The sequence below is a fragment of the Perca flavescens genome, chromosome 13 (genome assembly GCF_004354835.1).
Source record: "Perca flavescens isolate YP-PL-M2 chromosome 13, PFLA_1.0, whole genome shotgun sequence".
Lineage (NCBI taxonomy): Eukaryota > Metazoa > Chordata > Actinopteri > Perciformes > Percidae > Perca > Perca flavescens.
Genome location: NC_041343.1, coordinates 22,108,937 through 22,181,025, shown reverse-complemented (window position 1 = coordinate 22,181,025; position 72,089 = coordinate 22,108,937). Strand labels below are relative to the sequence as shown.

The window sequence follows — 72,089 nt, the reverse complement described above, 5'->3', positions numbered from 1 at the left end:
TCATGAAAAAGACACGCCTTTTATTAATATATTACATACATACATTTTCTAACTAATTACAGAAAGTCAGAAAGTTAGAGCAAACATTGATCATTTATCTGCAGCTCTGATTTTAAAATCAGAACTGATTAATGGTAAGGAGTCCAATGATACTGGATATTCCCAGGGAGTAATACTTTAAATTCACAGGGAAACCTATGCCACTAACAATGTTTATTTGGCTTTTGGATTATTTTTCCCTGAATTGCTGAACTGTTTCTTAGAATGGGCTGCTTATTCTGGGACCAGACTGATGCATTTAGCAAATGTGTTTTCTCCTCCCATACTAAACAAATGTGAGGTTCTTTTCCATCTTCACTCATTGTTATTCTGTACCTCCCACACAAGGGCATCAGCAGTTATGGCAGGTCTGCACTAAACTGTTGTCTTTCATCCACCAAACTGTCAGAGCACTTTGGTTTTAAGTAAAGAAAGTAAGTAAGGTAAGAATGCTCTGATGGCTCATGACTAATGCCATCCCGCCACCTCAGTTTCTGACAACGTATTTCTTCTAATCCAGCACGTTTCTTTCAAGATGTATGAATGATCAATCAAAATGTACATTCACATATGAAGCTTTGCTGCATTTCATCATTTGTCAGTGGAATAATTGCAATAATTCCCCTTTTTTTCTATTTACTATGTATAAGTGTACTTTGAGTCATACTAGCCAACTAAACAATTAGGTATGTTAGAACCATGGAATCAGAGGTAAAGTTTTATATATTTTTGTAGGTGAACTAACTATTTTATGTAGCTTCACTTTCCACTGCTACAATAATTTTGTAAAAAATTAATTTGTGTAAACAAAATAGATATTTTTGTCTTGCTTATCTGGTTAGTTTTGTTTTTGTAGAGTTATAAATTGCCTTTTTTTGTTTCGTGTGTTTTTTTGTATATTATGTATTCATTTGTGTATGCATGTCCCTTACTTTTCTGTAAAACACATTGAATCTTGTTTTGTAGGGTACAATAACTAATTTAGCGAACATTTCACGATTGTTGCCTGCTGGGCTCGACAGCATCACAAGGCTTCGTCACAAAATCCTGATTTAATTCTGGTATTTTTATGGCCTTTGTGGTGTCGATTTTGCACATTACAGTTTTTATTAATCCTCAGACTGAGGTTGTGGGTGTATAACGTTATACTGTAATTTCTTATAATTTGCCTCTAACCTTTTTAAACAACCCTAAAATGATACAATTATTAATAATTATTAATACAATTTATAACCATCCAAAATGTCACAGAAAAGCATTTAGATGTTTGACAAACATTAAATCTCACTTCAAACTATGATATATGTCCACACAACACATCAGTGCAATCTCACACTGCTATATCCTATATGGATGTCTTATACCTTCTTCAGTGGTTAAGCCAGTATGTGCAATCATAGAGGCAAACTATCTCTCTTTGTCATTAATTAATCTAATCTTTGCAGTTCATTCTTCAGTGCATACATCAATGCTCACATCAATCATGGTGTGCATACTTCATGAGTAAGTCATTTGTGAAGGCACATCGTGACTTCTTTTTCTATGCAGAGGAGCTCCCTGCACCAGAGGAATGTCAGTCCTTTTTACAACCTACAGATGCTGGATTCTCGCTTCATCTTTGCAATGCACATGGCACAGCATGTGAGCAATGCTGTAGATAGATAACTGGAGAAAATAGAAATGAAATGTGATAAAAGAAACAGGAAGCTGGAAGAGGGAGATGAAGCCTTAAAGATAAATAAATAGAGGGGAAAAAACAGAAAGAAAGAGAGAGAGACTCACATGAAAGGAAACTGAGACAGAGAAGGCAAGACAGAGACAGACAAAAGGAATTGTTAATATGACTCTTTTTTTGGCTCTTGTCAATACTCTGTTGCTATGGTGGATGTAGAACACGAGGGATCTTGGATTTTCTTCTAGCAGGAAGAAACATAGCCCGCCTGCACATTGGTACAAAGTGACACCATGCAACACAACAAAGTGGCAAAAGAGTGAGAGAGAGACAGAGAGAGAGATATGCACACACACAGACAGACAGACACACACACACACACACACACACACACACACACACATACACAAACACACACACACATACACATACACACACACACACACACACACACACACACACACACACACACACACACACACACACACACACACACACACACACACACACACACACACACACACACACAAATACATACACACATAAATAAACCATTTTTTACAAATAATTGTGTTCCTGACTTAAATTCAGCCTGTGGTCTTCTGCAAGCCCAAATCAGGGGTTTGCACTCTATCTCCTACTCAACAAATCCAACTATACATTATCTGGCTGAGTAAGTTAATCAAGCTCTATGTTGTTGTTTTTTTTGTTTTTTTAATAAAATGGTCAATGATCTAAGAATCTGTTTCAACCAGAGAACAAACAGATACAGTACATTGTGTAATTTCTTTTATCCAGTGCATGTTAGAGCTGGGGTGATTTCTTCGACAAGCAAGCCAGCAGCAAGACACACACATAAGTGCACACAATCACACATCGGGACTGGCTGACAGTATCTTCGCTCTAATCAGAATCCTAATTAGTCTGCTATCAGCGTGCCATTAACATATATTCCTCCTAATTAACTAGGAACACACACATACAGAGGGAGAGAGGCTGAGAAAGAGAAATTAAAGATGTTCTTGAAGTCTCATGAGATGAGAAAATAAATGAACAAAGCAGAATAACAAAAGTAAAAGCTTTAAACTGTCACCCTCGTACTGCTTTGCTGACAGAAAAATAGCTTATCTCAGCTTAATAGCTTCGGTGGACAAAGACCTTGCCAACCAAAGTCAACAGAAATTAAGTTTTATCATTATAGAACTCTTTACGGAGTAATGTTTCTGGCCTTGTCAAATCAGCCATGTTACCTAGTTTCTGTGTCTGCATATTTTCCCTGGACAAAAGATGGAATGAAAACCAAAACAAATCTATACAATACCATGCCTCTGACCCAATGGTACCATTTCAATCAGGAGAGACTTGTTTGCAGATATGCAAAGGTTTATTGTACATAAGCATAATAAAATGTACAGTCTTTGGAGCTTAGACTCCATCGTTATAAAATATTTTTTAAAGGGGTAGGGAAGCCAAGACAAAGTCTAGACACTGGAGGTGGCGGCGAAAGAGCCCGAAGACCAGACCGAAGGAGTCGACGGAGCGTCCTGCAGGAGAAAGAACCAGGGTGCCTGTGGGTGACGATGACTGGAGGTGGAAGGGGAGATGAAGGGCTGCACGCTTTGCCTGAAATGACAGCTGACAGCAGCAGGGAGAGAAACAGATTTACACAGCAGGGTTGTGATGCTGTGATCGGCCCTTGGAATTCGTGGCCGATTCTGTTTGGTTAACAGGAAGGTGAACGCCTCCAACAGCTGATTCGATTTATGAAGAGAGCAGTGATTAAGAGTTAAGGGTGGTCATGTTATTTTAATCTGTTGATTCGTGTTCACAGGGAAATTTTTTTTTGTGGTGGCCAGCACGAAATGGTCTATACAGAGATTGCGGGGGAGGACGCCTCACACGCCGGAAGACGGCCACGGGGGACGTGCAACAATAACGGGATGGCAGAGGTTGGGTTTAGGAAAAAAACAACAGGGAAAGGACGCCTCACACGCCGGGACACGGCCGCGGGGAACGCGTGACAGTGGATGCGCGACAATAACGGGATAGCGGAGGTTGGGTTAAGGAAAAAAACAACGGGGAAAGGACACCTCACACGCCGGGAGATGGCCGCAGGTAACGCGCAACAATAACGGGGCGGTTAACGGGGAAACACAGCACACGCGGGACGCAATCCCTGAATTGTGACCACGACATATGCTTCTCATTTAAATACATTAGTTTACATTTTCGTGCTGGCCACCACGAAAAAAAACGACTAAAACGTCCCCGTGAACACGAATCAATAGATTACACAACGTGACCATTTCACAAACTGCCATGAGACTGGGTTGTGTGTAGCCTGACAAGCCAGACCCACATCAAGATGTTGGGTCTGGAAACTCACCATTGACGGAGCTCGATCCGAGGGGCGGGATAAACGGTTGGCTTTCAAATTCCCTCTGCACGTAATAGGATAGCGCTACAACCAGGCAGAGCAACGAAGAAGGTAGCGGAGCTAGTTGATAGATTAAACTTTTGCCGTATCCGGTCGGCAAAACTCCGAACACATCTTCCTTTTTTAAGAATGATTTCTGTGCCGTTCTTTGTTCTTTTCTCAAAGAAAAGCTTAACTCCAAGTCTTCCAGAAGTCCGCTGTTCCCAGCAGCAGCCATAAGACCGCTCACCGACTCTATATACAATGTGATTGGCCTGACCAAAAAATTGTTTTTTGCAGCTTAAAAGTCAACGGAGAGTGCCTAGACCCACCCTGGCTGCCAAATAAATTTGCTGCCACTAGGGGGAGTCTAGATTTCTAGGCTAGGTTGTGTGTACATGTCCAAAGAATGCTTCTAAAACCCGAATAATACCAGAATATCCCACATGTCTTAATCGGAAAATGCTATATTCGGAAAAAGGCCTTATTTGGAATATCCAACCAGAATATGCTGTTAACATGACCTGTATCAAATTCGGAATATTGTCATGTTTGGAATAATAGTGGAATATTGGTTTGCATGTAAACATACTCACTGATTCTGTTATGGATTTCGCTGTGTATCTGTTGGAGTTCATTGAAGCTACCTGTGGATAATGCCACTGCAGTGGAAGGTACAACACTAATTGGTCAGTGTTGTTAGAGCAAGACTTGCATGCGTCAAACATGATTCACACAAGTCATTTGCAAAAGTGAAAAGCCGGCTTATATATGGGCAAGCACATTCACACACACTTGAGCACACTTCCAATGTCTCAGCTTCTTAAATTACATCAGATGCAATTTCTCACAATGTCATGCTTTTATATTACAAGTATCCCTCATAGGTGAGTCACCCTTCACAGTAAAGCTGGTATGATATCTTGGCTGAACAAACACTGCTTTCCTTTGTTAGTTTAATCTGAAACACCAGATGATTTGGAAAAATAACGACATGGGTTGTGCACACACACACACACACACACACACACACACACACACACACACACACACACACAAACACACTGTGGGCAATGACCAAAAAGGGTGTTGTGGGTGAAAGATGAAAAGGAGCATTTTGCATTAAACTCTAATGTCTTTGTTGTAATGCCAGGCCTGCCTACAGTTCTGAGTCATGACTCATGTCCTATCCAGAGCCACCAGAGCTCTATTTCTACACCACCGTGGCTCGGTTTCAAATTCAGCATCACACTGTGCTTGTATGAAAAAGGCAATGCAAATTTGAAAAAAGATCTTAGTTGCCATGGGATGCAGATTATTTTTGATTAAGCTGGCATACACTGTGCTACGCATGCTTTTTGAACATACACACAAACAGCTTCCACAGGAACTTTGGACTGATTCAGTGCTTTGCCCAAAGGCACTGCAGTTTTTTGTGGCATCTAATTCATTGCCATTTCTTTAGAAGCAGAATTGTGTTAAATATTTTAATTTGTGCAGTAATGCGGCGCTGCATCATATCAGTAGTCCATAGTGACAGCTGTCTTCCTGAAACCACATTCTCTCATTAACAGCTCAATATCAGTAGCAGGATTTGAAGCACCATAAAACCACCAGGGTACAGATCACACATGGCACTTCTTCAGGCCCAAGCAGTCAATGTATGGTGATGCAGCATTCCCATTTGCCATACTGGGAATCTTTGATCATGTCCACATGACTAGGAGGGAGGATGCCCAAGCATGAGTAACCGTTGAAAACGTCTTATCTTTGAAGTCTATATAGTCAACCTTTGGCTGTGGTATACTGATATAATTGAAAAGACCTCATATGGCCCAGGATACCCTTTCTAAATTGCTATAATAAATGCACATAATGAGGCTGCACTTATGCTTGGAGCAGTTTCTCATTTGGCTCAAATATCCCTTAGATCATAAAAGTGTTAAAGTGAAGCTTCTTAAGTTTTTGTATCTAAATGTTTCTCATGCAAAAAAAAAAAAAAAAAACTTGAGTGTGACTTGGGTTACCAACTTAAGTTCCCCTCTCTGAATGCAAGCGTATGTATGATAGAAATGGAAATAGGTAGTAAATAAGTTCTGCTATACTTGAGACCTTGAAGGGCAGCTGTAGTATTATTACATTCTTACAGATTTAATGAACCAGACTGCAATGCCTCTTTGCTGAGTTAAAACCTCCATGAAACTCTAACAAGATTCCTTGTTCACAGCCCAAATCACATTTTGTTCATGATATTACACTTTCCATTTGACTTTCGACAGCACTTATCTGCAAAAGTAAAGACTGTTTAGCCTGTGGTTGTAGTAATCTTTGCTGTACTATACAAAGGTAGCAACTGCTATTAATGATGATCTACTGTACCCTCCTGAGACCGTCCTGATCTCGCAAGCTCCAGTTTTCCACTCGCAGATCAGTCTGGCATCTTGAGGTAGAGAAAATTTGCAGCCATTTGCCAAACGACCGGGCCAATCAGCGTTGGTTTTGAGGCGGGTTAGGTGGTGATAGACAGATGTTTATCCAATCAGCTAACCAGTATTTTCAGACAGCGGTAGCCCTAATTTACTAATGCTTTTTTTCTCTTGGATCCTTCTTTTGGAATATGGACCGGGAACCTGATGCATTGAATGTGTGAACTCCAGAGTGCTGAAATATGCAGTGTTAAATGTCCTTTTTATTTTTTTCCCATAAGTAACTGCCTTTGTATTGTGTCCTTGTGTAGCGCACACAATATATGACGTTTTAGAAATAAAATGTCGTTATGAACTGTGTGTCTGAATAGAAATATTAAATACAATAATTTTTTGTAATATTAATGAATCTCCTGGAGGATGAAGATCCTGATCGAAAAAAGTCTGGAATGATGCACGACAGGAGATGAAGGCGAGAGAGGTCCGGCCGGTACGCCTGATCGTCCAGCATGTATTGCAGGGAGGCATGAGCTGCCTCTGATTCACTTTGAGCCAGATGAGAGGAATTTGTACCAAACTTTGTTCAAACAATTCACCTAAATAAGTGATCAATTGTGAGAGTTGATCTGCTGTGTGACTGCTGCCCTTAAATTATTAAGAGCAGAACTAATTTGTATTTGTTTGAACTGTTCCCATTCAGAGTGTTAGAAATTTGCTGATATCACACTACTCAAGCAGTCATAGCATCTCTCAGCACCAGATAAGCATTATTTTCCTCGACTTTTTTAATGTCTGTTACTGATCTGTGTGATGTGAAGCCTTAAATGTGAAATGCAAATGCATGAGCAGTGATTTGGAAAATTTAGCACTCACTGCCAGAAAATGTAAAAGTGACCTTGTAGCTATATTGAATAAGAAGTTATTTTAAAATCAAACAAACTTTGGCCATCAGCATTCTCCATCACACCTTCTTAAAAAACAAGTGTACCAGAATATGGTCTGTACCATATTAAAATCCTTTACCACATTCATTAAAAAATAAAAATAAAATAATAAAGGTTCATTTACTGACATAAAGCAAAATTACAAGATTACAAGTGTACAATAGCAACATATTTTCTGGATATCATTTTGCTAACCCTTCCTCCCAAAATGGTGAAAAGCTGTGATTTATGTTTCAGTGTTAGTACCAATGTACAACTGAACAACAAGTAATTTGAAATTATCCCTAATTATTGTGTTATTTGAGGTTTTTCAAGCATGATAACATATTAGCTGCTAACATGGGTCTGGTCTCATTGGTCATCATTTTTTTGTGAGCAACAAATGTTGAACATTAATGTTCAACAACGGGGAAACATTAACAAAAAATATCCACATTTATCCCACATAAACAAAAAATGTCTAGCAGGGAACTTGGATAAACTTGTAAATTGTCCCATCCATGAAAAAGTATAATCTTCTTTTCTCTTCCTCCAATTTAGTGCAAACACAAATACTCACAGATTTAGAACTGTATACAATATTTATTGACAATGTATTCATTTCCATAGCTTTTTCATAGTAAAGACAGACACTGACTTTTACAGGGCTTATCTTTGAGAAGGGTACAGCTCTGGGTTTCTGGGAATGTTTTTGTGTGTGGCACATACAAGGATTTTTCAAGGTGGAGGGTGTTGAGAAGGTAAGAAGGATTAATGCTCCTTGGAGTGGAGTCCAGGGCAGCAGGAGGCTAAGGCTTCTTTTGTGAGTGTGTGCAAACATACACTGTCACCAAGATGTGTCATTTAGGCTTTTAGGATGTCAGTCTGTCCTTGCTCTCCAGAGAAGACTCTGCTCTCTGATGAAAACCTTGCATTTCCAAAAACCTTAACTTTCCAGAAATGAAGAGATAAAAAGCCATTTTCAACCCATGTACAACCATGTATTTTTTTCAACTTTATGCAAGGGATCATGACAGGATTTTGTAAGTAGACATGTCATTAAGTTTCCAGAATCCCCAGAGGACAACATATTCATTTTGTATATAAATGTGAAAATTGCAAAAATTGGATTTACAAGGTTTTGCCAAACGACAGTGTCTGCAGTTATATTTTTTTTACACAGGAGTATAGAAGTATAAAAATATATGAAACATAAAAGCGCTGTGAAGTACAAACACATATTCAAAGTGTAGAACTTATGAAGCAGACCTTTCTTGCCAGTTGCCGGTGTGCTTTGGAAACACTAGGTCTGGTCAACATACATCAACTACACACTCTCACATTTAAATACACCATGTCATACCACATAGAGTATTATTCTGAAGATTATTATGTCTATTGAGTTTGAAATTCTATGTTGAGTGGTTGTTAATGTTTTTAAATATTTTAGGTGTTTAAATTCTGCCAATGCTGAACAAGTATGCCATAGACCTGAGATGGTTGACTATAAACTGAAACAAACACATTACAGAAACAAGATCACTTTACTTTTCCTTGAACCTTGAGTTTGAAATTGTGTGTGTGTGTGTGTGTGTGTGTGTGTTTGAAAAGGTGGTGTACATTAATGTATTTAACTTGAATCATTGTGTGCAATGTGTGTGTTTGAAAAGGTGGTGTACATTAATGTATTTAACTGATCATTGGTGCAATAAATTGTAATACTTTTGCTGACACATTACAGCAAATACATGCTGTAAGAGAATATCAACTACATTCATGAATATATGGTACATTTTGGCAAAACCAAAAAAGTGTGCTTTGACAAACAGAGAAAAAAACAAACAAAAAGTGATCAATTGACTGTAAAATAGTCTATTTACATTGTTTCACATCAGCTTTTGCATTCTCTTAACATAACAGTATAAATTATATTGAAAATGTAAATTGATTTTCTGTTGAAAGCTCAGGTATATATTTACAGGAATATTATGTTCCAATTGATGATCATTAATATACTATCTGATATATACATACTTATTTAAATGTGTTTTTTTTGGGACATGATCCCAAATTTCAGTTCAACTCATCCTCATCTATAGAAAAATGTACAATGCCAATAATCAGGTTATTAGTAAATCTCAGAATATATCTGGATCCATTCCGTTTAGCAAATTTACTTACAAAATAAACAAAACAAAAAAGATAAGAAAGTTTGTTTGATATAACCAACACGCTCCCAAAATAAAACATACCAATTTACTTTTTTTTTTTCCAATACCTAGATCAACACAATGTGAAAATGGTTCATTTTGATGAGTAACATGTAAACACCAGTAAGGTTATTGTAAGTTAGAACTATGCACAATGTTGGGAAGTTTTTGTGAAAATGCTTAAAACAGTGTCATTCTTAAAACAGTTGTAACTTTTACGTAAATGCTTTTGTTTTTTTAGAAAAATGTAAATATTTGTAATAACATCCTCAATATTAAATACCAATCAAACACTTTTTTATAAATTGTAATTATAGACTTATGTATGCTCATTTGTGGGATGAATTAAACACATAAAAGCACAAAAAAAAAAAATTAAACAAATCAGTAAGAAAGAAGAATGTGAGCAAAAAAACAAATATTAAGGAGTACTGTACAGTGCATGCAGTAAGACATAACTGTATGTGGCTACATTTTAGTTAAACAATTCACACATCAATGTTTAAGTGTTCACTCTCACCTTCACAATCAAAATTGTTTGGCATACCAGGAGACAGTAACCTTTTGTGTTAGTTATTTGTTGTTTCAGGTTAACTCAAAAGAACCATGTGAGACAAAAGCTGCAGTTACTAGTGTGATTTTTGAAAAATATTCAGAGTCTTCCTTTCTATGTCTTCAGCAATGTTCTTGTAGGTACAATTTCACACATAAGCCTTTGTCACTTACAGCGACTCTTATCTCCTTTGATGAATGATTTGGTACTTTGTGTATGTGAAAATGAGGCCATAATGCCAAAGTTCTTTCATATAGACTGTGTGGCAAATCTATGGGGAGAGGGATATGACTCTCGTGTGTATTCCAGCCCTAGTTGTATTTTGACATTTTAAACTTGTGGTAACTGAAACGTACAATGTGATCGTAGTCATAACAATAACGTTCCTCTCAAGACAGCCCCCTTAAGCACCAGGTATTAGAAGAACAAAGGTACAGCCTCTATGGCTTTAAACAACTTGTGTGCAAAATATTTTATAAAATGTTAGAGTCAAAAGCACAGCATCATTAGTAAACAATCTGTCATTATCTGTTATATGATAATTTTGGATTTACGGCTTTATGAACATCAACCCATTTTTCAATCAGGAAACAATTATGACTAAGGTTTTAAACCAATGATAATTATAATAATCTGGCTTGGGAGGCAGACACAATATATAAACTCATTGGCAACAAAAGGAAAAATCATCTGCATAGAAAATTGATTATAAAATAATGGTGTCAAAAGCTGATATTTAAAGTTGTTTTTGTGCTTGTATGCATTCTGACCTGTGGGTGGACCAATGAAGCCCTTTTACCTTTATCGTCCCTGTCTCTGCTGAACCCTTAAAAATAATTATATAATAAGGTGCCTTTTCAGCAGTTGTGAAATATTTTTTCTTATCGATGTGGTAAATATGTATCCTAGAAAGTGAGAATAGAGAGCTGAAAAGGACATTTTGTAGGTCATATTATTCCTATGATAAATACTATACAGGTGATATTTATGTACATATACAGTTAAAGACTAAACTACATTATTCAGACAGTCATCCCCAAAGACATCCATACTGTGTATATGTGCTTTGGGGTAGAATATTAATCATTATATTCATATTTCAGAAATGCCATTTTGGCTTAAGATTATTATTTTACATTTTCTTTCTTACTTATTTATATCTTGTTGTTCTTTACTCTCTTTTAACTGTTTGACACAATACATAATAATGACAATCCAAATTGCCTGTATTAGCTTTATGCTTCTTACATTATACTAGGTTTGGCAGGCATCTTGAGTGCAATCTGAGTTTTGGAATGTTGTTAGTTGTTACTTAATTCCACCCTATTAAAATGGTTTATGGACTGAGAAAATGCTTGGAAATGAATTAGTACTCCCAGTATATTAAAGTAGAAAATGCTGTTTTGAAATTTCTTGCACAACACATGATAGTGTAAATTGTGAACCTTAGGCCCTTATTATATTGGCATGAAATTAATTAACATTGTGTGTCTTTGACATAATTAATCTTAGAAAACCCTGCTGACTTGAAACTTTCTTCAGCAATTTTTAAGTAGTGTCAGTGAAAATAAATGGTCATTAAAATATGTCAATGGCAAGGAATTATGTATGTTGTAAATGTAACAAAATAAAACATAAAAAACTATGCAAACAAACATTTAAAAAAATGGCAAAACACACAATTCATAAAATATAATTTAAACAATTACTCAGTAACAGGCACCTTATATGATTGTAATCTCCCTTCTATAAGGTTTCCACGTGTTAGCCAGCAAATGCGGTATTAGATATGATGGATCCAGTTCTGAATATAGTAATTCAGTCCAGTTTTATGCAATCACATGAAAATGAAACACACCAGATACAAACAACAAATGAGCAACATATTTTGCTTATTTGGTCTTGCCTTCATTGTTGTCCTTTGTTTCTTTTAATTAACATAGTAAAGCCAGTAAACAATGTTGAAGAAGGAGAAGACAGTTGGGAAGATCATCCTCGACCATTTGTCAATAGAGTTTACATCAGTCAAGTCTGGGATGTTGATCTTTAGCTGTGAAGCGCGCCTCCGTAGTCGGCTCTTCTTTCGAGTCATGTGGCACTCCAGTGTGTTTCGGCCAAAGTTGTGCCTGGCCAGCCCTGCTTTACGGTACTGTAGAGTTGAGCTGTCGTATGTCAGCATGGTATTTCGTGGGTCATTGAGACCCAGAGCCAGCTCTGAAACGCCCATGTCATTCTTGATGTCCAGAGTGCCCAAAAGGATGTTTTCATGTGGGTCCATCTGGAAAGAAGTTAAGTTTGGCTCATGTATTAATACCATGCAACAGCATTTTTTTAACTGAATTGAATAAAAAACAAATTGCCAAAATGATATTTAAAAAATTTAGAGACCATGAGAATATTTTCTTCAGTATATATTAACTATGGATGAAATGATTACGTGTAATGTGAAATGGGTAGCTCTTAGTGATGAACCCACAGATAATTATCATTATCTATTAAGTGTTAAGCGTCTTTCAGCATCTTTCAGCTCGTCGTATTGGTTTTACCTCTCCAGCACCAAACAGACAAAATTAGTGACTAGCTGATGAACATAATGGAGCATATGGAAGCTAAAAAGCCAGATATTTCTCTCAGGAGTTGTTGAAGATCCCCCAAAAACATTGGAGTTATAACAACCGGCAAAAATCACACAAGTGCTCCATTTCTGCTGGATGTGTAAATGTAACCCATTATCAACTTCATAATGTGATATGTCAAAGCTTTGTTTACATCTTGTCCTGCTGCCCCCAAGTGTCACCCCCAAAACATCTAAATGTAGATGTATAGTAGCAGTTTAACGCAGTTTGACATTTTTGAAAGGTTTTTGCAGTACCTTATTTTTTTGATCGCCAAGTCCAATTGCTGCATCATCCACAAAGATTGGTTCCCACATCGAGTCATGACCATCAAGATCCCTTTGTTTCATTCTTGCATACAGAGTATCATCTCTGCCAACTACATTCCCCACCAGCCACTGCAACAAAACAGAATATCCATGGTTACTTAAGCAACCAAAAAGTAGTGGAAGGAGGTTGCATTATGTAGGCAGGTATAAGCTGGCAAGGTATAAGCTGGCAACACACATTTTATGAAATAATTAAATCCTTGAGTTCAGGAGTGAATGCATATGTGGACATGAACTGCATTATAGAATAAAGCATACTTTATCAGAGGATTCAAAACACAAGTCTTTGTTTTACCTTTCTTGTTTGCCTATACTTGATGTTACAGGATGTTAAGAGCCATTTTTCTGCTCAGTATATACCTTGTTTTGTATTCAACTATTATCAGCATATCCATGTGCAGCCATGTTATGGTGGCCATTTTGCATCTCTGCTTGTAAGCATTTGGTTTACGTCAGCGGGGAGCACAAACTTGGATGAAGAGAACGCAACTCTTTCTATCAAGACAAAGAGCCAAGTGGCTCTGAGACCTGCTTTCACTCTGTTTCAGCTGGCAATATGTCCTATTTGGATATCAAACAGGGCTAGTACAAGCTTATTAGGCTGACTTTCCTTGGCACGGTGAAGGCATGAAACATTAGGTCGACCCTCCATTTGAAGTGATGACATTTCTTGTCTTTGCTAGTAATTATTCTGAGCTCCTTAGACAGCTTTATGAATAATGAAATTACACTTTCGCTGCAAAGTAAAAAAAAAGGAAAACAGATTTTATATGAAAATGTAATAATGTGGAAGCTCATCTAGAGTTCATGCCTGCCTCTATGTATGCAGCAAAATCTACATACATGGAGGCATTTTTCAGAAAATAATATTCAGAATTTTGGGAAAAGCTAAACTATTCTTACCTTGTTTGGATCCATCCTCATCTTTTCGTTATTGGCAGTAGTCAGTTTCTCTGCTGCCCGTTTCTGACGTTGAGGGCCCCGTCCAAAGAAGATGTAGTTTACCAGCGCATACTCCAGCAGAGCCAGGAAGACAAAGACGAAGCAGCCCATGAGGTACATGTCTATTGCCTTGACATAGGGTATTTTGGGGAGGGTTTCTCTAAGGTGGGTGTTAATGGTAGTCATGGTGAGCACGGTGGTAATACCTGGAGGAGAAAGACCATTTACATTACATTATATTGAAAACAGTATGAATCAAGAATGTTAAAATAAAAAAGTATTGCTTAGTAAACTACATATCAGCAGTTGAAAGTATGCCTTATTTATTTAACTAGTGCAGTGCCCGTTAGGAGCGTGGGCCTTTTTGGAACGAGCCAATTGCTTGGTTCCCACTATTTTGTTTTCCACAACTTTAACTATAAGCGTGTTTCAATCAGGAGTGGCTCGGCTGCGGTTCATCTAGAGATTTTGTTTCCCCTTTTTTCGTGTAGCCGTCACACACCAGGTAGTGATGTGCGGAAGGAGGAAGCATGGCTCAGCTTTCTGGGGAAGCACATCGCTACAGCACGTAGCGATGTGGCCCGAGCCAGGGAGAAATGTGTGCAAGCAAGAGCCAAGAGCCTTTCATCTAACGTGTTTGTGTACGATTTATTTTATCATTTCCATGTAGGATAGACAGCAATAAGTTTTTGGCAGATGATCACTTCTGGCACGACACCGGTAGCCCACTGCGAAGACTTGATTGTACTCGCCGTTCCGTCAAAGAATGTACTGTAGCTACTCCCCGCCCACGCTGCTGTATTGCACATGCAGGAGTGACACACACACACACACACACACACACACAGAAATTCCTCGATTTATAGTTGGATGCACTCACAAATTTACTTCTTGCATTTTTTTTGCATTAAATTAATAGCAACAATCCCCTGAAACTCTTACTTCTGACTGAATGTGTGAGTGATTCAATCCTTCCAACTGCAAGACATCTTTTTGATCTACTTGATACCATGTCTGTGCTTGATTAAGCCTACCAGGATCAATGAACCTGAGGGGCTTACCCCCATATCTTCAAACCATGCACTGGGAGACAAGCTAAAAGATGTGCACCTAAAGCGCTGCAGCGATTTGAAATTCAAATGTCAACCTTGGTCTTGTTCATTAGCGGAGAACTCCTACTGAGAAAAGTTGTAGACCGTTTTCAAAAACCTCACCCAACAAGCTTTGGGGATAGTTGCTGTCAGATTGACAGTGCATATCAATGTGTTGAGTTTGTGCTTATTATGAGTGACACACTATCTCTTGCTTGTAGTAATTTCATTTCATATATTTCAATGGCATATTCTTGTCATTTTAGTATAACAACATTGGCTCTTGGATGTAGTGGGCTTACAGCAGTGTGTGTCTATGGTATATGCAGGAATTATAAATGTCATGAGAAGCCTGATTCTGTTCTAAAGCTTAAATATGATTTTCCTTGCATGATTACATAATTGTGTTCTCAGCTCCTATAGCACTCACAAATCCTCCCTCACGCACATGTATATTCTTGAAAGCACACAAAGCATGATTATTTAAGTAAATGTCTATGGAGAGTGTCAGTAAATAATTATGAAATTATTTTACAGCTGTCACAAAGCTGTCAGGTGACCACCGCTCAAAATAGGATTCAGGCAATTTTCCCAAGCTGTTTCTGCAAGAGCTTAACAATAACAACAAAGGATTCCCGCAGCACAGTGGCCATGTGATTCAGCCATTACAGGTCCATTTTAATGCCTGAAACCAGGTCAGAGTAAAGTGGTTCCTGAATCTAGTGTAGATTGGGGGGTGACCGGACATTTCCAAACTCTGCTGACCCACCTCCATTATGGAGCATTACTTTTTTTCCCCATTAAATCCCATGCATGTCCCCCCACCGATCACTAAATGCAGCTCAGTCGTCAATCAGCGAAATTGCCTTGTCGACTAAAGCGAGGGATGGGTAGAAGGACGGATGAAGCTGGGTGGATGGAGTAGGGTGAAAAGAAGACAGGGAGCTTCCGATAACACAGAGTAAAGCTAGAAGCTCAATACAAACCTCACAGGCTACACAGGGTTTACATAATCAAGGATGACGGGTGGGAATTGTAACTTCCAAAAAAGCACAGAGGCTCTGGAATCAAGAGTGGAAACAAATCAAACTGGTCATCCATCATAATACGTCTGTGGGATACAGCAACATTTGTTGTACTGGGATGGATTTTGACCCTGTTAACACCCACAGTGATTGTAAAACAAGTGAAGTGTAGTTGTGGATCAGTGCATTGTTATTCTGACACAAAGCTCAATAATTAAGGAATTTAGAAAAGTAAACATTAAAGATACCATTTGAAGACCTGTATAAGTACACAATAAAAAGTCATGGCCTTCACAGCACTACAAAGTGAATCTGTGATATGGAATATTGTAGGAAAAGTTTTAGCTATTCACCAGAAATCCTTGCAGCTAAGACATTGTATTTTATACAGGACACAGGTCCAACAGGTCTTCTACCAACTAATGCTTTTTCCTTTGTCAATATAGTCAACCTTCACATTTGCCTCAGATTTTCTTGCCTGACTTAATGTAAAATATGTTGTATATATTGCCACCCCCAAGGTTTCTTGTCTCTATTTGCCCTTCAAGTGAATTATGTAATTGGTATGAGGTAAAATTGGGGGAGGGGAATAAAATATAATCAATCTAAGTATAACTTTCCCTGGTCAGTCTATTTCAGTGCCAGAGCAATCTTCTTTTAAGTGTCCACCCCAATATCCTGTCAACCTGTCTATATTTGTATTGCAGGCCTCACCGAGAGCCACTCTGGCAGCAGAGGCGTCGTAGTTGATCCAGAAGGAGACCCAAGAGAGGATGGTGATAAGTATAGAAGGCATGTATGTCTGTAGGATGAAGTACCCAATGTTTCTCTTCAGCTTAAAACTCAGGGACAGACGAGGGTAAGCACCTGCAGAGAGGGGACAGAGGAAAAAAAGTTCCTAGTGTTGGAGTCAGCTAATTTGTGCATCTACAATCCTGTGGGTTTACAAATCATGTACAAAAAAAGGATACCAACGTTCAGTCCTCCACGGTGGTCTGACACTGTCATCCTTTTTTTCACAGCTGGATAATGTCATGGTATGTCTGCCTTTGCTACTGAATGCAACTATATATTATCTTTAATTTGCAATCAAAAGGTTGTCTGGTGAGAAATTACTGTCGAAAACAATATAAATGAACATATTTGTCAATAAAAAAAAAAAGATGTAATGGAATAAACCATTAACTTTTTACTCTGAAAAGAAAAGAGTAACAAATCATCATAATTCCCCATTTTGTCAGATATTCAGTAAAAAGCAGCAAATCCTTACATTTAAGAAGAGGGAACCAGTGAATGTCTAGCACTTTGGCTTGATAAATGTCCAGAACAATTGATTGATTGTAAGGGTATCCTAAAATGTAGTCTGTACTCCTTCAGCAGTTCTTCCAAGCTCGTTTATCAACAATAATCTCTCATCCCTGAGTTGTACTTTGCAGAAGCAACTCACTAAAAGGCCATATTTGTTGTGTCCACCAAACTCAAGCGCTCTTCAGAATTACCTGTTCTTCACTGCCTGTGTTTATACACAATATTGCAAGAGGTTTGATAGTTTGTCTGTTGAGGGTCCACTTATTTTGCTTATCTTGCTCTATTTGAAATAAACCCACAGCAGGGCTTTTGGTAAGGTCCAAATTGTATCAGCACATATATTTCTCTCCTTAGGGAACTGGCAGCATTTTGGTTTGAATCGAATTACAAATGGAGAAAAGCACCATAAAAAAAGCTAGAATACACTGCAATATCCAGTCTATTGGAGAATCATGCAGAAACAGCAGGGAGCATGGGAGGAAGAATATGTATTTTTAATGAAAGCACCAACAACACACCAGCCTCAGCGCCTCTTGGAATGTCACCCCTTAGATATTTAATTTAGCTAATGTTAGCACGAGCCACCAAGAGAATCCCTTAATTATTTCTTTATGAAGTGAGGAAACAGCTCCAGGAGAAAATGACAGGACGGAGGTGCAACAGTGAATATTTATTATTTATAAGGGCAACAATGACATTGCCTATCCTTGGAGTGAAAATTGAAACTAGTATTGGCTAAATGCCCAGGCACATGTGCTGACGATTGCATCTCTCTGTGCCCCCCAGGTCATATACTCCATATCGCAATAGACAGTGCATTAAAAGGGAATCCCCCATCTACCATATCTCTGTATAAGGCAACACAATCAGGCACACTGTAGGGACTCACTTGGGCAGATCACAAACACATACACACATGCATAGAAACATTGTGCATTTATTAGAAAGCATTATGTTATTAATAGGGTTAGGTGGAACGTGTGGACCCTGCAGACAAAACAAGCCATCTCATTGGTGAATGTACATTGATATTGCATTAGTCTTCTGCTTGCTTTCTGTACAGTACCTAGAAACTGTATTCAGCAGAACCGCTGTCCCACTTACAATTGCTTGCTTGCATGACAAATTCATGAAGATGAAAATGCAGAAGAGATTAATATTTTATTGTATCAGACATCATTCTTGTTGTTTATTGCTTTTAAATAAGTCATGGTGTCTTCTGTCTCCAATGGCGACACCTCATTAAAAGATTTGTATGTGCGTTCATACATTTACATAACATTTTGCATTTCTGGAAGTTAGTGGATACTATTTTTCATATCAATAAGTGCAAACTGTAAAAAGAGTCAATATTTATGAATTGCCATATTGCCAGCTTTGCAGCAGTATAATGATAATGAAATAACCCTGAGAGACAGAAAATAATTTTGAGGACACAAAACACAAAAAATGTTTTTAATGGAAATGAAGGCAAAGTAATAACAGTAAAGTTATTTACAAAGTTGTAATATATATGCTTCAAGATCATATTTATTTCAGGGCTATTAATATTGGATTGCATTCAATTGTACCAGTGTTGCTGTTATTGTGTTCAACGCTGTACATTCAACTATGATGTATGCATTTCAACCTGTTTGTTATCATTACCTGTGGAGAAGACGACATTCTTGGAGATGAGCTTATGATCCACAATGGAGAACTGGGGAAGTTCTATCTTGTCCACCCCAGTCACAGCATTGTCTCCTCCTCGCCAGTGGAACTCAATATCATCTGTTGTGTAACCATCTGAGATAGGGTACAGAGCACATTATTACTGAGGATTGTGAATGGTTCATAATCATGTCCCATCTTGATCCCGTACAGTCCAGTTAGTTAATCACCTTGCATGATTAGGTTTGCATTAGTCACCATTTTATATTCTGTTGACAGCAGACACATTAATTGGTCTTTGGTTCACTGACTTCAAATGTGAGGTTACCCACAAGGAAAGGATGTCTCTAAATCCTATACTTCGATATTTGGGTATTTACATTTACAGTATGAATACATGTGGTTGTTTGCTATGACTACTTACTGACTTAGTTGGTGCCAGATCTATTTATCCAACACTTACTTGCTCATTGTATATACAGAGCTAAAGGCGCTAGCTAAATTAGGCTTGATTGGTGTGAATGACAAGGTAAGACAGGTAACACTCAAGTTTTTGTTACAAGTGTCAGGGTGATTCTAGGCGTTACTGACACAGAGTTACAGAGGCTAGAATTTTTTTTTTTCTGTCCAAGTCATACATCTGTAAACTGACTAAATTGCTCTGCTATAAACACATCTAGGTGAGACACAGACAACACAAGACCAGAGCCACATGTCTCAACTTACTACGGAAAATGTGAAGCCAAAAGACTCAAAAATGGATTTTATATGAATGTTTTTCTACAGGTATGTCTGTGTGTTTTTCTTAGGGCCATTTGTAAAGCAAAAAGACAAAAAAGTGCAAAATACAAAACTTCTCAAATACACAAACACACACACATCAATAACACACAAACTTGAAATAACTATTTACATAAATATATAGAAATAAGTAATTATAAATTGTTCAGGGTGTGCTAAGGGTTTTTCTTCAGTAACTGCAGGTGAGCTGGCGCACGCAAATGTGATGTCATGAGAGCACCGTAACTGTTTATACTCATGCGTATAATATATATAGGAAAGGCTACAGACTTTGCTATTTCTACGGACTAGAAGAAGAAGAAAAAGGTAAACAACAGCAGAACTGGCAGTAGCATTGCCATCAATGCTTTGATTTGATTCGATGACCTACTTCGTCGGATCGAGCCTTTCATTTGCCATAAAATAACTCATCTTAACCCAGTGAGTTTACAAGATAGACTTGCAGTCACTCTGAGAGTCCTGGCATCCGGTTACCTTCGAGCTTGTTCAGGCTTCCTGTTTCCGCTTTGTCATGTGCCGCTAAAAAAAGTGTGTGTGTGTGGGCTTAACTGAATCATGAGATGCTAAGCTTTCAATTGTTGTGTCACATGACCATATATTTTGAAGATTATAATGCTTAAAAGTTATAACAAAGTTTATGAGTGGTGGTAACAGCGCTGCCACCGCGACCAAGTGTGCCGTCCACCGTACACTGTTATCAAATTAATTAACCAAAGCGCAATGCATGCTCCTCCTAGAGCATTAATCCGATCTGCACAAAATGTTGAATGTATCCTCGGTCGACCCTGTTCCACGTGCTCCGCTGAGGCCGTGGGCAACATTCGAAGTAAATCAACGTGCTGTGAGGGGCGAGGGCCCGTTTAACGCTGCTTGCAGCTTTAATTATTATTATTATTATTATTATTATTATTATTATTGACTATTTTACTATATTGACTCCTCACTTATGATAGTTCAGCATGACATAACATTGGAAAAACTCAGGAAAAATTATTTTTGTTAACTGATTTCTTTCACCTTCTCTCCTAAGTACTCACACAGTTACATGCTTACACCTGCCCAGTACAACCACAGTATGTAATGGGTCGCTGAGCAGTTCCACAACAGTTCCATGCCTTGTTCAAGTGCACCTCAACATCATTGTCTGAGGTACCCATGTCGTGCTGACGTCTTGGTACTGTATTCCTGACAATAACTAAATTATGGAAAAGCCTGTTAAAACTATAAATTATGAAATGAAGTTAAGCATGCAACATTCCATATAGTCGCTGATGGAAACCCTTATATATGTGACTAAATATGAGTCAACTGTATTATGTGTTGTTCCATGAGCAACTAAATTATTAAATACCAAGAGCAAGAATGATTAAATAATCAGGCTTGGAATCCATTTTCATCTCTAAAACCCAATAAAATCTGTAAAGGGACAAGACGAAAGTCCATTAATATTAATCCAAACCAAAGCTACTCGCTCTTTTGCTCTCATTTTGGCCCAATCAGTGGAGACATAGACAGCAAGGCAGGAGAAATAAATGATTGAGTAACACTGGTACTCTGTAGTTATAGCTGAAGACAAGGACTGTTAAAAAAGAAAAGAAAAAAAAGCCATGAAGAAAAGTAGAATATTTTTTTTTTTTTTTATCAGACCATGAAACTTGACTCTTGCATAATCCACTGCTTACTGTCTGACTGTCTGGTGCAGTTGACTTGTCTGCTGACTTTAGGGCATAAGAGTATTGGTCACAGAGAGGAGAGACAGGAGAGACAGAAGACAGCTGGAATTAGTGCCCTTTTCAGTGCACTTCTTTAGAAGGCTGCTCACCTTTAAAGCCAAGCTAAAACTAAGTTTAAAAAAAACTCAATTAAAACAGAAATTGGCCAAATAGTATTTAAAATGGGTATATGTTGTCACCATGTGAACCTGCGTGCGTGTGTTAGAATGCCTCTTTCAATAGTAATTAAGTTGTTTTAAGGCCTCCTGATGCCACAGCAGAAGTTAGTCTAATAATAAACCTTGACAGAAGGCTGTAAAAAAAACAAAAAAACAGCCACATGTACATCAGACAAGCTTGTTTTAAAGCATGGATGGCATTATTGCTTTTCCATACTGGCATTCTTTAGGGCAAAAGGGTTGAGACAGAGATCATTTTTATAGTGCAAGACAATTAGATTGCTATATTTTGTACATCGTGAGCTAGCAGCACTAGATTGTCACAGACAGATCTGACAGCTCATCACGATGAGTGCATCAATGTGTGATCTTGCTCAACTGAGAGACAGGAGGCCAAGGCTTTCAATACACTTTGCTGCCTCAAGACCAACAACTGAATATTGTAGTCTTACATCATAAAACGTGAGCGACTATTGTTATATTATTTGATTGCACTAGTGTGAATGACCATCTTTGTTGGAAGCTGATGATGGGGAGATTTAGCAGCTACAAAGTGAATTAAAATGAGTGATTTGCATGAGTATGTAGAGTATATGTGTGTGTGTGTGTGTGTGTGTGTGTGTGTGTGTGTGTGTGTGTGTGTGTGTGTGTGTGTGCGTGTGTGTGTGGGATGGCGGTGACGATGGGGCCGGGCTGGATGATGAATGACAGCATGTTTGACAGAACAATTTCGGGGGAACTCCCACACGGTTTCATTGATTATTGAAATACACCGTTATGCCACACCCCATCTCCTCCCCCTCCTCTGGTCTCTCTTTTTAATCCCCCACTCTTCTTCTCTAACTTGTTCTGTTTTCATCTCCTTTCCTCCCACCACTTTTTCCATTTGATTACACTCCTCTCCTTCCCTCCTTTCTGTTATTTTCTCTGTCATAACTGCTATTATGTGTCCATCTTTCTTTCATTCCACCTTCCCTCTTATTCTCCCTCCCCCATACCCTGCTCTGCTTAATTAATACTTGTGTGACCTATTTAGTTGCTCTGAATTATTAAAGCAGACTCCTCAGTGGCGGCTTTCAACACCCTCACACCCTTACATTCTGACAACTCTTGGTCATCTTGAAGTGGAGGTGTGTGCTCACTGCGTTCAGATATACTCTCTTTATGTACAGTATAGATTGGGTAGTCATGTGACATCATCTTCACCTCACATAAGAGGTTATCAATACATTCTCAAAATGTATTCCAAAGGAAATAAGTAGCCAAAGAAGGGATTAAAAAATTAGATTAATGTGTTCTTTTCTCTCAGTTCCAGTAAAAAGCCTGGCAGTTGCATTTTGACTTGCAGACGATTAAGTGCTTTTCTACTAAGTGCCGACTATAAGGAAATTATATTAGTCAAGATGGGATGGAAGAAAAGCAGGCTAGGTCAGGGGCAGACAGAAATAACTTAATTTTGGATACATTTCTTAAATCATAAAACCGCAACTGAACAACCTCTTCTACTTGAGATTGAAAATTAAAATTTTAGTCAGTGTTCAGTCCCAGAGGATCGTCCCCAGAGGATGGAAGCTCATTGTATTGGTGAACCCCTGATCTTTCCATTTGTGTCACCATCAGGGCCAAACACAGGATAGACGCAGGATAGATGCACCACCTCACGCCAAAATGTCTGCTCTTCCGGTGATATATCTCAAGATCTAGCAGGCAGATTGTGATGCACATTCTTGATCCCAACAAAATATAACCTTTTGATTATATTGACCCCATGGCCTTTCCTCTGGCACCTCAGGATAAGCTTTAGAATTTAAGCAAAGCATAAAAGAGCAAAATCATAAATATACTGTTTGTTCCATCCAACACTTTTGTATCATGGGGTGTAATGCACATTGCTGTCTCTCCAGGGGCTAACACAAGTTTACAATCAGTAGAGAGAAGTGAATGCCTTTGTGCAAACCTTAAACACATCAGAGTCAATTATTTGATCCGGCCCTCATATTTTTGCAGTGACCTAATCCACTTAACCCCATTATTTCTACGTCATTGAGGCTGACTTGGCAATTTTGCGTCACCTCTCTTTCATACTAAAGTCATTATCTCACAGAATTTGACACAGGGATATCGTCCTGATTCCCACTGCATTAAATTAATTATAATGAATGAGAAAAAAGACATGATCTGTAATGCATGTCTTTTGTATATCTATTAACTATGAAACAGTGAAACGAGAAAAGAGGAAATTAGCGCCTTGACTCCACAGTAGCATGAGATACAAACTCCTCCATTCAGTAAAAAAAAAAAAAAAAAAACTATGGGTGTGAAAATATGTATTTTACGCTAGCACAAAGGCTTCTCTCATGGTTTCAAAGCCTGGGAGCGTTGGCACGCCAAAAAGTAAATGAAATAGTTCACGATAGCATCACAGGAGATAGCAATACAATACTAAAGCAATTTAACTGGGACTCTGGCAATTCTCACCGACCAAATCTGACTCCAGGCCTTTTTTTAATCAAAAAATATCTTAGTTGATTTGTTTTAATGGGCGAAGACGGAATTTGGAGGGAGATAAAAACACTGGCTTTGGTATTGCTCTGGGCAAAACATAATTGGGGATAACAAAGTGGTTTTTGTTTTACTTTTAAATGCTACGAAACACCATATATAAGTAATTAAACTTAGAAAACAGTGCACAGTTTCTAATATGAAATAAGTTCCATTGTCATTGTGACATACATTTTAAAGGCCAAACAGACGCACCAACAACTGTCACAAAAGTCCTTTTATCTGAATTTCTTCACATTTAAATTGAGAACAGCTTTTTACGAGTCCTTTTGAGTCAATTTAACATATGTCAAACCTATATATATATACTGTATATATATATTTACGCATATAAATAGACATTGATTTGTGGTGCGTAGCCAACATCCACAGACAAAGACAAACACATGAACACATGAGGACACAAATGCATGCATAGACACACAAAAACATCCTCACACACACACACACACTCACACACACACACACACACACACACAAATGGGCTCATCAAATTAATCCCCTTGAACAACTGCCTGCCTCTCGCTCTCCCCTGTGAGCTGAGAAGGCTACTCCACTCTTAAATATGTCTCAGATTCATTTTTGATTCCACGCAGATTAAAGCGACTTTAATGTTATTCCTGGTGTCCAATTAAAAATGTCTTCAAAACTTTTGCAGTACACAGCAAGCTGCAGCTGACTGCATGCCTGGACAGGGACCGAACATCTAAAGATAAAATAAATAAATAAATAAGCCATGCAAGCCCAAGTGTAGAAAACCATTCACACCCCAGAGAATGTGTGCAGTTTCTAAAAATGGGTTCTGATGGACACAGATAGCAAGAGAGAGATAGACTGTGGAAATGGCTCTGTCCATATGATGCGGATCGATGGTGCAGAAAACATAACTATTACTTGGTAGAGATGCTGTAATAAAATGATAGTTTCATTGCGAGTGCACAGCTACTGTGTGAAATAACAGTCACATGTGCCTCTCTCTCCCCCTATATGTCAGCAGGTTTCAAGTTGGGAGCATTGCTGGTAACCAGGGATCATACACAGGGAAGCCATTGTTTTTGCATGCATGTCTGAGGATGTGATTGTATTGGTGACTGCAAGTTTGTCTTAATTTGTGTTCTCTCTGAATGCTTTTTCAAAGCCCTTAAATTCCCAATTTTGAGAAGAGCCTTCTGCAGTCACATATATGCTAAAGCAGCTAATCTGGGCAAAAAGGCTTCTGTGTAGTATTCAGTGTTTAACGACTCAGTGACCCTACTCTTGTTATGATTTATTGAAAAGGTGCACAGCTGCTGTACTTGTAAAGTCAATGTTACATCTTTAACTAGATCAGCTTTCTGTGAATGTAGGGCTAATGTACCGCAGCGTATATACTGTACATTGTACATTTTCTTACTGTAACAGTGACCCAGAACATCAGGAGGTTTAACCCTTTTGACTAATGCAAGACATGGTATTTCCTTGCACTATGGTAAAACCTTGTGTGGCCTGGATTATGCATGCATTATAGAGATGCTGAGCAAGTAGTAAGAAACAAAAATACAGGATGACAGGGCTTGGCTTGCAAAGTTATACTGTAAACCCAACCCTTATCCAATACTGCTGAATGTGAGGTTGAGGTAGTGTCATATTAAAGCCAAGTTTACCTTGCCTAATATCACGAATAACTGCAGCATTTTTTTGTTATGAAGTCCTAACAATAACAACATTACAGATAACAGCAAAGTCTAAAGAACAAGGAAATAATCTCTGTACATTCTATCATATAATGTATTCATATCCAGGGTGTAGTAATTATTATGCCTTGTATCTATCTTAGTGATAAGCCCACAAAGAGATGTGCATGACTTATGAGCGAAGACTTAACACACACTGTGAGAATGGTTTTTAAACTTGAGGTATAACTTCTCTTTCAAAATTGACCACACCCTGTGTTTTACAGTTGATGTGGTAAAGTGCTGGGCATATCTTAAAACGTTTCACTAAAGAGCTTTTTCTATGGATGGGTCCCTGTTTTGTTTGCCTCTTGCACTCGCACATGCGCGCTGGTGATGTGGTAAACATCCCTGCAAATGGTTTCGCAATATTTCACTAACCTACAGGTGGCGACAACATGCTAAGATATACAGCAACAGGCCAACAAAGACAGGGAAGAAGAAATAAATAATTCTGGATTTTAAATACTTACAAATTCTGCTTGGCAAATGGTTTATCAGGACGAAAATGCATTCAACTGAGTTGTAAGGGCTCAAGGATACACACAATGCATTTTGAATGCAAACAAACCTTTTGTTTGTCTACAATAATACTCCACAGGGTACCTTAAAGTTTGGGGAAGGAGAGGTAAAATTGTTCTGTGGTAAATAACTGTCGGTGCAACTGAGTCAGTGTGCCCGTAGTAAAATTGTGATGAGGGCAGTGACTGAGAAATCGTAATGCTTTTTTTGTTCTGTATTATTTGAATGCTTTGAATCAGTCTGGTTCAACCTGTGGTTACCTGACCAGGTGGTAGGTTCCTGTTAAGTGAGGCTGAGAAGATAAAATGGATGTCTATAGGCAATAGTAGAGGAGCAGGTGGCAGCTTGCTTTGCTTTTTGTGTTGTATTATTTCTTTTAACTGCCCAGGATCCATTTTTTTCTACTGTTTCATTAATATTGTTGCTGTACTCTGTGTCTGTTGTTAACATTAGCCTATTGTACCTCCGCATTGGTTAAAAAATGTTCCATTTACCTTAATTAATTACTGGTTTAATGCACCAGCTGGTGAGCAGGCTAAGTGACCCAAATCAAACACAACCAGGTGCATGCAGGGTGAAGCTAATGCAGAGCCTCAGTACGCTCCAAATGTTTGGACTGGTTAAACTGGGACCAGAGGGGCTTGGTTATATTATCCTTTGAGAATGGACAAGCAGAGAAGTTGAACCTGGAGCAGATTAGGGACTTTGCGGTGCTCAAGACTCACAGAATGTCACTCAGACAGGTGAGTACAATAACAAACTCTCTGAACTCTCTTTATGATGAGAATGTCAACGTTGCTATGCAACTCAGCGTTGTGTGTCCACTTCACGTTATGCAAAACCTATGCAGGCTTTCTCTTTGCTTTAATGTGTGTTTGTGGCGTGTAGCTGCTGTGGAGTTTATATAGTCTTTATATCCCTGTGTTGGCTGCCTGTGTGATGTGTTATTCAGCTGTGTAACAGGCAGGTTGTTGAAATGCTGTAGCTTAAGATGCTCGTTACACCCGCTGTGGTGTCCATAGCTCTTTTAATTCATTGTCAGTCATGTTTATTTAATTGTCGGAGTGTTGTCCTCTTTTCTTGTTAATTCTAGTAAAACTACACTGTTCCTCAGTGTAGCAGTTGATTATAAGTTGCGCAGGCTGCAAAGTGCCGTCTATAGGATAGGAATTTATTGTTTGTTTGAACATTAGGGCTCTGTGTTGGGATGTGTATATACAGCCCGGTGTCATGGCAGTTTGTGATATGGTCACGTCATTGAATCTATTGAGTCGTGGACAGGACACGATAATGTCGTTTTTTTCGCGTGGTGATTACGAATTTTAAAGCAATGTATTTCAATGGGAAGCATATTTCGTGATCACAGAACGTTGACGGTAGTATTGATAAGGCGAAAGTCCGTGCAGGGTGGTTGGTCGGGGTAGTGGATGGGTCAAACAACACAAGACTTTCACCCCGGAGACCGGGGATCGCGCCCGGCGTGTTGCAGTTCCTTTCCGCGTTATTCTCTTCCTAACCACAACCGTCCCTCTGTTGTCGGCGTGTCCTGCGTGTGACGGTTCCTTTCCTCGTTCTTCTTTTCCTAACCACAACCGTCCTGTTGTTGTGACGTTTTATTTCTCCATTGTTGTGTGCCCCTGCGCCTGGGTATCGCGTCCCACATGTGGCGGTCCGTCCTGTTGTTGTGGCCGGCGTGTGGCGCCTCATTTCCCCGTTGTTGCGTCCCCCAGAGCAGGTTCGAAAAACGTGACCTGTACACGTTCAAATATCGTGACGTGTACACGAAATAAACGTCAAAATCGTGACCTGTACACAAATTAATAAATCAAAATAACGTGACTATTTCACGACCTGGCGTGAGACCGGTTTGGTATATGTTGACATATTAATGGACTTTATTTTGTAGCCTAAATGTTTTTTTTTTTTTTTATAATTCAATAGGTTTATCCTATAACACTCAGTGTGTATTTTATCTGACTTTGCTTTATTTTCATCGGAGTACATACTTCAGTAAAAAGTACTTTTAATTATTATTATTATTATTATTATTTTTTATTTTTATTTTTTTTTTTTTTTTTTATTCTTGCAAAATATGGGTGAGCAATTTGTGAATACACTGAACCATTAGTCACAGACAGGGTGGGAAAAGTCCCTGGGCTATCCAGAATAAATAATTGATTTGCTATCTCTCTATCCCCACCACTATAAGTATGAGGTTTTCTATTTTTCCCTTTAAACATGCTACAAATGATGAACATAGAGGACATGCTCCTTGTCCATTCATCCACTCCTGATCAAAACAAAAAACCAAAACAAAAAAACAAACGTTGGCTCCATCCCTTCTTGTGCAAAATAACCCTGCTGATTGACTGATTGAACTGACTTGAGCTTGTTATTGCATGATTAAAAGTTGTTAATTAAACTAGGGTCAGCAATTTAACTTGTACCTAAAATAGTTACAACAGATAAGGACAAAAGGATAAAAGCCTGATCCATGAATGTTCTTGGACATTATATTCAACTTGTCAAAGCTTATTAAGGACATCACTCAGTGGCTCAATACCGGGGAAATTAGGAGACATTGGAACAATCAAATTCACTGGAAACAAGCCAACAGACAGAAAAAAGAGCACATACTGAAATGATAACACTGGCAAATGTGTGAAAGAATAGACGGGGTAGGGAGACAAAGAGAGACAGAGAGTAGAGACGGACAGAAAAACAAATGGGTTAAGAAAAGAGAAAGAACACAGTTGCATAGAAACCAATCCAAGACATCTAATGCTCGAATGCAACACTAGATCTAAGACAGTCCAAACCAGCAGAGATCCTATTCATACTGCTGCTTCATGGGCCCCTCACTTCCTTTTTTTTAATTGTGTATTTCAAACAGAAAGGGTTAAGGATGTTTGAATTTCCAGGGAAATCAAAGAAAATGATTGGGCCTCTCAAAACCTTTAGAATATAAGTTATTATGCTACTCCGTGTTGACAATCTTATTCTAGAGACCTGAGGAGACCTGAGAAAGTTTGTTTAGACATTTCTACTGCCAAACCAACTGTACCTATCTCCAGCCCAGTCGTCCTAAATTGTTCCTATTGAGGACGGATATTATGTGTTTTTTATTTAGCATTTGATATCAACAAACATGTTGAAATACAATTGGTACAGTTGGCTTATGTGCACATTCTAGTCCACTAGCTGACTACCATACCTTAATGCATTCCTGTAACCACACTCTCACAGAACTGCTGCTGGACAAATGTTCTGTATCTGGGTATACTGCACATTTTGGAAATTGGCTATGGAGCTGTATGAATCCTTAGCCTTGCAAACAGAAGGTTCCAGGTCTTATACACACATCTAGTGAAGAGTAATATCTTCAATATATCACAACAATGGCATGTAGAAGTTATCAAAGCAAATACTGTCACTACAAACACATTGCTGGTTTCAGGCCTCTGCTAAACTCTTTAATTGTATTGTGCAATCTTGAGTTTAAAAAAACTCTTAAATTATCTCCTTTTGCTTCTTATGCTCTATTTCCATTTGTACACCAGCACCAGCTGTAGGCCTTCCAGCTCACTTGCACAATTGAGTGTAACACCCTTTAACCAACTACATTCAGATGCATATACAGTAATCCAGTTGAGTTTTGACTAAGCTTGAGCAAGTGTATCAGAGTATAGAGTGTAGAGAGCAAATTTAACTTTCCCTGTGATTGTAGATGAAAGGTGAGGAAACTCCTTCAACCTCACTACTAAATTAATTCTCTCTAGTGTGCCAGCAACTAAGGTGGTTGGTTATTTGCCATTCGAGCAGCTGTAAGCATAGTAAGTTATGAAGAAAGAAGAAATGTGAACATGCCATTTTAGGTTTTATTAATAATACCATTAGAAAATCTTAAATTAAACTACAGATATGCTGTAATTTTTTCCAGTTATGAAATTGATGAAAAGCTGAGCATGTAAAAATTGAAAGAGACTGATAGAAATACAGCCAAGGTCCTGGGCCTTAAAACCTAGTATGCTGTAGTTAAATGGTAGGTGCCGTAAAGGTGACACAGCCCCCCTAGGACACCCATTATGATGTCGTGCTGGTAAATTCTTGGGCTGCAGCTTTGAGCTTTCGACGTAGCAACAGCTCTACTTTATCACTTTAGCAGCATGGACAGCGCGCATTAAACAAAGTAGTCTGCCTCTGCAGTAAGGGAAGAGGCGCTCATTGAGCTATGACCATTAGCTAATTTGATGAGAGCTATCTGTTGTACAATATGGCTGATTAAAATAATTTCCCCTAAACTCCCACCAACTACACTGTGTGACATCAGTGTAGTTGAAAAAGGCTTCCTTCTTGGAAACATTTTTTATGCAATAAAAAAATGCCTTCTTTTTTACCAAGGGATACATACATCAAATTGGATGGAAAGGATTATGTTGAAAATATTAAAATTCTGAGTAAATCCTTGTACTACAGTATAGCACAAATTGTTGAGACCCAGTGTGGGCCCAGTCACACATGGCTCCTGACAAAACTGAAGCCATGCCGGTATGAAGGGGTACAGACACTTACAGCAGTCCAGAGATTTATAGCCCTGTCAAAAAACAAAAAAATGAATGAATAAAAGGAGGAATTACTCACAACTCTCTATCTCGAGTGTGCAGTTTTGCTCATCCAATGGATACCTTCTTAGGTCCATCATACAAGCAGCGGTGGTAGTGATCCTGAAAACACATGACACAATGAAATGTCCAAGTCAAGGCATTGTAGTGTTTGATAGACTGAGAAGTAGAGGTTAGGTTATTGTCTTCAAGGTGTCATGAATTCAAGTTTATAAATGTTAGTACAGTTTAACTTAATTCACCAAAGCACTTATAATTACATCTCACAGAATTCTGATGACCGTTTTTCATCCCCTTAACTGTGAGTAACTAAACAAGATTTAACATCTTAAAAACCAAAGTCTTTGAGGGTTTGGGGGGGGTGGCAGCGGTGGTGGGAATTCCACTGGGGATTACAGGACCAAAGGTAATCCTTATGTCCCAGTTTTACCATTGTTTGGATAATCCTGTGGGTCCGCTGTCAGGCCCCACCTGAGAAGCGAGTCACGGCAAGGATCAAACTCGGTGGGACAGCGGTGGCAGCAATAGGCCAGACACATAACAGTGGTAGTGTTTGTACTAGTGCATGTCATCATGAAATGTGTGGGATGAAAGGGAGCGATATCCCAAAGTCTTTACAAAGCAAAGTATTTGGCATAGTTGTCCGTAGTTGATTTGACTGATTTGCGAACGTTGTTGAGTGTGAAAGGTTGTATGAATAAACCAGAATAAAAAAGATTGTGGGAGGTTTTTTATGTTTGTCTCCACTTAAAATAAAAGCACATTTTCGTGTTTTAAGTTCTGAATTGTCACTTGTGAGGAAAGGATGGATGTGTTGATGACATAAATGAGGAAATATTAGAGGACTAAAGGAGACGTGATGCTGAACTACGACGGGATTGGACACTTGAGGGTCCGGGAGTGGCAAAGCGCGATGTGCTCCTGGTGGAGCGGGTGGACGGAGATGGAGTGGGGGGAGGAGGAAGGGGCACAACAAGAGCAGGTGGTGCGTTTGGAGGCCCACGCTCCATGGCTGCAGCAATCCTCTCCAGACTTGAGGAGATATGCCCGAGAGGCCGCAGCAACATCGCCACCCGGTCAAGACGGGCATTTATTACTTTGCCGCATCCCAGACAGCTCCCGCAGGCGTGTGCCAGGCAAATCCACCGTCATAATAGCAATCTGCCATGGAACAGGCGCGCCTGCTCTTAAAGGGAATGTGAAATGACGCTCTGATTGGTTTATTGCACGTTACGCCCAAACCACACCTAGCTACTTCAGACCAACCCATTTTAGATTTGCGTCGGGCGCAAGAGTCATTTATCCCGCCGGTATAATAGCAACAACGCCCGAGATCCGCCCACAAAGCTACTTGCGTTTCGCGTTTGATACTTGGATTTCAGATCGTTAAAATAGGGCCCTAAGTGTCTAGGTGCTGACAGATTCCAATTTTTACATAAAAACATGTCACCAACAGGGCTATGGTAAACTCCAATTCAGTACAGTCAGTGAAGAATGTTTCTTTAGCATGGAAAAAACTCTGTGTTGATTATGTTCTAATTCCCTATTGAGTAACGTCTTTTATCTCTGTTTTTCTCTATTTTAATAAGAAAAACACTTCATGAGTTGACCTCAAACCCAGCTTGTGAAAATGTCAAACACATTAATTTAATCATTTCAGCATTGTTTAATTATTTTAAACTGAGCCTGCCTTTTTTTATTTATTTTTTTATTTTTAAAGAGTTGCTTCAAACAACTGTGATGTTTTTTGACAAAGAGAGCCAAAGTAAATACCACATTCTTTATAATTCTGCTTGAACAGCAATTCTAACTTAAATTGCATTTTTAAACCAGATAGATATGCTGTAAGCAATTAACTGCAAATGAAACAAGTCAGTTTAAGATGGGTTATTTATGGAAGCATTGCTCATAAATGTAATCTATTATTCAAAAAGAAACCTTTTTGCAGGTAAGTGCTTTTACAGTATATTAGCTGCAAACTGTAGTGGTCAAGGAGCAATAGCCCTCTGCTTTACTGCCTCAATCATATGTTGTGTATACAGTATATGCCAGCATAATAATATTCATAGCATTCCTTCCATCTCTATCAAAACAAATAGACAGCCAACCATGAGTCAGGAGATCAGGTTATGTTGTCCATCACATTTTGTGAAGGGAACATAAGGACGAGGCTGTGAGTAATAGGCTGCCATTCTTTCCCTGGCTCTGGTCTTGTGTGAGAACTTGACTCCCACTGAGGGAGTTGCCACAGGGCAGCACAGCATGGTGGGTAATCGTCTAGGCACACCTGACAACATTTGTGCCAGAGGAGAGGCTCATCTTGAGTCCCATCCTCTGTGTTACACAGCAGAGATAATCACCCTTGTGTGTCCCAGTGCCTCGCACTCTTTTGCTCTTTACTCTCTCTCTTTGCTCTCTCTCTTTCGCTATTCCATTATTCAGACCAACAGTCACTGCAACGCCATTCTTTTTGCATCTCATAATCAATGTTTTTCTAAAATCCAAGTCATCCAAGATTAATGCAATTGCATATTGGACAACATTTGTCAGAAAACGAAAAGATGATACAGCAATACTTGCACAAAGCTGTTGTGGTAAGTTTCTGTTTCAAAGTAATCATGCTCACCACAGGCAACATATTGCAAACAGGTGGGACTACACCTACCTGTCCTTGTGGTATACTCAGTCATTTTGAGGTCAAACCAAAATCAGCAAAAATCAAAGGAAAGTATAGTTTATACATGACTAAATGAACATTGTTAGGGGAGATTGTAAGTTGAGAAAGTAGATAAACACTCAGGAGAATACAGGAGGATTCACCCGCACAATATCTAAATATCAGCAGTAACCCTGACCTCGCTGCATCTGATGGTTCAAATCATTCTCTGTATACTTTCTTTCTTTTTTCGAGTGAAGATGAGAGAAACTTTGAGGACAGAGGATGTCAGGTGAGACAGGGAGGGGACTATCATAACAGCACCTTTTAATAGCAATAAAGAAGTTCAAAGGGAAGAGCTCCAGCATTAACATGCTGTTTCATATTACACACCTCAGGGGTTTCCGCCCCCCTGAGTGAGACAGGAAGGTTGTTTGAGCCTAAGAGGTTTAGATGGATTCTCCTTTTCTTTCTTTCTTGTCCGCTGTCTTTGTCGGCGTTTATTTCTCTCTGATGGATTTGCTGCTGGTGATGGGGCTCTGTGGCTTCCAAGTGTTTAACCAAGGAGTAAATTGCCGGTTACTTTCTGGCAACTTTCTGATCTCTGTGTCAAGATGGAGTCAGCGGTGTAGAATTGAGAGCAAGAGCCCTCTGGCAGAGTCTTTAAAAAGACAGTGTGGGAAAGGTAAAGGTTATGCATGTTTGTGTGGTGTTATGTGTGTGCATCTGTGCTCCTGTGCATCTGTGTTATGTTGCTGTCACTCTGTGGATGTATGTGTAAGGGCCTGATTGTGCTTGCAGCTGTCTCGCTCTCCTTTTACCCTCACATACTTTCCCGCTTGTCTAATCCATTAAATGATGCACAGCCACATTTCTCGCCCGGTCTTAGTATAGTCCGTGGTTGCTTGGTTACTGCCTGAGGACACTGCCAACCGCACCAACTGAGCCCCATATGTTGCATCACCTGCAGTGACCCTCCATATTTACCAGATTGTGCTCGAAGACTCTGTTCCTGGATGGATCAAACTTGTGAGGTCAAATTAGGGCCAAGTAGTCTTAAGGGTTTCCAGCAGTCATTGGGATGCAGACCAAGTAAATGTGTTGACTGTTGAACAGTCATGCTGGGTGAAAAGTAACTTAAGTTTGTTTAACTCAAGTGCTGTAGTTGTTATTTGACATTTCCAGAAAAATCAAACGATGCTGCCCCGCAGAGTCTGTTTAAAGTACCAGTACTTTTTTGACATACTGGTACTTTATTTGAGTGGCATTTTATGCTGCTCTATATCTCTTTTTTTGTTTACTCTTACAGTTATTTGACAGCAATGTTTTCTAGTTTTATTTTTTTTTTAGATACTTATATTTCGATTTTACATGTAAAACATAGGATAACTTTATAACTAACCTGTCTGACAGCCTAATCCCCGCTGACATTCCCTATGAATTCCCTGTAACTTGTACCCTCAATGTAGTATTTCTTGCATTGTGGCACAGCAATGCTCACTTTCAAAAATAATTTATAAGACATTTCTTCCATTGCCTGCAGATTTCTACAAATTTCATTCAGAGACACAAAATGTGCCGTGTACCAGAGCTGCATTATTTCATATTCAAGACAATGACACCATTCAATAACTTGACTCCGCCAGATGGATTGCTTCGCATTTGCTCGGCATATCCATCTGGGAACTTTCCGTTGGAGAACTTTTGGGAAGGGGCGAAAATACTGGTTAGCTGATTGGATAAAACATCTGTCTATCACCTATGTTGGTGATAGACGGGCCAAATCAACCAATCAGATCAACAAAGTGTATGAAAATACAACCACAAGCCCCTGCTGCTGCAGGCAAAGCATAGCTTGTTAGCTCAGTAAGCAAGCAACATGTCGGTAAAGGATATTTGCCGTTTGTGTAACGAGAATTTAGGAATAAAAGGCACCATTTCAGGTTCCCGGTCCATATTCCAAAAGAAGGATCCAAGAGAAAAAAGCATTAGCGAGCAGCTAACAGAATTAGGGCTACCGCTGTCTGAAAATACTGGTTAGCTGATTGGATAAACCATCTGTCTATCACCACCTAAACCCGCCTCAAAACCAACGCTGATTGGCCCAGTTGTTTGGCGAACGGCTCTAAATTTTCTCTATCTCAAGATGCCAGACTGATCTGCGAGTGGAAAACTGGAGCTCGCGAGATCAGGACGGTCTCACGAGGTTAAGCATTCAGAGAGCACTCATCCTTCGTAGCCAGATGGTTCCCACCTACAGCCTACAAAGAAAACATAGAGAGTAGGATGCCGGTGGAACCAAGTCCCTTGGATGCTGTTACGCTAATTTCATTTAACAAATACATCATTTTGGAAGGCATAGTATTGTTTGGCATTTACTGTAAATGTTTAGTCAACCTGATATTGAGTATTGAAATTAGATATGACTTGTATATGCCAATTTCTCTCCAAAATTGTCAGAAAAGCATGTTGTTCTTCGTCATTGACAAACACATAAACAAAGAATATTCAGGCATATTTTGCAGCAAATAATCCAGACTAAGCACAAAGACAAGACCTTCCTTTTAGATGAGCCCTCTCAGGCCCCTCCTGAAAAATACTGAGAGGCACTTTTGTTGCTTGTTATGATTTGCTTTTGCACTGTTATTATGATTCCTAATGTCAATTTCTGCTATTTACTGTTGCTTCTTCACAGGCAATGCCCTTGAAATGGTGGACTTACTTTTGAAGATCAATATGGCACTGTTACAAGTTGTGTGGGAAACCAACACTAGTTTCCATGCCAACAGATGTGTGCACATGAATGCATATCAGCCCACAAAAAGGGTTGGAGCTGTTTGCCTTTTAGCCACCATAATAAATCCCTGGGAGATATTGGCAATTTAAGGGCAAATACAGAAACGGTGTGTGTTTGTTTGAATATTCATCAGCTGTTTGTACAGTATCTGTGTGTCTTTCTCTATTATCAGCATCTTTGGAGTCACTGCATCCAATTACATTTCCAATAAAGAGCCTCAATGAGAAGATTCTCCTCTTCAACAATGCATTTCGCTGTTTGTGTTTACAGATAATGTGGCCACTATTTCCTTATTAAAGTATGTACAGTATGTTGTATTTCTGTGACAAATTAACTATTAACCGTGATGCTCACAGTACTATGAGCACCACTATATACCACGTGTCAGAAGTTTGTATGGACACATATTTTTTCTTATCATACTCCCCTTGTAACTTCAAAACGTCATGATGGCCACAACATAATTACATCAGAGTCTGATCATCCAAACACATTTTAAACAATATTCAGTGATTACGTTTTAAATCAATACTCTGAGGTTGCTTCATAAAGTAACATTGCTGTCTACCAATTCTGATCATTTCAATTTTGTTAAAATTTTACAGAAAGTAGAAAGATAATGTTTCACATAGCTGTATAAACTACCAGCATTTCTTACAGGTAAGTTATTGCTTGTCGTCACATTGGACGTTTGTCTTTCACGCTGCATACTCAGAGCACTCAGACAGTGCTTGTTTTAGGGCGAGTTACATCCTATAACTATTTTTGATGAAAAACAGTTTGTTCATCCGCCCACCACTTCTGTGCAGAGTCTTTGCTGTTTGACTGGCAACTTCACAGTGATGCTTGGCTGTTGTTCGACTAGAAATAGTTCCAGCCACAACTCCTGTGTACGGACTACACAAACAAGACACAATGTATTTGTTAATGAGCTTTAGAGATGTTGTTAGGTGTATTTTTGAACTTTGACAGAGCCATACTGTTTCCCCCTGCTACCGCCTTTAATGGCTCTAGCTCCATTCGCAATGCACAGACATTAGAGTGTAATTGATCTTCTAATCTAATTAGCAACTAGGAAGCATATAGGTGTATTTCCCAAACTATTGCATTAATGTTGAGAACAAAACACCAATTTTGTTCCTGAGTTACTATATATATATATATATATATATATATATATATATATATATATATATATATATATATATATATATATATATATATATATCCGCAGCAATTGCAGATATACCTAATACAAATTTTGTAATTATTTAATTTATTATGCCAATAAATTAGATTAGACTACATGGAATTCAAATGGTCCCTGAGATGAAAATTGGGTTATTGCAGAAGGCAGTAGTAATACACTAAAGCAATACTAATATGAACAATAATAGGGGTTATGCAAATTAGAATTCCTATACTATGACATCATAAGCATACAAATATGAAATACAAATTGTGAAATTATTAATACATAAATACATACACACACATATGTATATATGTATATGTATCTATATATATGTATGTATGTGTGTGTGTGTGTGTGTGTGTGTGTGTATATATATATATATATATATATATATATATATATATATATATATATATATATATATATATATATACATACATACATACATACATATGTGTGTATGTATATATGTATTAATAATTTCACAATTTGTATTTCATATTTGTATGCTTATGATGTCATAGTATAGGAATTCTAATTTGCATAACCCCTATTATTGTTCATATTAGTATTGCTTTAGTGTATTACTACTGCCTTCTTTAATAACCCAATTTTCATCTCAGGGACCATTCGAATTCCATGTAGTCTAATCTAATTTATTGGCATAATAAATTAATTAATTACAAAATTTGTATTAGGCTTTCAGGGGACAGTAATATGCTATGTCTGCAATTGCTGCGGATTTGTATGCACTCACTGACATGCGCAAGATCCCATGACCTAATTTAGGATTTGTAAAAATCTGGTCATCCTACTTACATGATATTGAGTGTCAAGGGTGATGGATTTCTTCTCCCAGTTTCAATCTAATCCCACTTCATCCAAAGTAATATTTGCCCTGACTGTGTCACAACTTCTGCAGTGCACTAGAAATGTGCAAACCCATATTCCAAGTGATTATGGATTTTTCATTTGCATATTGGATTCACTGGTTGGGTTGATATTGTAGGTTATCTGTTTTAACTCAAATGGCCTGACACGGGGAGGATTTGTACTATTTGAGTTCTATTTCAGCTTAATCTGACCCTCACAATCTGCTCGTGCCTCTCTAGCTTTCTTCTGTATGCTTTTGTCTACTTTTAATGTTCGAGGCAATAAGCACATTGGCTCTGATGTAAGAGGGAAGCACTCTAATGCAATGATCAAGCACCGTTCTTATTAAATGAGTAGCAGAAGCTACTGTAGTATTAAATGTCCTTTACAAATATCCTTTCCTAGGGGACTGACAGTATTTATGGTACAGTTTGTCCAGGTTGCCATTGATTTTATTTTAAAAATTCCTTTATTCCCACACTCCAATGAACCTAAAAAGAAAAAAAAAAAAAAAAAACATCATCAAACGACTTCAAAACCCATCAAGCACTCTGCTTGATGCTTTGTTTACAGTCAGTGGGAATCTGGTGTGTACAACCCATGGGTTTCTTTTTTATCAAAGTGTCTGCAAATTACTTTAAACCCAGCTATGATCCAGGAAGAACTGTTATGTCAGTAAACCAACCGTAAGTTTGACAGAAGGATTTGGTTTCTACCAGGGGATTTCTGATTAAATCTGAAGGCAATAAAATGTATCAGAGCTTAGAAATGATTCTAAAAAATCTGATTCTAATTTACTTTGCACCTGTAAATGCTCCGGCATAATTGGACAACACGTTCAAGTGAAGGTCCCTTGCCCCTTGCAAGAATACACTCAAGTGTATTCAAGTGGGTGCATTCAAGAATAGGCCTAAATTCAGTATCACCGTTTTTAAATTTCTTTTTTATTTCTACTCAAGGCCGTTTCACACTTGTTCCATGAAAATGAAAAGTTGAGTTAAGAAAATGTAACATTGTGACAAAAAGTAGCTGCTTGAAGAATTTGTGCTGCATTTATTTTCTCTACTTAATCTTGTCTTTATCTCCTGCTTTTCTCCATTTCTCAAGAATTGGATTGCTCTTCCTTCTCCTTCCCATCTCCTCTACTCTTGTTGTACACTCACCATATGCAGCAACTATTTACCCTCTTGTTGCAATTCAAGTGTTATGAATAATAACTATTTCTTGGACACTTTAATTCCTTTAAACCTTGTGTATGAAACCTGAGCAAAATACAACATGCTGAACTTTTTAATAAGCCATTGGGCAAGTAATGAAGACAGACAACATTGATAAAGAAGACCAAAGAGAGCAGTAATGACAAGATGTCTTTCAAATCATTATCAACCCTCTCTCTCCTTCTTTGTCTCATTTTCTCACTCTCCTGCAGCAGTGCCAAGGCGCTGCCATGATGGCCATTAAGATGTTATGATTTTCAATAACTTTTTATAGTTAGGGCATCAGAGTCCTATTTGCAAAATGAACTGATGAGACATCAGTGAGGTGTGAGAAGTGCACTGTAATCATATTAACTTTGAGAGGTTAAAACTCAGTGGAATGGGTCAATCAATTTATACTGTACAAAAGGAGCTTTGTTTCTGGCAACTGGGAAACCAGGCCAAACAGACATGCAAAAGTCTCAGCTTGGTGAAATATTCAGAATACCATCTAAAGTGGCCCCCCCAAAGAATGTAAAGAAAGGCTAAAACTGATGTTTTGTAAAAGTAGTACTCCAGTCTTTGTAGCTTTTGAAGGTGTCAACAAACTCACTCTCATTTTCTGAGAAACTCATCCATCACAATAAGTTAATGTTAAATGTTAAAGCATATGCTCTTCAATTATTCTTTGGTAGGAAACATGACTAAGATAAATGGATGTTTCAAGCAACTGACAATATTCCATTCAAAGTCCAAATAACATCACAATTAAGGATCCCATTTTGCAGTCCATAATGCCTCTCAGCCTCTGACAGGGATGGTCCATGCATATGATTGAGCAATGACAGGGGAATGGTGTTCACCGATGGATGTTTGTTTGGTCATTAATTCAGCATTACCAGGAAAGCTAAGGTGACTTGTTGGTTAAAGTATGTTGCCCTTGTGTGGCAGGCAGCTGTACGGCTATTAGACAGTGTGGCAGTCTGCTTATGATAGAATGATAATGACAGAATTATGTGTGGGTATGTGGGGTGGTGGATGGGTCAGACAAACACAAGACTTTCACCCAGTAGACCTGGGTCCGTGTCCCCTTTGAAAATTTAAGTAAACAGCGAGTTTTTAAATTTTAATGTTCTGCGTCACATGCCTAACCAGAAGTAAAGTAACACAAACCACAATCTTTTTCTAAACATAACAAAGTAGTTTTTGTGCCTAAATGTAACCAACTGTCTCCTGTGGGTCGTATTAGATGGTAGGAAACAATAACAAACTATATTGTTGTATGGTTTGGAGGGCTTTTTACAAAAATATAGCCTAAATTTCTTTATTTTCAGGTTCTGCTAACACATGCAATTCACAGAGCAAATATGTATGATGTAGCAGAAAAAAAACACAGAAAGTTTAACTTCACAGATGCTTTTTGTTTAAACTTTTGGTTGTGATGAAGATTGAGAAGACTTTGCAATAGAGTTGAATTCAGTGTTACAGAAGCCTTTAGTTAATGATGTGCACATGTCCTGTAAACTAGGACACAAATAGGTCACAACATCAACATTCTAATTTTCGCCCAGGGGCAATATATCAGTAGTTTTCTTCATCCAGCTTTAATGAGCTAATTACTGACTGGCTCCGATGCGGCAATTATTCAGTCATTGTTGTATTAAAGTTTGTAGAAGTTAGATGTTTCCTCCCCGGGTTGTTTTTTGAAAATAGAAAGTACACTGAGAAAAAATTAAGTGTTTGACAACATGAAGTGGAAATGACTACAATTTGTGCAGTAGTCTATCATTATCTGGTGCCGTACTCGTCCAGCATGTAGTATTTTTTCATTTATTTGCACATGTAAACATCCAACACCTTGGTGTTGTTGTGTAGTCAAAAATTATATATTTTTAAAAAGATTAAAATCTCACCTTAGACCGTACAGTACGGTACCATCCGGGTGTAGTCGGATCATTCTATTTTTCACTGTGACACCGTGGACAAATGATTTCTTGTCATTGAGGAAGTATGTGTCAGGGACCCAGAGCTGGTCAGCCACCCGGTTATCTAAGGTCAGGTTGAGGGGGATCTCAGTGTAGGACAGCCGTTTGTCTCGCCAGGCCTGCTGGAAGTACATTGTCAATGTGTAGTCCTGAAAGTGCACGGAGAGGGAGCAAAGGAGGACAAAGAGGGGGAGGGAGGAAGAGAGCCAGGAAATCAGAAGGGAAAGGAGAGGAGATGAATTGGGCCGGGAGAGGAAGGAAGAGAGGCCGATAAAAAAGAGAAGAGATGGAGAGAAAAGACAGGGTTAGTCCAAAAAGAGAGTATTTTACACAGCTGCTCTGCAATACAGTACTTTTCCACTGCAAACTCTCAGATTAGATCAGTCTAGGTTTTAATATTGGATGAAGTTCACTTTAAAGCAAATGGAATAGTGAGAGTACAGGCCAAGAAACTCTCAGTACAAAGCAATGGGGAATTCCTTCTTTTCATAGAAACATAAGGTTTAGACAGACAGTGTAAAAGACTGTGTATGTGTCAGAGAAGAAGGGAGACAGATGGGGTGTGTGTGTGTGTGTGTGTGTGTGTGTGTGTGTGTGTGTGTGTGTGTGTGTGTGTGTGTGTGTGTGTGTGTGTGTGTGTTTTACTATGTGATTTAAAAAAAATGGTGTGGCTTGCTCATTTTTCTTAATGTTTGTTTGTGCGTATGTGACACACATACATAAACAGAGAAGGGAGAACTTAAGAGAGAGATCACATGTTCCATACAAATGAAAATAACCTCCAAGCAACCTCAAAAATCTGCTTAACAAAATATCTTGCTATATGCTCTATTTGCTTTGACAGTAGCTGTCTTCTGGGATTAAGTATTGCTTATAAAATGAGCGCACTATGTCGTACTTGCATAAGATATTCACCAAGTTTGTCCTCCCACAACCAGAATGGTAGACCATCCTCTTGCATAACATCAAGTTGCACATACAGCAAATAGCCTTTGAGGGACTGTATATGTCTGCTTTACATATTAGAGTCAGATATCAAAGTGTGTTGGATATAAAATGCATGTTTGTCTTCATCTTGTCCATGGATAGGATGAAGAAGTCTGTGCAACATTGTTGCTAAGGCAAGCTTGTATGGATTTATTTCATTTGGACACCTAGAGGTACCCAGTGGAGTTTTAGAGTTGTGCTATAGAGCAATGTTTTGTGTGTTTTTTTATTATTTGTACCTCATATTCACTTTACAAGCATGTGCACAAGGTTGCAAACATACATATGTGAATGTGAGTGCTGCGATGCACATTCCTGCTTCTGGTTTCATGCGATTGCTGATCAACAGTTGGTGGGCGTAATGTGGCAAGAGATGTACTGCTGCGCCAACAGCAAATGGAGAAAAGAAGACAGCTAAAAAGCTAAAAAAAAAAGTAATGTAGGTTTCAAACTATTAAAAAAAATCAGCAAATGTTTTATGCAGAAGGAAATGCATTTTTTAGACCTCAAGAATACATACAATGCAATAAGGTGAGAAACACACTGAATTTACACACTATATTTGTGTACCAAAAAAATAAACCTCTTAGCAGACGTATACTCCTGTCAAGCATTGCTTGTTATACAATTATTATACTACACATACAATGATACATGTTCTATTGTTATGATGCCACACACACAAAACCCGAAAGACATATAACAATTTATAAACAAATAGAGGAAGTTTGATAACTTGCAGTAAAATTTCTTGATGCTAAATCTAGGACACAATAAAAGAGTCAAGCCAGCAGTCAGATGCTCATGTGGCTCACTGAAGTAGGAAGCCTACCAATCATCCATGAAAAACTAAGTTAAATAAACTTGCTGTCTCAGGGAACTTTTGTCATGACTGGCAAATCCACTTCCTGGCAAAGAGGCTGAACATGCATTTTTGAATATGCCCGTCGGCTACAGATCTGACATCTCACAGCACCTTGGGAACTGGAGGCTTGGATATTGACTGGATGGAGTCAGGAAAACAGGAGCAGCTTTGCTCAGTGGAGCCCGTGTTTGACTGAAATAGGTTTTGTCATGTTTTTGTGGTTGTTTGTCCCTTATTTGGATTGGGGTGCTGACAACCACAGGTTTGAGAATTTTGAGAGTTTTTCAAAAGACATATTAGTATTGTGGCAATTCTAGCATTAAGCACTATAATTGGGTTTGGAATTGGAATAGACTGATTCCAGTAAATCCAGGCTAAACAAAACTATATGGGATTGATGGCATTTCCATTTTTTCATGTACTGTATGAAAGAAATGCTGAAATGCCTTTATTTAAGTTGGTTTGAAAAAACACATTTCAAGGGGTATGTAGAGGCTTAATGAAATGTTGGATGATTCCCACAAAAAGAAGATAGTTCCTACATAAAAACATGGAAATAGCCCATCTTTTAGGTGGTATATTTTTGTTCTCACTTACAATATAGACTATAGAACTGTCTAAATTCTAATATCTGGGTAACTTTACACTTGCAACAACAGATCCTTGGCTACACGTGCTGCCCTACCAACACTTCCATCCTTTGTCGGTGGTTATATAACAGCTCACACTCCGCTCTTTCAGGCATGCTGCGACCGCAGCACATGTGAATGAAGAGATGCTTGTTGCCATGTAGACCTCCTAAACTACCTCTGCTACACTCATCAATACACACCATCAAACAGGAGGGTTAACTGTGATGTCCAAAACATCAGAGAGGCTTCTCCATGTTTCTTTCTTGTTGGCACGCACACAGGTACACACACAAAAACAGTGTCTTTTCCTGTCTTGTTAGAAATGTGGACATTGAAAATGACATCTGCAGTGTGTCTTACTACATTCCTTCTATAGAGACTACTAATATCAAGAAATGATACATGCACTATTTATTTTAATCCCGTGCATGTGTTTATCAATGCATATTGTGCATGCATGTCTACATAGATACATGTGCTAGATATTTGTATGTTTTTGTTGTGTTTTAGGGATCCCAGCCAGGGTTGAACAGGGATAGCAAAAACAATGCAGCTGTGGATGCAATATGTCCTTTGCAATATGTAACAACAGGGATTTAGATAACAAGAGTCACATTCTTTTGTATTCCATCACTTTCCAGCCCCAGCACTCTTAATAGTCATCATTTGTTAAGGCCATCAGCCATTCTGGCATATTATCCACAACTCTCCCGACCACAGAGTCTACTTTTTGAATCTGAGGTACTATTAAGTAACCGTGAGAAGTTAAAAAAAAAACTGGCAGCCATGATGGAGTAAGAAGATGTGAGGTGGGCATAATTATTACAGAGTAAATGTTTCCATTGTCATCCCTGAGAGTCTATTATTGTAGGCCTATCTATTTGGGGAAGTTGTGGTTTGCTTTGTGGGACGGCCTCTGGAAGTGCCACTGTGGCTAGTTTACCGTGAACATAAACCTCTCCTCAAAGACAGCTATAGTGTGCCCCTCACTTTCTCTCTCTGTGGGAGGAGGAGGTTGTAAATCACCAGAATAACTGCAGCGACTGTGTGCATGTAAGTGCAAGGGAGACGGTCATAACAACATCGTCATAACGTCATAATGAGCATCACATAAACTATGTTGGAGAGAGCCACTACAGAATGTGAGAATCCATTATAGGCCTAACCAATAACTAATATGCAGTTCCACAGCATGTCTCCTACTGAGTTAATGTCTCCTCATTTTGCAGATGTTATTTGTTTAATACATTTCTTACAGAATGTGTAAAACACACAAGATATTTCATAAAAGTCAGTCATCAGTGATCAATTTTGTTCACATATGCTGCTCAACCATTTTTTGTTCTGAAAGGTTTCAATCCAAAAGTATAATTTATAAAATGTCTTCCTTTGACAAGGACAATGTACAATACAGCTCTATCCTTTATGTATAACACTTGAAAAAGTACAATTACTACAGCTGCTCAGCACACTTGTCACATGAGCTACAGATACATCATCATCAAAAGCCTGCAAGGGTGCGATCCACTGCAGGGGAAGAATCTGGTGCTGTAAGACCATCTCTATTCAGCGTGCTGACTCTGTTCACCTGACCCACTGCCGGCATACGCTAAGGGCACTGTCATCTCCACTCTGCTGTAGCTTATGGCCATCTGAGCAAGTGAGATGCAGATGGCACAGCCTGCAATTATTTGCCAACACGTATTGATATAAAGACCTCATCAACTCCAGTCAGCTTACCCCAAGCCACAAATGGGTGAAAAGCCTCAATTAGTCATAATGACCTGGGACCCTTTTGATATGCAAGCAGTTTGGGCCAAATATGAGCCTGATATTTACACTGATTAGAAAATAGTTAATATGCAGATTGTGGAACATAAATGAAAAATGTTTATACAATCCTTAGTGAAAGCACCTTGAGGCAGTTTAGTTAAGTTTAATTGGAAAACTAAAATAAGTAAAAAATAGAGATATATATATATATATATATATATATATATATATATATATATATATATATATATATATATATATATATAATGTTAAATGGGACTCTTGGACTGATCTCCTGCAGACTAAGACACAGCAAAGAATGTACTTTCTAAAGAAACTGCTTGTTTTAAATGTTAATAACAAAATGCTCCAAATGTTTTATACTGCTTTTATTGAAAGTGTTTTAACTTGCTGTATTATCTGCTGGTTCGGAAATGCCACTTAGTCTCAGAAAAAGACAATCAGAAAAACAGTCTTAACTGCCAGCAAGTTACTTGGGGTAACACAACCGAGCATTGAACACATTTACAAAGACAGACTGGTGAGAAAGGCTAATAACATTGTATGTGACCACACACACCCCCTGGCACCACATTTTAAACCACTGCCATCTATGCGTCGTTTCTGCTTACCCCTTCTGATCAAGAACAGATACAAATTTTCTTTCGTACCACAACCTGACCTGTCTGACCATACCCAAGGGCATATAGTGTATTGTAGTGTGTGATGTATATTCTTCATTTTTTGTTTGTCGGTTTCTGATATAATAATTATTTGTTTGTATTATGTCTGATGTCTTGTTATAAAGTGCCTTGCGATTGTGCCGCAAACCCAACTGCCCCACGGGGACAATAAAGTTATCTACTATATATATATATATATATATATATATATATATATATATATATATATATATATATATATAGAGAGAGAGAGAGAGAGAGAGAGAGATATCATATTAGAATTTAATACCATGGATGATATCATTTGAGTTTGATATGATTTGACTACCAGGGAGAAACATGAATTTAAAATATGTGATTATTGTAAGAAACCATTATTAAATGCTCAAACGAATAACAAGCCACATGCTTTGCGCTTGTCAAGTCTCATCTTTGCCATAAACTGGCCTTGAATATGAACAATCTATAGCTGTCTCAGCCTCAGTCATTATTGTCTCAGTATGAACTAAAAATCCATGTCTTCATGTTGTTTCTTTCCAAATAAATCAGCTGCAATCAATATAAACTTGAGCGAACCAACAAACAATTGGAAATCAAAACAAGAAAAAAACTCTCCAGCTGCCCACTCTGACCTCAACCCCGCTCATCCTCCAATCCTCCCTGTCCACTTACCCCTTATGTATTACATCTCTTCTCCACCCCCTGCACCACATGGCTTCTCTTACTCTGAAAACAGCATGAAGAACTAACATTAGACTTATGTTGTTGGACTACTTGAGCCCTCCAACAAACCCTATTTTGTGTCTATACAGACACAAAGTAGAAAACTATCAATTACAAGACAAAAACAAAGACAATACTGTCTTTGTTTTTGTCTTGTAATTGATAGGTTTCTTCTCCCAAAACAACACATGAGCATTTTCTGATCTGCTACCCCCATGGTTAATGTTTGGTTAGGTATAGGCAAAAGATTGCTTGATTTAAGGGGCTATAACAACAATGGATCCCATCACTTATAATGTAAAGGGGTCGCTCGCAGGGATGAATCCACTGTTTTTGTTTTTTTATCACCCATCTCAGCAGTTCCCCTTAGCTCTACACAGAACTTGATAGCATCTTCAGCTCATTGTTTGGGTTTTGAGACCTAACTTTACTGTCTCGGTTCAATCTCACTGTTTTCATAGCATCGTTTTCAACCATAGCAGACATAAAGCTCTGAATACCCACTGTATGTTAGCTGTCCAACAAAATAGGCCAACAGGCAAAGGTAGCAAGCTGGTAAAAATATGGATCATGTACCTGCTAAAGAACCAGATATTTCCCTCAAGAAATAGTGGAGACCACAAACAAAGAGTGGATATTGGATTGACATTCACCAGGTGGCCAGAAACAAGACTCCAATTGAATGCTAATGTTGCTGTGTGTCTGCTGGATATGTAAATAACAACTGGTTTACAATGAGGGAAAGATTGTAGTAAAAAAAAAAAGATTACGGTTGGGAAACATTTGGGGTCATGATAAAATCTATCCACCCTAACCTCCCTCCTTATGTTGTTTTGCAATTCTGTAACAACATCATATTATTTCCGCCTTTCCTCCTGACAGGCAGGGGTAAAAATGTACATGGTTGCTAGAGGTCCTTCTCAATTAAACAGAGGTCATATTAGGCCATTTGAACAAGCAACTGATGTGGTCGTTTTTCATGGGAGGTAGTCTTTTGATAAAGTAGAAAGGAAATAGACAAAAGGAAGGAGTATGAGGTGGATGATAAGGTGGAGAAGAAGTAGCAATGAAGTGAGGGACAGACGGAAAAAGCGGGATAACTAAGATTTAGAAAAGTTGGAGAGTGAGGGGGTGCGATGGGAGGAGGATGAGGATGGAGAAAGGAGATTGGAGGCCCAAGTCTACAGGGAGAGAGAAAAGAGACAGGGATCAGAATGAGGATGACTCAATAGTGAGTAGAGGTTATATAGCTCTTTCTTCCCACAACCCTTGAAGCCAGTTTTCCATATGAAAGCTGTGGAATGGTGTGGTGAGTTTGCTGGAAGGGATAGGGGGGTAAATGAAAGGCACAGGAAAGCTCAGTGGATCAGAGATGCAAATTGCATTTATTCTCCCAGCTCTTCACTTTCAGTCTCTGATTTCAGCACCAGCAATGACTCTGCTACTTTCTCTCTCCCATCTTTTTTCCCTTTCCTCATCTGTCCTATCCATTCCCTTTTTCCCTTCAATCATGTTATTTGATCTCCCATTTTCCCCTCATTCCTTTACACGAATCTCCTTCAATCTATTTCTCCCTATAGCTTCCCCATCTCTTGTATATTCCCTGTTGCATCTATTTGCATGCGGTAGAAAGAAAGCGAGAAAAAAGGGAAGTGGGAACACATTGGTGGTGAGTGTGAATGGTTGAGATCATTACCACTAAACAGACACAGCCGAGGGAGCCGTCTAGAGAACAAGACAGGTGTTGGATCAGCCTCTGAGGTGCTTTTTGGGTTCTGAAGGGCCTCACATAGGATTCAGATTTGAATATCTCCTCCTCAAAGCTTGCTGACATTAAGCTTGGGAGTGTACATTTCCAAAATTGGCATATTTTTTATTCCGGTAAAAGGGTGCCAAATCAATGTGTCTTTTTGACAAAAAAAGCATTGACTGGATATTTTACAAATATTGACAAACCATGTTATTGTCATGTACTTGTTTTTGCCTGTTTTTAAAAGAGGTATATGTTGCTTTAAATCATTTCTAGTGCACTGACCTCAAAGAGTGGCAATGAATCCTAAAGCAGCCTGCCTCTGAATCCTCCTCTACCTCTATCCTCTCTGTGTCTGTCTTCCTCTCTCCTCTCCTCCTCTCTTTGAAATACCTTTAGTGGGAAGGAAATGTGATCCCTCCACCACTCAGCCATATGTCCATACTGCACTCTATCATCCTCCTACTTCAGTTCTTCCAAAAAGCCCTCCAACAACAAGTGGCTTTCAATTTCCTGTCTCACACGGTCCTCATGCCATCAGCGACAGGGTATGAGGAACCTGGCATAGGGCACAGCATTTCCAAAGAGGCCTAATAATAAACATGCCTATCCCCACAGAGCTGAGTGACATATATTCCACAGTCTCTGGAGATGTGTATGTAGTCCTTAGGATTCAGCTCTGTATCTGGAACAGCTTGTGCACTGCATGAAGTAAATCTGCAACAGGAAGGCGTACAGGGGCTGCTGCAGGGGTTTCATTTGGCCCGTTTGCTCCAGAAGAAATAATGTTGATGTATTGTAATCCAGCAGTCAGACTGACAACAAAAATCTAAAAATATATCAAAATAGATATAACAAGAAAATATCTTTAACAAAAATACTATGATAGATGTGTCTGAATTTTCATAGTGACATTACCCTGACCAATTCTCCTGGTACACCTTTTGTATTTTTCTTCCCTTAAGACCATTTCCTTAGTTTATGGCATGTCAGAAATCAGATGACTGATTTAATAATGCCCAGACTCTTGTTTGTTTACTTGTACTTTGTCTAACCTCCCTTTTCATCACACTGCTCCTCTCTCTATTTTTCTTTCTCTCAGTGTCTCTTGTCCCTCCTTCTCTTTATATATCCCCATTTACCTTCCATACTCTTTCATCATTTACCCTAGCCTGGACATAGCTTTCAAGAGAGCTTGCTGCTGAAGGTGAATCAAATTTAGAGGAATTTCTTTTTCCTCAGCTCTCCCAAAGTATGGGTGCACATCTTTGCCAGTTGGCAGTCGTATAGCTTAACTGACTACATAGAATTTATTAGAGTTGATTTGAGCATGTGCAGGCCCTTTTGTGTCCCTCGAGAGGAATAGAGTGGAGTGGCAATTTGGAAAGGGGGTGGTTGGTAGTGGTGATGGTGGGGGGTTGATGGGGAAGAGAAGAGAGGGCAGAGCAGGACGGTGATGGTGATTTCACCCTCAGCTGTCATTTACACTAGACGAATGTTAGCTCACCAATGAGATGTGAGAAAAAATGAGTCTGTCCCACTTACTGCTGTTTTACTATAAAATTGACAAATTTATGGTGCTGCTAAAGCTTTAGGCAGCTGTCCTTTGACTACCCCTCACACACAATTCCAGACAAATTTACTAATCCACTAGAGGAGTCCTACATCTCATGCATTATGGAGGTCTGGTGAACTGAAGAAGAAACTGATTGCTATTCAAACAGAGTACCAAGAAGCCCACATTGTCAACAATGAGATAATGCAATACATGGATCTGTGGATCAATGGCCCATTTAGCACCTGAGTGAGTACAAAACACTGGTTATCAACCTATAACTCAACAAATCCAGTTTATGCATGTGTGTCTCTGAGTGTATGTCTTTTTTTTATTTGTCCATGTGCAGAATTGTGTAAGTCCAGATTTGATGGCCTGTATACGGTACCTCCTTGAGCAAGGACATCCTTGAAGAAGCAATATCTCCTCACAGTTGGACTGACCTACAAGAGACGCAGGGGGGCTTTAGGAGGTTGTCAGCTTGTGTGTGTGTGTGTGTGTGTGTGTGTGTGTGTGTGTGTCTGTGTGTGTTGTTTTGTGAGACCTACAGAGTGAGGGCATTTTGGCCTGTCCTACTACTTTAAAGGCCTGTTTGAGGGGGCAGACTTGGTTTTAAGATTAAGATTAGAATTAGGTTCAAGAGGCTTGGAAATGCATTATGTCAACGAGTGTGTGTGTGTGTGTGTGTGTGTGTGTGTGGCAATGACATACAAGGACAACAGAGATATGGTATTCTATAACATATTTTAATCCATCTTCACAGTACTACCTACCAAAAAGACAACAAAATAATAGTGTGTGGCACATAACATGGCTGGCTATCTACAAATTCAATGGCTTTCATTCAAACATTCACGGTGGCTGAGGTGGACCATGGGAGCCATGTGTGTCTGAGGGTGAGCATGGCGGTCAATAAGGATCTGGATACCTGTCCTACAATTGCTGGTTCACCTGCAATGCCAGATGCACATCAGCCAGCAGGCCTGCCACGGCGAAGTAAATCTCTGCTATCAAATGTGTTAAATTCAGCGAAGTGTGAGTACTCTCAAATTAACACACAATATGGAAGTGACTCATCAAAATCTAGACAGGAATCTTGCATCTGTGTAAAACAAATCCACCAGGATAATACACCAAGTCCTAACTGTAAAGACATCCATGGATCTGCACCGATAAATTCAGTTTTTAAAAAACACAGCAGCTTTAAATTTTGTAAAGCTGTAAATCATTCTAGATGTATCTGGGACCCCCGTAAAAAATGTATTATTATTATTATTATTATTAGTAGTAGTAGTATTATTATTGATAACCAGATATGTGCACATTAGACTGCTGCCTGCCTGCAGATTTGTTTTGTCATGTTGCTTGCTGTATGATGATGTGTTGTGTTATTTACTTGTTGTTGTACATTGTGCCTTTTTGAATGTTGGTCTGTTTATGTTGCTTTTATGTGTTGACTGTATTGTCATTTTATTTATTTTTTTACATTGCCATTTTCAAACTGGCCAGGGACAACATATGAAAATTAGCCTGCTGAGCTAACTCTGGCTCATTTACAGTTGCTTTGCTTGATTAATGAGCATTGTACCTGTCAAATAAATAAATAAATGAAATGGTAAAAATGTACTCTTAAAGTTTGACTTTTTGTAATAGATAAAATAGCCTTGATGAAAAATGTTAACATGGAGGTCTGTGAAATATCAAGAGTACCAGGGGTATTTGACAATTACTGAGTTTTTCAAATGTCACTTTTCAGCTCTTTATACACTATATAAATTAAATTGCATTCACCTATTGGAGTTGTGGCCGAAGTCTCACCGGCAGATTGCAGTGTTAGATGATGGTGTACAGGTTCAAATAGCATACATAAAATGTACTTTTAGTACAATCAGCCCTTTTATTTGCGTGATGACAGCAATATTTTCATATTTTTGTCCTAGTTCAAATACTTTGCATGTTAAACACCTTGATTAAAGTATTTGAAATTTGGTTTCATACATGCAACAACACATAATGATAGTTATTAATAACTTGATGTGAGCATCAAAAAGCCTTAATACCCACAGCACTCTGGAATGAAAGTAAGTGCATCTCACACAAACCCGCACATGAATTGTGGTCAACACTAATCCTTACAATGTCATTTGTTTTTCCAGTAAGTTGTTCCTCTTCTCATCTCACCCTAACTGACCTCTTTAACTGGTGACAGAGATCAAGATTATAGGCTTGTTTTTTCATTTCATTGCCATTTGCAAAAAAAAATAAAATCTACAATCCCAATTTTACTCACAGTACTTTCACAAGAAGTCATTCTTGAAATCGTGATTCAAGTTTTATATTGATCAAACAGAGGGCAGGCTGGCTAAATTTAGTGCAGAGAATTTACACTGCATGTTCAATATATAAATATAAAATCTTCTACATAAGAGGAAGAGAGGGAGGTAAAACATAAAAGTCCACTATTTCCTCCTGCCTGTTCCTTGCGAGCTCTCCTACTACTTACCAAGCAATAAAACACTTAATACTGCAATGCCACAGACATGTAGTACACACTTAGGAAATCATTAGAGCATCAGTGCACAGAATCTAACCACATACACAAATACAAAAGGATGGACACACATTTATTGCACACACTTTCAATGAGTGGGAGATGCACAATTGGGAGAAATTACAGTATCCATAAGGAAAGCATTTCAAAACACGTATATGCCCGGCTAACCTCTCATCAAGGTTTTCTTTTATCTCTATCTTTTCCTTGAAATATCTCCCGCAGCTGACAATATAAGGCTGAATATTTCTTTAAGAGCTAGAAATGGTTTCAGGCTTCATATTTAGCATTTGTAAAACCTTTAAAAGCTTAATAAACAACAGTATAACGTGCTCTTGGCTTCATTTCCCCAACTCTACTACTTCCTGGAATCAAAAGAGACCGAACTACAAAGAAAACTCTAACCTAAGACCCCAATGATGAAGCCAATGATGTGTTATATTTCTGTTATTACACTGTAGGAAATGCACATTTCACATTGAGCTCAATTTGTACTGTTAAATCATTAGTATATAATATATAAGTGAAAATGCGGACTACTGAAGAAAGTGAAGTGTAGGCAAATAAATCACTCAAACCAAGAGCAACTGCTGCATTATCCCTCTTGACATTATCCCATTATCAGCTCACAGTGTCATGTTCAGCTGCTGGGAAAACCAATCCACACCCGCCGCCTCTCCTGTTTGTCCATTATCAACTTCTTGTATTTTGACAAGCTGTGATAAAGCAGAATCTAGTCTAGTCCGACAACTGGTTTCCACGCACTGTGAAAACTGTGTGATAGTGCCAGACATGAGCCAAAACACAGTGACCCATAAGGCCAATTGTAAGACTTTGATGACCACACACAACAGCAGAACCATGTGAGTAAATTTATTCCGCTTGAAAGAAACCCACACATCATTAAATATAACTAAAAATACATTTATCTAACATAAATCGAATACAATGACCTTTCTGGCATTATCAAATGCCCCAAAAAAATTTTTAAATGCTATACAGTGTGGATACCTTTAAAACAGCTGACCACATGCCAATGTGGAAACTGGAAATCCAAATGTAGTATTACATATGATTTCAAAACACATGGCATGTACTGCTACACAGTTGCATATCTAGCCTGTTATCCAAAACAGGTGTTGTCATTGACTAATGTTTATGCTGTTGGGGACTGCATGTGTATTAAACAGTAAAACATACACAAACACAAACACAAACAGTAATTTGATAAAGATTCTGTTCAGCAGACAATATATTATTATTAGCCTGTGTGAACAGGTAGCATTGATCAAATCACTGTTTAATACTCATACAGTTGTCTGACAAGGGAAACAGAAAGATATGTCAATGACAACACCTTTGTTAAAGTTAAACAAAAGAGGTTTAGATAGTTTTAAGTTTGGTAGTCAGACATTCCCTCCTTTAAGCTTTGTTGTGCCGTGCAGAGTAAAGTTAGTGTTATTTTCACCTAATGACCCTATATTAAAGCCTGACGCTGGATGACTTGACGGCAGACAGGAAGATGATAAACTGAAGTTAGGAACCCTCTTAAAAGTGCATGCAAAATGACAAAGGCTTAACAGATTTTCATTATTTCTTTCTTATTTTTTTTCTCAAGACACAAACTATATATCATATGAGACTCCTCCCATTATATGCATAACCTCTATCCTTTATTTTTGATTATGCAATGTGTCCCGATGAGCTATTATGGCACATTGCTGTGTCAATAGCTTTCTCATTCATTATATTGAGTTCATACTGGCTTTATTTTAATATGGACATCATAAACAGTTAAACATCCTTTATTTAGACTCAGTTCAGGCTTTTTTCTCTTGTTGGAGTAAATATCAATACAAAATTGGAAGAGAAGTATTTGTGACATACCGGTAAAAAGGTGAAACATATATAATTGTTCTGCATTACACCACTATGCTAGACCCTGGGTTGAGACATTATTGTGTTGTCTGACAACAAACACTAAACCAAATGCACACACTTAAAGCACACACTCATGATTCCGACCTTTGTTAGGTCACTGCGGGTGGATGAGCCAAAATGAAGCAATCTCACTCTACTCACACTTTATGGGACATCATACTGAGTGTGTCAGTCTGAACATGTTACGGTACCTTGATTAACAATCTAAAAATAGGTCCCACACAATGATGAGTGTTATCCTCCCATCACAACACAGAGCAGTTGCTTACACCCTCAAGGCAGCTTCAGTGTGTAATGTACAATGTTTAAATGTGTTGGAAACAATGTGCTTTTGAGTTTTAAAAACAGATCACTGTAGTTAAACTCACCAATAGTGTCCCAATTATTGCTGAAGTTTCTGAAGAAACAAAGTCAACCCCTTTTTTACTTCCTCATCCTCGACTCTTTCTTCATTCCTCAGCCCCTGACCCTCACCGATCTTGCTGTACAACATGCCATTTTTATTAAACTAATTAACAGATATGTGGTTCAGTGAACTATGGAGTGGGTTGACTATATATATAAAAAATGTCACACAGACAATGACAAAAAGACATACTGCATTTTCCAGTTCTCATCCGAGATATGCCTGCATAGCAAACTTTGAGTGTCAGAGATAATGTAACACTTTTAAAACATATGTAATCATCTGGCCCAGGCCATATCAGCTCTATTGCTGAAAAAAGATTCAGCGTGTAAATGATGTTGTTTTCATCACATTGAGCCTTTGGTTTAAGGCATTTAGTAATTTTGGGTTGTGTTTTTTTTTCAGCTCCTCTTGGCTCTGTAAGTTTATGAAGCAGATTCATAAAGCCATATGTGCACATTTTTCATTGAAGTTGAAAGTCTAAATGACTCAAAGGAGCGCTTCCTAAATTAGCGCCACTACCGGTGGCAACAGATCAAAACGTCCTCATACCGACAGTAAACGTAGCTGTCACATTTTGGTTTGGTTTAGACAACATAAATAGGCTACTTAGGTTCAGGAAAAAGTTATGGTTTTAGTTATGTACACAACGTAGCGTAACCTACTTAACTTACAAGATAACTTTGGTACGTAAGATAAAATAAGTCAACATTTGGTTTCACATGGGACACAAACAGAGGCCCCTGATTGAAAGTCCTCAGTTTGTTTGACCGACCCATCCACCTCGATCTGACATAAGCATAATAAGCTGCTTGCACAGACGACCTATGGGGTCGTTTTTTGGGGGAGGACAGTCTCCGTACAAGTGCAAGTGAAGTTCAGCAAGTATGAATGGAATTGTTTTCACCACAACACCTAAATCAAAACTTGGAGCTGGTGGGTGTAAGCAATAGCACATAAAAACAAATAGAGCAGTGGGGCAAGTGAACTGAGACATGCCTCCTGAAATGGTTGGCCGTTGATTAACCCACTTTGATTTGTAACTCTCCCCCTGCAGCAGGGCCCCAGCCTTGTGTCATTATCAAACAGGCAAAGAGAACGGATACGTGAGAGGGAGACCAGAGAGTCAGAGAGAAACAGAGGGATGAGCAAACTAGCAGAAGAGAGTAACATCTGCGTGACACCGGACAGGTGTGGAAATTAATGCTCTGCAATGAGCAAATGGCACAATGGCAGTATGCTGTCAAGTCTGCCCACAAAACAAGATGCTGCTGTTTAACAGTTAGACCTTCAGCTACATGTCTGATGGATAAACATGCAACCCATCATTCACTGTCACAGGCAACAGTGAATCAGATGCCTAACTAGTGAGCTTGTTTAACCTAGGGGAATTGATTACATGCCTTCCTTCCCTTGACATTTAGAGCTGTGTTATTAATTGTATACTGAAGAGTGTCTCTAACATTAATGATTTAACCAGTACATCTTTCTTGCTTTATAACAATGTCTGTGCATGTGTGTACTGCGATCGGTGCATGTCACTTAATTTATCAATGTTTAAAAATGCTATGCTCAAAATATATCCAGATGTTAGTTTCATAACAAGACTACAAAAGAAGTAATATGTTCAGATGATCCTGATCAAACACATGAAGAATTACCTCACATACAACAACATGTTGCCTCATGGTTCTTAGTATACTGTAGCTTAATGCAGTGAGCTTTAAAAGTTGAAGTGCTTTTCATGCATAACTAAGGGGTGAGACTACACCCATATCAAAGCTACATTTGCAGTTATATAATTGGTTATCCTCACATTGTCATTTTACGTTGTGTCTCAGGGCTCTTAAGTGTCACGCATTGAGCGGGACAGTCACTCATTTTGGTCTTTTGTCACGCACTCCCGCCACACATTGTATTTCTTATACGGAAAAACTATTTATAATATATTTAATATGCCGCAGCGCCCAAAATTTCTCTCTCACTATGGAACCGGCAAGAATCAAGTGCGTCTCCCCTGGAGTTCTTAAGTCGAGCCTGCCACTTATCAGCCAATCAAAAAAAAGAAATGGGCTATACAATAGCCAATCAGAAAATATCACTATTGTATCTGGGTAAGATTTAACGAAACAACCAATGAAAAAAAGCATATCCTGGAATTGTTCACGTGATTCTCCTACAACATCTTCCGGAAAGTTTCTTTCACCCACAGAGCTGGAGCTCTGAGCATCACTTTGAGCACAGAGCAGACGCGGCATCAGCCGATTTTGCCGGGGCTTCAGCACCGGATATATTTTGAAAAGTGTGCATCACTTAATGTCCACTCTCGCTGTAAAAATAGAGATGAGCAGCACGCCTTCCGTTGTCTGTGCAGCTTCAGGTTTATGATGGAAAAGCCAATCTACAAGAAAATAAATAGCTGAAAGCTATACAGAAAGCCTGACAGCCTTACTGCAATATATTCCATTATGTTTTTATATTTAGATTGTAATTATGTTTCCCTTTACATAAAGCTATTTCCAGCATAAATTGATTCAGAAAAATGAATAAATAGGTGCATACAAATTCACCAGTATGCAGGAAATGAAGTGTTTAATGCTCAAACTTTTCTGGGGGAGGACCCCTAGACCCCATGCATCATCAAATCTTTTCTTCTGCAAGTCTGAGCAATTATTAATAACAAAAAAAACAGTGATAATAATTGTATTAATGAAACACCCCCATTTACGCAGGAATGTCACTCTTGCCTGTCTTCAAAACTTGAGAGCCTTGGTGTCTATACAATTCCCTTTATAGGAAAGAACCCACATGGGTGCTAAATTAAGCCACGCTAGCAGCTCTGTGGGGCTGTATTTAGGCAATGGTGCCTTGAGTGAAATGACAATAAAATACTAGCAGGTAATGTTCCCAATGTTAGTTAAGTGTGTTAGCATGCTAATTCTTGCTAGTTAGCACTATACACAAAGTACAACTAATACTAATGGGAATGTCATTTGTTGTGCAGGTATATGATCGTAAACCAAAGATTGTGACCGGATGATGGTGCTAGATCAATAAAGTTATTACAATTAATTCTGTGGGTAATATGAACATCTGTATTATATTTTCTGGCAATCCATCCAAAATCCAATCCAAAGTTCCTGGATACATAATAATTCTGCCCAACTGGTGGCACTAGATAAAATATAAAGGATCATAAATAACTACATGAAGTTAGACAGATAAGTTGGAGAAGCAGAGCAAACAATGAGAACAATCCAGGGACATAGAAATATAAGAAAGACAGTGTGGTAAGGCTGCACACTATGCTGGATGGAGGAAAAGTACATTTAAAGTGTATTCAATGAATGAAAAGACAATGTTTGGGCAACTGCAGAAACCTGTTGTACAGACTACTGATGAGATTTAAAGAGATATCTGCAGTGAGAAAAGAAATAATGGCTGCTTAACGCTTCAGTCACCATTTTCCCAGACATCTTTGTACACACAGCTTCTGAGATTTTGACTGCTTAAAAACCAGAGGTAATCTTGTCATGGCGACAGCTGCTCCGTCTACCTCTCCTCCCTCCTCAGCCTCTATTTCCTCCTCACTATTACCTGTTTTTTCAATTCTTCTAACCTCTTTCAGATGCGCCATTCCTCAGCTGCCCGCCAGCTGTGGCTCTTGAGTTTCCCTGGTCCTGCTCAACAACTAACTCAGTCACCTGCTCACCCAGTCGCACCTCATCTGTACATAGCTCCAGTACATTTTGGCATCATGGCTCATTTATATGTTGAAATAGTTTTTGAACAAAAGTGGAGGTATTCCGCACAGAGCAATAAGATATACTAATTGAAAAAGCCACCTATGTTGTGGCTCCAGAATATTATATTATTATAGAAAATATTACCAATAGGCAGGTTACAGTCAGTTCAACTGCCTAGTGTTGTTTTGACAACTAGAATGGCACTCGGAGAGCGCAGACTCAACAAGGCCAATGGTGCATAAACATGCTCTTTGATGGTGCCATTTCCTGAGTTGGGAAGTCGTTCTTCCGACTTCAGTATTCCATGAGCTTTAAGTCTTAATGTGGAAACAACATGGATGCTACAAAGAAGACCTGTTGTATTTTATTGCTCAGACCATTTATAAAATACATTGATAGCTGTTTCCATTATTTGCATGACAACGAAGAGCAAAGTATACAGATCAGGTGAGCCATGGAAAATAATCGTTATTTTTTCCAATTATTCCAAACACACGAATGCAGCACAAATGCCCAATTGCACAATGTTAGCGAGACACATAACCTCTTTGGTGGAGGTAATAACACTTGACATGAGTCTGACTCACAGGCTGAAACATCATTCCTACATTTCATTCTTGTACCTCATTCTTGTACAGTCACATTTTTTAATGTTGAACTCACATCCAAGTCACCAGGGAATTGTAAACGTGCTAGGAAGTACACACACAACAAAATGCTAAGAGCAATGAATGTTGTTTCCTGAACTTATCAGCATTCCAGTGGAGGAGACAGGTGTTCACACTGATCTAATGTGTAATGTTCCTCTCATATGAGGGGGCTATACAATGCCACTTTGTTGTTGCTTTTACATTTATCCTAGTTTTTTGTTGCTTGATCGCCATCCTCCGTATGAAGTGGAAGAAAAAAAAACTCCTCTTTTTTTTGTTCTTCATTTTATCATACTGATCACCATCATCATCACAGCAACACAGCAACCACCGCCAGTTAATTGGTTCTGCTAATGAGTAAGCACCTACCAATATGTCACTCGTGACAAAACCATCCTTTTTTCAGTATACAAACAACCCACTTGATGTCTGTCCTTTTACTGCATTTAAGTGGCACACAGTGTAAACTAAATGGATTATTAAAACTCTATAGGGAGGCACATGTAACTAAACCTACCAGCATGGATAATGCAAGTTGGGGCATGGGTTGTTTCAGCACTCCACTCACACAATTCATCCACTCCTCCTTCGTTTCCTCCAACATCCCTAGTGACTTTCCTCTGCACACGCTTGCTGTATTTACTGTATTCGTTTGTACAGTAATATATATACAGCTTCTGTGTACAGTATGTTTTTCTCTTTTTTTTGCTGAATCTGTTGATAAATGTAGCATCAAAGCCTAATAAATAAAGGACTAAAATAGACAGTCCATAACATAAATGTTACCATAAATGCTAATGGTATGGGTAAAAAATAAACTACCGTCACCTAGATAATTAGTATCAGACCTGATATGTGTTCTGCTGACCCCCAGGGCAGCTGGAATTATAGATAATGCATTGGTCATATCTGTGCATTAGGCAGTGAAGACTTTGAGGGAATGGAGAGCTACTACATAGAGAGCATTTGGTTAATTTACAATTAATACAAAAAGTCACGTCATAACCTACCAAATATACTAACTCATGGTGGATATCACCATATAACGGGCTTCATAGAGCCCTGCAAGCCCATCGGGGCCTGACGGGGCCCGACAGGCTAAGCCCATTCGGGCCGGGGTCGGGCCGTTTTTTTTTTTTTTTTTACAGATCGGGCTCGGGTCTGACTCGGGCTTATTTTAGCTTCTCTCTTCAATGTGCCCATCTTAAGGCCGTTTTACAGTTGTGCAGAGGCTCCAAGCAGAGCTCTCGCCGTAGCCTATGTAAGTGGCCTGATGTTTATACTTGTGCGCTGGTGTGTGCGTCGAGCCGCATTTGTGTGTGTGTGGGGAGTGTGTGGTAGAGTGAGAAGTGAGAGGGTGCCGGCGATCGGAGCGAGTAGCGACTCTAGAGTCATAGTGACAGAAACAAAGTGTCTCCTCTGTGTTTTCTGACCACGGTGGGGAATCTGTAGCAGGAAAAGTTGGCCCTCTCCTTGATTTCATGTTGTTTATGGAGAAGGTGTGACGTGTGTGTGTTTGCGCGTGTAGCAGAGACAGAGCGCATCAGAGAACGTGCGTCAGAGAGAGAGAGAGCACGTCAAAGAGCGCGCGAGTCAGAGAGAGCTTAAAAGTGATCGATGTTGGTCTAGGGTAAAGCCGGGTTCGGGCTGAAAAAATTGCAGGCGTTGTCGGGCTGGGGTAGGGCTTGAACCCCACTGGCCAGGGCCGGGTTAGGGCTGGAGTTTTTGGCCCGTGCAGGGCTCTAATACAGTATACACAGTGGCCAAGTAAGACTTGGTGGGTATAGGCAAATCACTAACTTGTTCGCAATGCTTACTTAACTATTTCCAATCCATTCAGAATGGACTTAATAAATGTAGAAAGAAATCGACATATTGTGTCCTTAAGTAGTCTGATTAAAGCTGTAGCCTACTATAAACATTTTTTATCTCAAGGTTCAAGGTATCTTTATTATCCCCACAGGACAATTTAGTTTACAGCCAGTAGTAATAAACAACAAACAAATATAGGTCAAATGACTACATATAATTAACGTTACAGGTGTCGCTCATACATGTAATAATAAACCTACAGAGAATTATCACCCTAATCTGCACTTTACCTCAGCTAAACAGATCATGGTTCTATGGCCCACATTAAACGTTTTGGTTCAGTCTCACCACTACCAGCTAACCTTTTTCAAGCATCAGCATGCAGCTGTTTTCAGCAGAAAAGCTCTGATAAACCCAGTGGATACCATCTACCCAGCACCAAACTGCAAACTGACACAGTTAGTGACTCACTGGTGAACATAGAGGAGTAGTTGGCAGCTAAGGAGACCAATATTTCCCTCAGGACTTGATGAATTTTAAAACAGGGCTAAAGGAAGAGTAATTATTGGATTTACATTAATTGGGTGGCCAGAAACAGGACTCCAAATGAATGCTAATGTTGCTTTGTGTCTGTCGGATGTGTAATTTGGCAACTGTTTCCTAACACATTTGCCATATCAACTTTGGTAGGTGATAATAAGTTGCATTTTCAGGTTGTTCTACTGCCCACAAGTGGCAACAAATAAAAATAATATATCCGATGATGCTTAAAGTGTAAACTTTATTTCAACATATGATACAAGTTGTTAACAGTATTCATGCTTGCATCCAGTCAACGCCTCTGAGATTGTGAGATTGGTCTTGTGTAACTGTTTTACTGTGTACTGTTTTACATCCTAGTGACAGAGAGTCATTATAGGGATTATATCAAATTGCCACTGCTAAAAGGAATTATATGGTTAACCAGTCATCTAATATTAAAAATGGCAATTGTGTTCTTAATGCCTAAATTGTCTATTGTTTTCTTCAACTTTCCACATGCAGTTATTAAAAATCTAATGAGGTCCCTTCTTTAGTGAACTGCACCATAAGTCAACTGCTATCCTATTCAAGCAGATTTTTAATGAAAATGTTATGTTTTAAGTCACACTGATGTATCATCTATCCTAAGCAGTAAAGAAAGATAATCAATACTGTTATCATTAGAGCTTGGCTTTCTTCATGCATTATGTTCGCTCCAGCTCTCTCCATTACCACACAGAGTCAAATCCTTGCTGAACCCTAGTTGAGTTTGTCTCTGCTGCTGTTACGTAAGTCAAACAGCTACTTTTGCTCGAGGTTAACATACCAGTTTATGAAGTAGTATGACTGGAGAAGAGCAAGGGATTAGGATTTGTGAATGTGTGTATGTACATGAAAGACAGAGAGAGAGAGTGTACATTCACACTAGAGACATCCTAAGTGTATTTATTTATTTCTGCCCTATATGGTAGCAGGCTTAAAATAGACTGTGACTAAGAAAAGAGACAAAGCAATAGTCAATCCAAAGGACTCCTGTAACTACAACTTAATGTAGCAGTTTTGAGTACTGACAAAGACTGCAATGATCAACCCGTGTGCACAATTTTGGTGAAACCCGGCCAGACAAAAGAGACAATAATGTCACAGTATCCTTTCAAGAACACAACATTAAGTTGCATCCATCATCTTCAAAGATTAATTATATCATCCATCTTGTATCATTTACATTATAATGAGCTGATTAAGGGGATATTTTCCTCACCATTGCCATTATAAACTGGGCGTAACATGTTTAAATCTGTGCCATGAAAATCTATTTAAATCATACGACTAACTATTTTGGCTGATGTCTACTGCTCATCAATTTACAATTCTGCCCACATCAGCAATATGATATTGAATACTGCTATGAAATCGATCTAGATACAACTACAGATGCAGACTTAATATCATTTTAAAGCTCTCAGGTCCGGACTTGACAATATGCAACAGCGGAGAAGTGCTTCCAGAACCTTCCTTTCCTTTCATCAAATAGCAAGCAATGATCTTTTTTTCTTAAAGCCAACAACATCCCATCAGAGATATATTCTGATGAGATGTTGAAATTACTGGGTACAGAAATGGGGGGCTCTGAATTCCAGTCCTTCTCCAACACTCAATAAGCTCCTCTTGACCTTTATGTGCATTAATAATGGTATTTCTGCCTTTTGGAGGAGAAGAACTTTAGTTCATCCTCAGACATGAGTATTCCTTCCCCTGTGAAAGCTGTTGGCTTAGGATTGAAGTGCTCAGGAGCTCAACCAAGAGCAAATATTGAGACTTAAATGGCAGTGGAAGAAAAATCACAATGGAGAATTGCTGGGAGGAAGGACAAATAAAGAAACCAACCAACTCCTCCATATGCCTACTGTACCTATTTTTTGTTCTTCCTTTGACCAGTGCATGAATTAAGGCGTGCTAAGCCACTTGCCTTGGGTTGAATGTCTAACATGATATTGGTATTCAGTGTGTGTCCCTCTCCGTACGTCCACCTCTGAGTCATGCAGAATGAACCCTCAGCAGCACTAGGTACATGACCTTCTCTCCAACACCAGCACCGCTTCTGGCTCTCCAATTGTTAATGTAAGAGCTTTCTCTCATATCTATCTTTGTCTCTCTCTCTGTCACATACATACAGAGGTGACAGTTTTGACTCCTAGCTCTTACACAATCATATCCTATCCCTTTTTTTCCCTCGAAGGCTTGGCACTTTGGCCCTGACACCCAGGAACAAGTGACCTTTCATGGATATATAATGAACACTAGCCACAGCCTCCTCATTCCATGTCTGGCTCTGGGCCTAAGTGACATGTAATGTAGTTTTGTACATGGTATATGACTCAATAAAGCCAGCTGTTGTTGAACAGTTTTACTCGTAAAACATATTAACAGTCATCGGTTGCTAACATTTTCTAGAGGCTTGTCTGTAACTAGGAAAAGGTAGGATGGGGGTTTTGGGTCATTAGAACTGCTTACACGACAAAATACTGGAGAGGACTTCATGTCCTCTGGGCCACTCACACTTGAAAGCTTACTTAGTTTGGTGACTCATCTAAAGTGAGCTAAAGGCCTGTGTTGTTTCTAAATGGGGCTCTGCTCTGTGACATTGGTAAGACATTGCTAAAACAGATGGTTTAAGACAAACCTCTTTGCAGTTCCTTATTTGAATGGCTCCTCTAGAGAAATCAAATATATACACTATGTTATCACACGTTCAAGTCTCTCCTTTTAATGCAAGGCCTTCAACAGAGAGCAGTGGTCGCTGATAGAAGAATATATTTTTAATAACAAAGCATGGGTCTCCCGCTCTGCCATAATGGCTAATAGGACACTGTTGGATACATCCCTCAGTGACATATCTCCATTATCCTCAACCCTGTTTCTCATCTGCTCTCTAAAGAAAAGACACAGGGTGGCTCTATCCCCACACCAAAATAAGTGGCAGACAGAGAGCCAGATGGGGGAGAGGAAATGGAAGAAAGGAAAGTGCTTCTACACCAGCTGCTATCCTGGAAAGTGGTTACATTTATAGGAAGGGGAGCAGATCAAAGATGCCGAAACCATTACGCACACATGTGGCCTCTTATTTTCATGAGAGTCCAATGGGTTAGGTGGTAATGACTCCCCTTTCACATTAGAGGGTGTTTAGTGGGCAAAAGCTGACAAAGGAATAGGATGATCAAAAGAGCTGTGCAGCACTGACTTTGTGTGTTTGGATGGAAAGTGGGTTTTCTTTTATTTGGCCATGTGTGTGGGTGTGTGTGGATATAAGCCCCGGCCCTGATGCACTTCTGGTTAGGAGTAATGCAGCTGGGATATACTCTACTCTTTTTTCCAGAAAGTTGTAGCCTGGAGGAGATGATAGCAGAGGAAATAATAAACAAAGCACAACAACCTTTGGAGCATCCTGTTGGCTCAGTCGTAAGACATGTACTACTGTATATCATTATGTTTTGTCATCTTGCTTGTGACCTCTTTTATCACTGTCTTTTAGATTTAACTCTCTGCTCCATGGTATCTAAAAAGATTCAATACCCCAAATATCTACTATTATTGTTATCATATTATTTGTTGCCTATACCCAATTGTGTGGTAATTTACCATAACAAAATCACTACTTTCCTTTCTGCTTAGAAAAGCTATACGTACATACATTGGATGAAATGTATCTTATGCATTAGGTGATTAGGATGTAGATACAAATGACATTTTACATAATACTTAAGTATTTACGTGCAAAACTCTAACTACAGTCTGCACAGCAGCAGTTCATGTGGACCAAACGCTATTTCGTTTTTCATTGCTTGCACACAGTTTTCAAAAGTCACGCACACTTATCCCATGACTTTAACCACAATGTGCACAACACTGTAGATTTACAGCACTTTGTTCAAATGCTAACACACTGCTGTCAAAACTGTTAACCACACATTCAAAACAGAATAGATTTCAGTCTGGTGCCTATCAAACACTGCTGATTGCAATTTTAGCTTAAAGCCTAAACAGGTGTCTTTGTTTTAGACTAGTTAGTGAACATATACGGTATTTATATAGAGAAAGCTTAGAAAGCCTTTTTTTATACAAACACCAAATAAGAATGAAACAATTATACACTGTACTGTTTGAGAGAAACAGGTAAAAGAGCAAAGATACCAATATGTCCAGGTAAGATGTCTGAGGTTATATACACAAACAAACAAACAAAATTAAAAAACACAATATCCTTACAATAGTAACACTGTGTTCTTACTGTTTTTCAGAAAGTAATGGAGGTGAAAGTAATGGAAACACCACATTCATTTGTATTTAGAGACGATGCAGACATCCAATGTGATGAAGAAAACTTGCCGCATGATGCTGGAGAGAGGCAGGATTAGTCACACTATTCTTTGGTACTGTTACGTATGTACCTTTAGTTTTTTTCCCCAGAAATTCCATAAATTACCAGAGACAAAATACTATATTGAAGAAAACTGCTGATTTTCATTCCTTCTTGTTTACCTTACATACAAATTGGTATATTATACAATCTATATCTTTTCCTTAAATAAACTATTGAGTAGTGTCAAGTCACTCAAATTGTTCAAACTGTAAAGATGAGAAAGTTTGTAATGTCTGTATTGGTGTTTGACGCTAGTGTTTTTACCCTCAGTGTGTTCTGAGTGACAGTGTGTGTTATCTCAGTGAGGACTGTTCATAGTGTTTGGCTGCACTGAGCCTGTGTGAAGAGTTGTGTTGCTTTGAATGAGTTTTGCAGGTGATGTGAACTGTTTAGCTCAGGTGACTGTTGGTAGTGCAGATTGTGGTTTGAGTTTTGCACATGTGACTCCAGTTGTGCCCACTGTTGTTAAGCAATCAAAAAAAACTGTAATTCCTGGAAATTTATCCAATGTCCACACTTACAATAGACATACTCTACTTGCAAGCACTCTTTCGCATGGACACAAGAATGTACAAACACAATTTAAGGCAGATTTCAAGCTCTTGCATCGGTTACACAGGGAAAACATGCCTTTAATTAGTGTGTGTGTGTGTGTGTGTGTGTGTGTGTGTGTGTGTGTGTGTGTGTGTGTGTGTGTGTGTGTGTGTGTGTGTGCATGTATGTGCCAAAGGTTTTGCAGGTCTTCTGGGTAAATACATACAAATAGACATCATCTGTTCTCTCATCTCATCTCTACACATCAACATGGTCTACAGGAGCAAAAGATAACAACATGAGCAACAGCCTTTGGGTGCTGCTGCCAAAAATATTCCAGTGTGTAACCATTCCCTGTGATCACAAAATGACTCATATCACAGCTAGCAACACCAAAACAAATGCAACAGCAGGCGGCAACTATGCGAAAGGTAAGAGTAAATAAACAGGTCAACCACAGAAAGAAACAATGTTACAAAAACATTACAGTATACCTATCAAAATCTCATGCATATCATTTTTTGCTCACCTTGTCAACTGTATCAGTGTCATGAGTGACCTTTCATGATGATAAAATGCAGCCTTGAGTTTCCTTGTAAACTGAGGTGCAGTTCTAACATTTCATCACTAGGAGGCGCACTTGTATGAAGCAAAACTCAATAATCTCCACTTCCCATATCCACAGCTCTCAAGTTCTTCCACTGTCACTATTTCTAGTTAAGCATTATACACCAGCCATAACAGTCAATCTAAAACATTTGTCATGAAGCAACATATATGTCAGTGTGAAATAATACCAGGGTGGAGACTTGGGCTAATACTATAACGTTCTCTATAAGAAAGAGCATTTTCTGAAATCATTGATTTTGTGAAGTTAGTGATGCTTGTCTTTGTGCCTGTTCAGCAAATTAAGCAGCAATTACCTTATTAAACCAAGAACAAAGCAACCATCTATGTCAGTCAATTAAAAAAAAAAACAGAGAGGTTGAAAAGACACATTTACACAGACCTGCATTAAGAGGGGGGTTCCCCAGGTAGTCTGGGAGGGTATCCCCCCTCCTAGGTTTATTCTTAGCAGGGATCATTAGCCCAGAATGGTCACTCATTGTCAAAGTTTAGGTGATAATGGCCTACTTACCATATTGACTTCTGATACCATGTCTATGCTGGCTATGTCTATATTCATTCCTACGCCAACAGGAGGACCTAAAATAGATCAAAATAACGGTAAGCAACAGATACTGTACATCAGGTTCAGCCTGTTTGATTCACTGACATATTTTAAGAGAAACGTTTAATAATGTAAGTGATGAAAACACAGATTAACACTTGTGAATTTAGCTGTTGTCAGCCTGATAATAGTTTACAGTGTTCATTCCGGATGGGATTAGACGCGCTGAGCTGTGGTAAAAGTGCTGGTAATTCCCCTAAAAGTTGTTGACATTAAATCACCTAGACCTAAACATGTTTCCGTCGCAGTGATCACCTAAATTGGAACATGAATATATACAAGAATGGGCAACATTTGTTTAAAATTCCAACAGACGTGCACTGGGAGTTGACAGCCACCTTCTTTTTTTTTTCATTCAAATAAATGAGCTGGATCTATTTTATCGTCCACATCCATCCTTCAACCACATCGCTAATGTGTTATCCTATTATGTCGCTACTCTGGGGTTTTTGACACATTTTGTTCGACTGTATCATATAACATGCCATAAACTGTGGAAGACGCCGATATTAAACGTCTCCTTTACTTTCCGAAATTGCAAAGGCAATTTTGTTATCGTGGATTAGGCTACGTAGCCATTTCAACACTGTACTATTATACGGGCAGACAAGGAGCAAACTCGAACATAGTTGGTTAAAATGCGAGTTCATTTACCTCCGAAATCTGGCCTCAATCGTATATCATAACCTTTCAACAGTCTATCCACCGTTTCTTTAACCAACGACATATTGCTAGGGTCACCGACACTATGGAAGAAAAAAAGAGAGAAAGGGTGCACATCAGATTTCAATACGAGACATTCTTGGACCATGAAGTGCCCAAGTATTTTCCATGCCGTCTGTAACAGTCACACTAAGAACAAATGAGTGAAGCATCCTTCGACTCTCTCACTTACCTTTGAGCGCACACCACAGTCACTACAACAGGGAGCAACCAGACGCAAAAACACCCCATTCTTCTCTTTCTGAACACTGCCATGCTTATGTGTATTTTTCTTTTAGTGAAGACAAACGAGGTCCAACTTATTCTTGCCAGTGCAGTAATTCCAATGCCGGGCGCATGCGTATTCCCGACCACAACATCAAGAAGTAGCGCTGCTGGTGATGATGGTAGTACCCAGCCACACAGGAAATTTAAAGGAGAACCAAAACTGCAAGTTACTCAGGGGCACATGGGGGTCTCCTGGTTTCTTTAAACCCAGATGATCGTGACGGGAAGGTTAGCAGTTCGAATCCACGGGGGCGAGGTGGAAAATGTGGGTGGAGTTGTCTCTGTCCGTTCGCTCCTTAGACACCCGTCAGCCAACTCATCTAGCTGTCCGTGAGCAAGGCACTTAACCCCACTGCTCCAGCAGAGCTGCTCAGGGGCTCCCAGCTGATGTATGGAACTTCTTGAGCGTGATGCAGAGCAGTACTAGAGAGAGCATTCAACTTAACTTTAGTTTGATAAATCAACACGTTTTCAAGCTGACCACCAACCCGAACGTCCACTACATTAAGTGGAATGCAAATGTGAGACATGAGATAAATAAAGACCGTGTTGTCTATTAGCCTATTAGGCTATACGCTGTGTTGTAATCACATTTATGTTGTGTTTATTGAAAAATACTGAGATTGCTCAGTGACACCTTCCGTGTATGGGTGTGGACTTGCAAGTGAGGCAGTTACCGAACAAGGGAGATGCAACTGTTCTTGTTGCTTGTAGTTTTTCTGGGTAGCTAAGGCGGGTCCCTCGGGAAAGCTGAGGGAACATACCAGATTCACCGTTTGCTCACTCCTTCCCAAAAAAGAGAGAAACGAAAAAAAAAACACCTCGCTATCAGTTGATGACTCTGTCCATGGTTCTGAAATGTGTGAATTCAGTCACCCCCTCTCTCTCTCTGACTCTGTCCATTGTGCTGAATGTGCTCCCCTTTCTCACTATCGCTTTCTCTCCACACAAAAGGGGAGTTCCGTGCTATAAATGCATCCCTGCACCAACAGTTGCTCAGCATTGATCCTCAAGCATTCGGGCCTCTGACGAAAACGAGAAGCGTGGCTTAATACTCTGAGCGTTGCGGTGCTATTGCAGTGCCTTGGGGTTGAAAGATGCATGGAGCAGAGCACTATGCACTGAAGCCTACACTCAGCGCATCTTTCGCAGCCATGCACGCTTGTGGCTCCACGCATTGGTAAGCAGGATGTGCGCCACTGTGTAAAGTCGGACACGAATCGTCATGGATATGGTGGGATCAGACGCGGATGTTAGAGCAGTGAGCCCCGTGTAGGAGTCCTGCAGCGGCTCTACTGCCTGAGAGAGGAGGGGAGCAGAAGTGGTCCTACCAGGAAGATGCTAAGTGTACCGAACTGTAAAAGCACAAGTAAAAAAAAACATCGTCCTTGATATGATTCCGCTCATGTTGGGTTTTTATTTTATTTATTTTTTTCAAATTAAATATTGGAATCACTTTTATTATGACAAATGAATGACAAAATTGAAGAGAGACAAAGATTAGCTTGGCAGCTGCAATTTTTTGGCTTTTATTCACTTAAGAAGCTCCCACACATGTCGAAAATCCAATTAAAATGTATATAAAATATATTTACAGTGTCTTTCATCTTATTACCTAACATTTTTGTTGCATTGTCAAAATGGTAGCAGCAAAACCTGGGGCAGTGCTTTGTTTAGGGATTAAAAATGGGTCATAATAAGTTTCTCCAAAGAGCTTAATGCTTAGCAATATATTGATTTAACCTAAGGAAGCACAAGCATCAACAGTTTTGGCAACAAGTTTGTCTCTGGTACAGTGTGATTTCATGGTTTTCTAGTCTGCTTTCCTTGACATATTACATCATGTTGTACTTTTAAATATATGCCTCTGCACAGATGATTTGACCCCTGCAAAGTTTTGTACAGTCATTATATCAAAGTGCTTAATGTCAGACCTCTGTTGTTGCTGACAATTGGCATAAACCAAATGTGGGCCACCTCTGTAGCAGTGTTTGTTGTTGTGATTGAATTACTTGAAAGCTTAAGTACTTTTTTATAGTATTTACTTTGTCCCGTCTGTATATTTTGTTAATTACAGAGCACTGTAGATACGTTCTGTTCATTGTACAAACTTTATTTGGCATTTGTTAAAATAACTTAATCAATTTGGTACATATTTACAGTAAGTCTGCCATCCCTCTAAACTGAACAATAAGCAATCTCTTCTATACACTGCCATTGTTTTGCAAACAGTTTTTTTGTAAGACTTAGCACTCTGTAGAGACAGGACAGAGTTAATATATTGTGCATACAGAATAACGCCATTAA

General features: G+C 38.9%; 1 protein-coding gene across 4 annotated transcripts; it reads right to left on the bottom strand.

Moving 5' to 3' along the window:
• Positions 1-12,169: 12,169 nt before the first annotated feature.
• Positions 12,170-69,810, bottom strand: gabrb2b (gamma-aminobutyric acid type A receptor subunit beta2b). Of its 4 annotated transcripts, XM_028595293.1 has the most exons (10): positions 69,688-69,810; positions 69,447-69,538; positions 68,700-68,767; positions 41,940-42,160; positions 31,329-31,411; positions 19,197-19,334; positions 16,956-17,108; positions 14,087-14,331; positions 13,112-13,252; positions 12,170-12,517 (listed from the first exon to the last, which is right to left on the bottom strand). In XM_028595293.1, exons 1-10 carry the CDS (start codon positions 69,768-69,770, stop codon positions 12,170-12,172), a joined length of 1,572 nt encoding a protein of 523 aa, XP_028451094.1. In that variant the 5' UTR covers positions 69,771-69,810. The 4 variants fall into 4 exon arrangements, with proteins under 4 accessions (XP_028451094.1, XP_028451096.1, XP_028451095.1 ...); XM_028595295.1 differs by lacking the exon at positions 13,112-13,252 and having other exon boundaries at positions 14,078-14,331; XM_028595294.1 differs by lacking the exon at positions 13,112-13,252 and having other exon boundaries at positions 12,170-12,574.
• Between the last annotated feature and the right edge of the window lie 2,279 nt (positions 69,811-72,089).

Coding starts and splice junctions, on each gene's coding strand:
- gabrb2b (XM_028595293.1), bottom strand. CDS start 69,770: ATGGCAGTGTTCAGAAAGAGAAGAATGGGGTGTTTTTGCGTCTGGTTG. Junction 69,539..69,687: donor ACTGTGGTGTGCGCTCAAAG/GTAAGTGAGAGA, acceptor TTTCTTCCATAG/TGTCGGTGACCCTAGCAATA. Junction 19,335..31,328: donor CACACTCGAGATAGAGAGTT/GTGAGTAATTCC, acceptor ACCCTATCTCAG/ATGGTTACACAACAGATGAT.